Source organism: Hippocampus bargibanti, linkage group LG05 (genome assembly GCF_051943395.1).
Source record: "Hippocampus bargibanti isolate YZ-2025 linkage group LG05, ASM5194339v1, whole genome shotgun sequence".
Classification (NCBI taxonomy): domain Eukaryota; kingdom Metazoa; phylum Chordata; class Actinopteri; order Syngnathiformes; family Syngnathidae; genus Hippocampus; species Hippocampus bargibanti.
In genome coordinates this window covers 31,314,700-31,386,788 of record NC_142738.1, presented here as the reverse complement: position 1 = coordinate 31,386,788, position 72,089 = coordinate 31,314,700, and the positions used below count along the sequence as shown (strand labels likewise).

At 40.5% G+C, this 72,089-nt stretch overlaps 2 protein-coding genes across 3 annotated transcripts; one reads left to right on the top strand and one right to left on the bottom strand.

The window, feature by feature from the left end:
* Positions 1–6,291: 6,291 nt before the first annotated feature.
* Positions 6,292–16,161, top strand: dnajc24 (DnaJ heat shock protein family (Hsp40) member C24). Its single transcript, XM_088995734.1, has 5 exons — positions 6,292–6,652; positions 6,835–6,938; positions 7,907–8,042; positions 9,700–9,768; positions 13,251–16,161. Exons 1-5 carry the CDS (start codon positions 6,625–6,627, stop codon positions 13,418–13,420), a joined length of 507 nt encoding a protein of 168 aa, XP_088851860.1. The 5' UTR covers positions 6,292–6,624; the 3' UTR covers positions 13,421–16,161.
* A 14,324-nt stretch (positions 16,162–30,485) lies between these two features.
* On the bottom strand, positions 30,486–71,805 carry pax6a (paired box 6a). 2 transcript variants are annotated; one of them, XM_088996676.1, is made up of 11 exons: positions 71,695–71,805; positions 59,448–59,501; positions 50,139–50,269; positions 49,731–49,946; positions 45,467–45,620; positions 42,051–42,209; positions 40,554–40,636; positions 38,997–39,147; positions 37,934–38,043; positions 36,155–36,299; positions 30,486–30,959 (listed from the first exon to the last, which is right to left on the bottom strand). In XM_088996676.1, exons 1-11 carry the CDS (start codon positions 71,705–71,707, stop codon positions 30,874–30,876), a joined length of 1,302 nt encoding a protein of 433 aa, XP_088852802.1. In that variant the 5' UTR covers positions 71,708–71,805; the 3' UTR covers positions 30,486–30,873. The 2 variants fall into 2 exon arrangements, with proteins under 2 accessions (XP_088852802.1, XP_088852801.1); XM_088996675.1 differs by lacking the exon at positions 71,695–71,805 and having other exon boundaries at positions 59,448–59,622.
* Positions 71,806–72,089: the final 284 nt, after the last annotated feature.

Below are 72,089 nucleotides of genomic sequence, written 5' to 3'. Positions count from 1 at the left end.
ACCTAGAAAATTTTTCCAAGAGTCAACACTTAGAAAATTTCTCAAAGTCGACACCTAGAAAATCTTTCCAAGAGTCAACACTTAGAAAATCTTTCAAAGTCGACACCTAGAAAATTTTTCCAAGAGTCAACACTTAGAAAATTTCTCAAAGTCGACACCTAGAAAATCTTTCCAAGAGTCAACACTTACAAAATCTTTCAAAGTCGACACTTAGAAAATCTTTCCAAGAGTCAACACTTAGAAAATTTCTCAAAGTCGACACCTAGAAAATTTCTCCAAGAGTCAACACCTAGAAAATTTTTCAAAGTCGACACTTAGAAAATCTTTCCAAGAGTCAACACATAGAAACACATCACTTTTTTGTTTCCTAGCTGACATCAGAAAAACGTTTTATAGCATCTAAAATTACCTCACTTTACATTCAGAAATTACATGTATTGTCTGTTGTCAATTGTATGTCTTTTTAGCCACGTTATAAGTGCCTTGCATGCCTTGCACGCTGGCTCAGAGCGGACATTAATTTAATCTGTGCTGTATGTTATGCATATTAGCATATTTGACAATAAAGCTGACTTTGACTTTGAAATACCGAAAACACGCAGGATGATATTTTTAGTCAAATGCAAAACACCAATCAAAATGACTTTAAGTGTCTAAAAACTACTTCAATTTGAAACCGGAAGTGGCCAGTTTCAGAAGGTCCCACCCACGTTGTTCGTGGTGTCACGCCAAGATGACTTGCCTTGCTCGAGAATCAAAACAATGGCTTCAGAGTCGAATATGTTTTCTTGTTACGCATCCAGTGATGAATACGATTCAAATAGTTCTGAAGAGGAAAGCATACATGTTTGCAATTGATTAAAGAATTTATTTCGTGTCATTTTGAGGTATCTGGAAGGAAACGTAGCACCCACAAGATGGCGACAAAGCTCAGTGGAAGGGGGCTGATTTTTCTCCTTGGCATTTTTGTCAGCGAATATCAAATAATTGTTGGGTGCAACACACAAGGATTCACCATCGCATTATTTATTCGTTTTCCTTCGAATTTCGCCATCAACACGGATCAACACAAAGTTTTCAGACCAAACAAAGTACCGCAAAATGCATTGAGGTGATGAAAGGACTGTGACAGTATGTGCTTTCTTGGTCAGGGGCGTTCCTTCCGTGACGTGACGTCAGGACTCGTCACCAACTCAAAAACAAGACTTCCGGAATATTCAGCGCAAGTCTTAAAGCGTAAAATATAGCTATATGCGGTGGAATCTTTGTAAAATATGCTCAGTAGAAGTCATTTGAAGCCATTTTACAAATTATGGACACTAATTGTCCGCAGGCTTCGGTTGTCCTTTAAAACATGACTGAGGAAGTCACTTCAAATGAGGAAGACGAGGGAGAAAGGACAGCCTGGAGAGCAGTGTTACCTGTGGTCTGCCGGAAACCGACATCCACCACGACTTCGGATCAAGAAAACTCAAAATATCCTACCTGGATCTGGCTGAGTGAACTTTTATCATCTTTCCACCTGCTTGCTGTCTCGCCGCATAACAGAGTCAGAGCTGACATTCCAGATTGCCTTTTTGCATGTGACCTTCCTTGAATGCTGTACCTGCGGTCTGTGGTGAGTACTCTGAAAATGTACTTTTGCGAGAACGATTCTTTATTCCTTTATTTTCTTGGAGGCTGCACAGGTTTTTTTCCCAAATAAGAGTCAAGGAGATGATGAGGTGATGAGGAACTTTGTTTAGATTTAATGACATTTCTGTTCAAATAGTGGACAAGTGTAATGGCATATGATCAGCATTTCAATGTTCTTTCTGTGAAGAAGGCTAGACTCCAGCGAGTGCTTCTGTCATTGAAGTCATCTTCCTCTCCTGGACACAATTCAAAGAAAATACAGTGGGACCTTGGCTTACGAACTTAATTGGTTCCCAGACAGAGTAAGGTGAAACGTGTGTATCTCAAAAAATAATTTCCCATAGGAAACCATTAAAATGAGAATAATCCATTCCCAAGTCCCCATAAAACTTAATGTTCTACTTTTTAATTTTCTAAGCCTTAAAACTACACAAAATATACTTTTTCTATGTATAATAAATGTGCTACAGTATTATGATTAAAGAAATAAACTTTACTGAATAATAGAGTTGTTTTATTTGCCTTTGTGATGGTTTGTTGATGGCTTGATGGAATGGAGTGTCCAGTTTCCTCAGCATGAAACACTTGATGAGGAACATAGCCTACTTTCACCATTTGAGGAATGATCCCTTGTCGGTGCTTTCTCTGTGATAATTGTATCTAGTTCTTCATCAATTGTGATCTGTTTTGCTAGGTAGATAGCTTTTTGCATCAAGTGTACAGATGACTTGTGCGGGTTATTTGCGGAGCCTGATTGATGGGATATTTTAACCTTCCAGTCTACACTCTGCTTTTGAACTATCAAAGTTGAAATGGGTCCAAATTTCACTGTTTTCTATCTATTTTGTCACTATTTCATTTTTTGTTTCAAGCTCTGTCCTCTCCCTTTCGTGTGTGTGTTTTGTCACTCTCTCTCTGTCTGCCTGTCTCTTTAATGTTTACCACCCCGCCCCCACTGCTGGGTTCTTGACCCACCATGTTTGTTTTTTGTAGAACGGCCTCACTCTCTCTGTGTCTGTAACCCCATCCCTCACTGCTGCGTCTTGACCAATCAAGTGGCTTTCACCCAAGACTGGGGGCGGGGAATAGAGGACAAAAACAGTGGCCACCATTTTCTTGTTAGGAGAACGGGCTCGTTCGCGAACGACACATCGCTCATTGTAGCAGCTCCGTGTGTATCCCGAAAAATAGTTTGTATGCCAAGGTAAAATTTTCAGAAATGTAAATTCGTCAACCGAAAAGTTCGTAAGCCAAGGGGTTCGTAAAATGAGGTTTCGCTGTAATTGCAACCGCTTTCATTGGCCGGGAAAAATGCGGAGTTGTGGCTGCTTTGCACCTCGCGATTAGCCCCGAAAATCCCCCAATGCTAAGTTATTCTTTCTTCCTGTAAGTAAGCAAGTAAGCCAAAAACGAATTAAAGTGACAAAAACCGGAACAATACAAGGGAGTGCAATGCGTAACCTAGGCTGCCACTCGCGTCGGCACCATCTTGTTGATTTTCAAGATGGCGCCAATGCCTTTACAGGATAGTTTGTTCTTCTACTTCTTGCTTTCGTAACTTTCATATAGGTTTGCTTGTCTTACATTATCCTTCCTGTTTAAATTTACAGTCACTCTTGTATTGCATGAATGCACACACACATACAATTAATACAGTGCATGCTTCAACACACACACACACACACACCCACTTAGAATTAATTCAGTGCATGCATGAATGCATGTCACACATCACACATCTCAGTACACACACAAACACACACACACAAATAAACACGAGCACTCTCTCACACACACACACACACACACACACACACACACACACACACACACACACACACACACACACACGCACACACACACACAGGGTTAGGACGCCCACAAGCCCGCACACACAGAGAAAACAGTATTCACAATAGTGAGTGGATCAGGGGCAAAGCTGACACTTTTGACATGGATGTAAATGATACAAATAATGTAAGTATGTATACAAAAGGAAAACATTCAACTTTTTTTCTATTTCAGAAATGCAGTCATAGTTCCGTCTGTCTGGTGTGATATTTATCATCTTTTGTCTAATTGTAAATTTTTGAGTGTTCAATACATCACAGAGCAATGACAACACACACACACACACACACGCGCACACACACACACACACACACACACACACACACACACACACACACACACACACACACACACATTTCTGTTTCAATGGTTTTGTGAGGTCCGGATAACTGCAGATAAGGAATGAGGACCACCATTGCTGATAAGTTCAGAGAAGAACTAGTGTTCCATTTGGACACTAAATGTCACCCATTTGTTCCCAATGTTTCCCACTTCAACTTCTTTAAAAACAAATAAATAAAAAGTGGGCTTGAAACTGAAATAGCAGCAGGAGTGAGCTTTCTGAATGGGTACATTCAAAGTCATCACCCCTGTTGTGAATTTGGTGGAAATATCATTTTATTTTTTGTGGTATGAACATTTTGCTGTCATTAGCCACACACGCACATAAACACACACAGTGGGTAAAAAGTGTGTGCATCTGAGTGAAATGAAAATACACACCAAAAAAATATTTTTGGGTGAATCGGTGAGGACCTCTCTGAAACTTCAGCAGGTGCATATATAGACCCCCTAGAAGCCTTTAGAATGAAGAACTTGGGAGGAAGCTCCTCACTTGTCAAAAATGTCCTCACTACGTATGGTATAAAATGTTAGTGGTCCTCACAAGACTCGTCATAAAAACACACACTCACTCACATACACCCACGTGCAAACACACAAACATTCACACACCACACATACCAATATGTTTTGTTGACATTGTAGCAAACAGCCTCCTGCCTTATCGCGACAAAATATGAAAAATAATTAATTGGGTTAGTCACAGTGTGAGATCATGCAAAAGAGGACCAATTAGCCCTTCAAAGTTGGGTTCCTGTCATATGTTCTCATAACTCGCTTTTAAAAACCGAGTGCGACTCAATTAAAATAAAATAATGTAATTATTATGTGTTTTGTTTTTGATTTATTTAGATTAATTCTCATTTTAAGAATAGCCATTAAAACATCCATTAATCAATTCAATACAATACAATATTTGCTGCTGTGAAATGTAAATTTCTCCACTGTGAGACTAATAAAGGCATATCCAATCCAATACAATTTCCTCTTTCATCTAGAACTGCTTCATGTAACAAAGAGGGTACAGAAAGTGCTAAAGAATGAATGACTGTCTGTGTCTTTGTGTTGTCATGTTATTATTATTTTTGTTCTTTTGACTTCAAGACGGCGCCGCGAGGGTGGCTGCCTTGTCTTTTGTTTTTCTACTTTCATTCCTTTTATCACTTTGCTGCTGTGAAATGTAAATTTCTCCGCTGCGAGACTAATAAAGGCAAATCCAATCCAATCCAATACAATACATATTGATTTGTATAGTGTTTTAACAACAGCTGAAGCTGTAAAGGTTTCTTGAGCCGTCATCTGTACTTCTTTGAAGGTGTCGGACATTTCGCTTCTTATCCAAGAGGCATCGTCAGCCTGATGATATTTTTAGTCAAATGCAAAACACCAATAAAAATGACATAAAGTGTCCAAAATCTGCAAAAAATTGAGCTGCGAATTGGCCATTTTCAGAAAGTCCCGCCCCCAGTTCGTGACGTCACGCCAAGATGTCTTGCCTTGCTGGAGAATCAAAACAATGGCTTCAGATTCGGAGAAGATGCTTTCTTGTGACTCATCCACTGAATATGATTCAAATAGTTCTGAAGAGGAAAGCATACATGTTTGCAATCGATTAAAGAATTTATTCCGGTCATTTTGATGCATCTGGAGAGAAATGTAGTGACAAACTCTACTCACAGTACCCAAAAAAAGGCAGAAGAGGGTGACAAAGCTCCGTGGAAATTGTCTCCTGGGACGTTTTGTAAGCCAACATCAAATACACTGTACGAGTCTTGGCGCAACACACAACGATTTACCATCGCGTTATTTATGTTATTTCCTTCTAATTTCGCCATCAACACGGATCAACACGAAGTTTGCAGACCAAACAAAGTACCGCAAAATGCATTAAGGTGATTCACGGTATGTATTTTCTCGGTGAGGGGCGTTCCTTCAGTGACGTAGGGTGAGGACTCGTCACCAACTCAAAACAAGACTTCCGGAATAGTCAGTGTGAGTCTTAAAACGTAAAATATAGCTATATGCGGTCGAATTTTTGGAAATACGCTTAGTAGAAGTAATTTGAAGCGATTTTACAATTTATGAACACAACTTGTCCGGGGCGTCGGTTGTCGTTTAAAGTGATAATGTCTCCAACCTCGCTTATCATCTTTGGCCCTAATCCTCTTCCGTACATAAAAACTCTTCTAAAATCTGAAATATGTATTTTTGTACAAAATGAAGTTCGCACTATGACTATTGGATTTCTTCTATGCGTGTTATTATAAATAACACGGCAATGAATAAAGACGGAGTAATGTTTGTTTGTTTTTCGGTGGTTGCTATTTGTTGACGGTCCCCAGGAACATGTCTCAACTGAATCCTGTCAGAAAAACTCGACCTGACACGAAAATGCTCAGCCCACAAAGGATGTTGCTGAAATTCAAGTTAAAGCTCTTTATATAGATTTTAAATATCCATCGTTTTGTTGCAATGACGTCACTCGGCAAAACTCTGAATATGCCTATCTAACTTTTCGTGACTATAACTGAAAATCGTCCGCCTGTGTGAGGGATAGTAAGCAACTGTCAAATTCGGGTAACTTGAAATTTACGTGTAATATCTATGCAGAAATCGGATATATTATAGTCATCTATCTTCGGCTAAAGACAGAAAACAACAAGGTCTGTACTGTATACGGTTGTCGTGGTTGATAAACGGAACGAATCTTTGTGCCATTTTTTTCCTGCGGAGTTACAATAACAGCGGACGCCCTGGATCTCAACAATTGACGCATCGTGACATCGCTTGAAAGTTATGGCTTATGACAACAACGTTTCACCAGGTTTGAACTCTTGGAGAATTTCAGCAAATACACTTTTTGTGATTTATATTTTGAGTCACCCTTGTTGACCACGACAACTGCCTACATGTATCCTATGTGGAAAAGGGCACGCCTAAACTACGATAATATTGGTGGAGTTGGCATTGATTGTGTTGTTTCTAAATATATGTGTTTTATTCTAGGTATGTGTGAGATAGCGAAGAAGGATTTGTATTCTGTTCTCGGAGCCAGCCCTTCAGATTCAGTTCAACAGCTCCGACACAGATATCAGAAGCTGGCCTTACAGGTAATATTTCTCTTCAAGGACAACCGATGCCTTCGGACAAGTTGTGTCCATAATTTTTAAAATCGCTTCAAATGACTTCTACTAAGCGTATTTTACAAATATTCCACCACACAGAGCTATATTTTACGTTTTAAGACTCACACTGAATATTCAGGAAGTCTTGTTTTTGAGTTGGTGACGAGTCCTGACGTCACGGAAGGAACGCCCCTGAACGAGAAAAGGACTCAGAGTGCATTTTGCGGTACTTTGTTTGGTCTGCAAACTTCGTGTTGATGGCAAAATTAGAAGGAAAACACATAAATAATGCGATGGCGAATCGTTGTGTGTTGCACAAAGACAACTATTTGATATTTGCTGACACAAATTCCCAGGAGACAAATCAGCCCATTTCCAACGGAGCTTTGGCGCCATCTTCTGCATTTTGTGGGTGCTACATTTCTGTCCAGATGCCTCAAAATGACACGGAATAACTTCTTTAATCGATTGCAAACATGTATGCTTTCCTCTTCAGAACTATTTGAATCATATTCATAACTGGATGAGTAACAAGGAAGCATCTTCTCCGAATCTGAAGCCATTGTTTTGATTCTCGAGCAAGGCAAGACGTCTTGGCATGTCACCATGAACAAGGGGGCGGGACCTTCTGAAACTGGCCACTTCCGGTTTCAATTTTTTGCAGTTTCAGCACACTTTAAGTCATTTTTATTGGTGTTTTGCATTTAACTAAAAATATCATACAGCGTGTTTTGGGTATTTTAGATGCTATAAAACGTTTTTCTGATGTCAGTTAGGAAACAAAATAGTGGTGTCGGTTGTCCTTTAAATGAAGTAAAAAGGCTGTTGTATGTATAAGTAGTTGTATGTATAAGTAGTTTACACTTCAGGTGAATAACAACGTAATTCTTCGATGTGAGTGTGTGTGTCCGCGTGTGTGTACATGTACTCCCAATACTTGTATATTTTAACAGTGCCACCCTGACCGGCTTGGAGATGTGTGTGACTCAGTGGCTGAGTCGAGTAGGAGGAAGTTTCTTGAAGTTGATGCAGCCTGGAAAATCCTCTCAGAGCACAGAACCAGGAATCAATATGATCAGCAGCGAAGAGGTAATAACCTATTTTTGTCACATAGTCGAGCTAGAAAGAGCATTTAGCTCAAAAGTAGCAAACTTTCTTACTGGGACATAGTACAAAACTAATATGATTTAGCTTGCCAATGTTTTATTTTTTTCGTGATTCATACTGACAGTTGTTTGTAAAATTCAAAGCATTCAAACGTATTTTCCGTTCTATAATGCGCACCCATAAGCCTTCATTTTCTTCAAAGGATGACCCAGCTGCCTTACAATCCGGTGCACCTCATATGTGAAGTAGGTTTTTTTTTTTTTGTTCTTTTGACTTCAAGACGGCGCCGCGAGAGTGGCTGCCTTTACAGCAGCTCATGTATTTTGTTTTTCTACTTTAATTCCTTTTATCACTTCGCTGCTGTGAAATGTAAATTTCGCCACTGTGAAACTAATAAAGGCAAATCCAATCCAATATTGAGCCACACCAGTTGTCAGAAAACTGATTTTGTGGTCTATTAAAGGACAACCGATGTCTCCGGACAAGTTGTGTCCATAATTTGTAAAATGGCTTCCAATGACTTCTACTGAGCGTATTTTACAAAGATTCAACCGCATATAGCTAGATTTAACCTTTTAAGACTCGCGCTGAACATTCCGGAAGTCTTGTTTTTAAGTTGATTATGAGTCCTCACCCTACGTCACTAAAGGAACGCCCATCACCGAAAAAAGGACACATTGTAGCAGTCCTTCCATCACGTCAATGCATTTTGCTGTACTTGTTTGGTCTGAAAACTTCGTGTTGCACCAAAAAGAGGCAGAAGAGGGCGACAAAGCTCCTTGTAAGGAATTAATCAGCCTGTGGAAACGGGCTGATTAATTCCTTACACGGAGCTTTGTCGCCATTTTCTGCCTCTTTTTTAGTGCTACATCCCCCCCCCTATTGCCTCAAAATGGCACGGAATAAATTGTTTAATCGATTGCAAACATGTATGCTTTCCTCTTCAGAACTATTTGAAGCATATTCATAACTGGATGAGTAACAAGAAAGCATCTTCTCCGAATCTGAAGCCATTGTTTTGATTCTCCAGCAAGGCAAGACGTCTTGGGGTGACGCCACGAACAAGGGGGCGGGACCTTCTGAAACTGGCCGGGTTCATTTTTTTGCATTTTTTGCAAAAAAAAAAAAAAAAAACAGTTTGTGACGTCACGCCAGGACGTCTTGATAACCAGATTATCGTAATAACCCGGTATCGTACTAAACGGAAGTAATTATACATAAAAGACTAGAAATTTGCCGGGAAATGAAAATAGTATCATAATATGCAGTACTCTCAATATAACCGATATCGATATAATGAGACTTTACTGTAATGGTTGTGTGGTGATTAAATTGCTAAAATCACTGAGCTTCAGGGGGCTTTGTCCCCTGGGCCCCCAACAGGGCGTTGCCTCAGCACCCTACTAAGGGCCTGTGGCCCCCAGGCCAGTGCCTTTTTTTCCAGACTTTTTTTTTTCTCATTTATCATTCTCATCCCTGATAATAGATCAAAGTGCCTAGAAAATGTTGATTGCAACGTGTCCTTGATTGTTTCGAAATGCACTTATAAATAACATGTGTTCTTAAGATTACAATTAGTTTTATTATTATAAATGTTCCCAATTGCTATCCCTCTTTGTTTCCGTGTTTCCTTTACCAGCTCAAGAACTTCAACAGACCTGGCCGGTTGACTCTACAGTCTTACTGGAGGGCATGACCTGGGACCATGGTAAGTACACACGATGTGATTGGAATTTATATTTATGTATTTATTTTGGCCCGATGTGATAAATAGCTATTGGTTGGAAGCAGCGGTCTTCATGCCTTTCATGACATAAAGCAGTTTGACAGATGTGAATAATCCTTTCAAAAACGAGGCTTCACACTGTTTATTTCCATTCCAAAATGAAGGTCAAGCCCAATGCTAAACAAAGACAATGACATGATTTTAAAGACACATAACTTTCCTTAAAAAGTCAATATAGTCTCATGCTTACTAACAATGCAAATGACATTGACAGGCCAACAAATGGCATCAGTGTTGCAGTACTATAACTACAGTAAAGTCTGGTTATATCGATATCGGATATATCGATAGTCCCGGTTATATCGATACTATTTCTATGCACGCACGGAGAAAATTACATGCAAACAGGGTCGGATATATCAATAGTCCCGGTTATATCGATATTTTTTCGGACTCCCTTGAATATCGATATAACGAGACTTTACTGTATGTTGCGACACCACGCGAGCCAAGCAAGACTCAGAATCAGAAAGCCTTTCATAGTCCCACAATGGGGATTGCAGTGCACAGCAGCAGTTTGAAAGGGTACCCAATGCTGTCGGGGTGGGCAGGAGGGATGAGAGGGGCTGTGTGTCATAGCTTTTAGTTTAGCTAGCGTCCGTCTGTTACCCACCTCCTCCAGAGAGTCCAGCGAGCTGCCCAGAACAGAATTGGCCCTCTTGACCAGGCGCTCCAGTCTTTTTCAGTGCCTAGTGGCGATGCTGCCTGACCAGCAGACAATTCCATAGTGGATGGCTGAAGCAACCACAGAGTCATAGAAAGTCCTCAGGAGTGACCCATGAACCCCAAAAGACCTCAGTTTCCTGAGCAAGAAGAGGTGACTGTCCCTTTTTGAGTAGGGCCTAATCATTCGGGCATCCGTGTTTGTAGTCCAGTCCAGTTTGTTGTTGAGAACACCCAGCTACTTGTAGGAGGTCACCCTCTCTATGTTCGTACCCTGGGTGTTCCAACAGTGCAGGTGAGGATTGTTTCCTGCAGAAATCCACAACCAACTCCTTGGTTTTCCTGGTGTTGATCTGGAGGTGATTCTGCTGGCACCAGTCCACAAAGTCATTTGGTCAGTCCCCTGCACTCTGTAATGAGGCCGACAATAGCTGAGTCATCAGAGAAATTCTGAAGGTGACAGGCTGGAGTGTTGTAATTGAAGTCTGAGGTGTAGAGGGTGAACATGAATAGAGGCAGGACTGTTCCCTGCGGCTCTCCAGTGCTGCAGACAAGCCTGTCCGATTCACAGTTCTTTGCCCTCACATACTGTGGCCGGTTTGTGAGGTAATCTGTAATCCAAAATGTGCTGTGGTGGTCCACTCCGGCATGCCACAGCTTGTCCCAAAGTAGATTGGAATGGATGGTGTTGAAGGCACTGGAGAAATCGAAGAATGTGATCCTCACAGTGCTCCCAGCATTCTCCAGGTGCAGCAGGACCGAGTGGAGGAGTTCGATGATGGCTTCCTCCACACCAATGATGGGCTGGTAGAATAACTGTAGCGGGTCCAGTGATGAGCTCCTCAGCGGTCGCAGGTGGCCGAGGATGAGTCTCTCCAGCGTCTTCATCAGGTGAGACGTCAGTGCCACCAGTCTGTAGCTGTTGATGTACTTTGGGTGGGCGATCTTGGGCACTGGGACCAGGCATGACATTTTCCACAGCTGTGGAACTCTACCCAGCTTCAGGCTCAGGTTGAACATGTGCTGGACAATGACACACGGATGGTTGGAGCAGGTCCTGAGGAGTCAGGAACGGATATTTTCCGTACCTGCTGCCTTTCTCACTTTCATCCTCCTCAGTTTGTTCCCACCTGCATGGTTGTGACAGACAGGCAGGAACCAGGAGGTAGAGTGGCGTCTGAGGTGTGGCAACGGTTGAGAGAGCAGTTGTTCGTTGCGGAAAGTTGGTGGTGAGAGCAGGCGGGGAAGTCCACAGTGAAAGTGGATGCAGGTGCAGCTACAGGTGGAGTTGACGGTGGGGCTCTTCAGCCTCTGTGGACCATCTTCTTTGCGCGTCTCATTGACCGCGTGAGCTATGTCGGCCGGGGTCTTGCACTCATGGCAGGATCACCCAAGCCGAACAGGTCGAGGGGTAGAGGCCAGACAGAGTGATCCCAAACCCGCACCCGGGGGTAGGCGTAGGCGGACTCCAACAAACCGGACTACCAGCAGCCCCCTGGAAATTTCAATGCTAGGGTGGGCATGGAACACCTTTTGTGGAATAAAGTTATTGGCCAGCATGGAGTGAGAAAGATGAACACCAACGGCCTTCGGCTCCTCTCCCTCTGTGCAGAACATCAGCTGGTCATTGCTAACACCATTTTCCAAATGAAAAACAGGTTTAAGACCACTTGGTAGCACCCCCGCTCCAAATATTGGCACCTCCTGGACTATGTGATTGTCTGTCAAAAGGACATCATGATGTCCTTATCACCCGTGCCATATGTGGAGCTGAGTGTTGGACTGACCACAATATGGTCAGATCCAAACTCCTTATACGCATACATCCCTCTCGTCCAATGACAGCTCCCAATGGAAAGCTCTGCTGCACAGCACTGGACTGAAATGTAGTGTCTCAGAAAATGCACAAGATGGCGCCCAAGCTCCGTTGGAAATGGGCTGATTTGTTTGCTGGGAATTTGTGTCAGCTAGTATCAAATAGTAGTCTTGGTGCAACACACAACAATTCACCATCGCGTTATGTGTTTTCCTTCTAATTTCGCCATCAAAGTTTTCAGACCAAACAAAGTAGCCAAAATGCATTGTGTGTCGCTTTCTCGCTCAGTGACGATACCTACCATTACGTCACGGTAGATATTGTCACCAACTCAAAAACAAGACTTCCTGAATATTCAGTGTGAGTCTTAAAACGTAAAATATAGCTATATGCGGTGGAATCTTTATAACATACGCTCAGTAGAAGTCATTTCAAGTGATTTTACAAATTATGGACACAACTTGTCCGGAGGTGTCGGTTGTCCTTTAAGTGTACAGTACATGTTAAGGATTATTTTTTTTCTTTCTTGCTCACTCTTCCTACCTTTTTTTTAATTGGGGGGATTGGACAGAGTCCATTATCATTATTTCGAGAATGTCACAAATTGCCGTCTGCACAGAACTGCGAGAGGCGGTCCATGTATATTGCATTCACTTTTGATTTTTGTTTCGTTTTGGGTTTGCATTTGTTCATATCGTTGAAGTTTTAACAAAGTGCATAAATCACTATTTGATCAGTTCTGCTCATTTTTCCATTGTCACAGTAGTCTTAGAAGTCGAATGAGAGATTGTATATGACAGTAATTTTATTTCTTTAATTGTGCGACCTTGTGCCGGTGTGCTGCAAATGTCATTCAATGTTGTTCAGCCAAAGATTTGTTTTCATGTTATGTGTAATAGTTTGGTGCATATTCTGTCCTTTTCAGGTGAATGTGTGTATACCTATTGCTGCCGCTGTGGCGGACAATTCATCTTGTCCGAAGAAGACTTGCCATGGAAGCAAGGGAATGATCGTCAAGAGAATACAAATGAGCGCCATCATGTGGTTGTATGCTGCGATACTTGTTCTCTCAGTGTTTATGTCAAACTGCCGTGACAGAACAAGACTTGAAATTCTTATTCTCAATGATCATACAGTACATCTGTATCATTCTGTGAGAGCAGGGTATTATTTTGAGCTCGGAAATACATCCATGCTCAATGATTGCTTTGACTTACAGTAAAGTCTCGTTATATCGATATTCTCGGGAGTCGGGAAAAAATATCAATATAACCGGACTATCAATATATCCGATCCTGCGCCGAACTGCATTAAAAGTGAGCAAGAAATGGGGGATCTTTGATATGGGATGTCATTTTCTCCTTGAGTTCATGGATTGCGTATCTAGCATGCTTTTGTACTGTAGTGAAGTGAAAAATAAACTTATGCATTCAATAAAAACGTCATTTATTATTTTGATAACGTACTCTTGCAATAGTGACTGAGTAGCACTCGACATTGTTCTATAAACACGAGAGAAACCACCAACGCCAGCATGTACATACCGTATGAAAAACAGTGATTATTGCAAGCGATAAAAAGATATCTGAATACAACACAGTTAAATACATGTATGGAAAACAAAAACTGCAACGTTGACATGACTTACCGTGATAAAGTATTCTGCGGCACGTCGAACTCTATCGCAATGGAGGATTTGATTCTTGTTGGATTGTCCTCCACAGCCACTACTGCCTCATTTCCCCATGGTTGAAATTGGTGTTGAACAACTGTATATAAGAAGACTACAGTATGTTTCAGATGCTATTGCAGCAGTAATGAAAGATGTGAGCTTTGCTACGCCGTTTTGATAGTGCTCGAGGATGGCAGTGCAAGACAGGGAAGCTGGTCACGTGACCATCGGTGTGACCGATACAGCTTTGGCTAATGGTGGTACTGTGTAGAAATCTTTAAGCAAATATCGATTCAGCTTTAAGCTGCTTTTGTATCGACATAAGCAAACCAAATTGGCTGGCGGGAGATGAAAAGGGCACCGTAGTAACCGGATTATCGTGGTAACCGGGTATCGTACTAACCAGAACTAATTACAGTAAAGTCTCGTTATATCGATATTCAAGGGAGTCCGAAAAAATATCGATATAACCGGGACTATCGATATATCCGACCCTGTTTGCATGTAATTTTCTCCGTGCGTGCATAGAAATAGTATCGATATATCCGATATCGATATAACGAGACTTTACTGTATATCATAAAAGACTAGACATTTGCCGGGAAATGAAAATAGTATCGTAATAAGCAGGACTATCGAATTAACCGATATCGATATAACGAGACTTTACTGTATTTAAATTTTAATGTATCATTACTTTTGTGTCATATTAAATTTTATTTGGTGACCAGTGATTCTTTTTTTTTTTTTTTTTTTACCAGAAGGTATATGCAAATTTTCCTCGTGTGGCTATGATGTGGCACTAACTTCTAATTTATTAACGCAGAATTTTGACCAAACAAATCCAAACTTATAGTTCATGACACAACCCGACTGTATTTAGAATGCATGTTCCTCTCAGGTGCTTCAAACTCTTGTTCCATGTGCAAATGCACTTTTGCTCCTTAGATGGTTCGCTATTGTGATGTAAGCCCTACCATCCGAACCTAAACATGTGGAGAACATGCAAACTCTACACCGGAACTGTTAGCATATATGTGTGGTGTGTGAAAGCGAGTGCAATATTAAAACTTGGAATGTTTGACGTCTGTGTAAACTCAGTCGTACAGGAGTGGTCCATCGATGAAAAGGCTTCTTCAGTCGTCATCTGTACTTCTTTGAAGGTGTCGGACAGTACATATGCACCTAAAAGCTAGCAACTACTCATTTGACAACAATGAGGTGAAAATCATACGGGGGAGTAAAAGAAGCCATTTTCATCAAACAGCTAAATCCTTCACTAAACCGATATGGTTGTGTTAGGTTCAATTTGGATCGTACAACAGACTGCTTAGGCAACATAGGATTAGTTATGCTGATGAGGTGATACCAGAGCAAATAGGGCAATCAGGCCAGTCGTCAGTCAGGAGCCGCAGGGAGTAGTCCTCTGCTCCTCCTAACCTGAGAGCAGGGACCTATCATAGCAGAGTCCGGCACCGCCATGTCTGGACAGTAGGGATATATATAGGGCCGATACTACCAGTAAGACTATAGTTCGCTGAAGAAGCCTCTTGATAAGAAGTGAAACGTCCGACACCTTCAAAGAAGAAACCTTTTCATCGTTGGAATGTTTGACTTTTTCCGTTCAGCTGCATCACTATTGTATCATTTTTAACCCTTTTGGGAACAGCGGTTACTCGAGTGGAGAGCTCTACAAATGTTGTTTTCTCCTAATTCATCTTAATGTCACAGTCAACCACTACAATAGACCCTTTTGTGTGTTGCCATTCACTGCCATTGTTTTAATGTGCAAAAACTAATACAAAGACATAAGAAGAAAAATCCTGATGGAAGTTGTCATTATTTGTGCATGAAATGATTAATTGGGGTTGACCTTCATGATGAGAGAAAGGTGTATTTTCTACACGTAGGTCACATATTCAGAAATACAGTGGGACCTTGGCTTACGCACTTAATTGGTTCCCAGACAGAGTGTGTAAGGTTTTAAAGTGTGTATCCCAAAAATGTATTTCCCATAGGAAACCATTATAATCCATTCTAATTAAATAAGCCCTAACTAAATAAGCCTTAAAACTACAAACAATATACCTCATTCTATGTATAATAAATGTGCTATTGTAATGAAAGAAATACACTGCACTGAATAATAAAGTCATTTTATTGACCTTTGTGATTGTCGTTGATGTCTTGATGGAATGGAGTGGCAGGTCGGAGAGAATTGCTGTTTGAAAGGAGTCACATTCCATGAGGATTGTGATTAAAGAAATAAACTGTACTTTATAATAAAGTCATTTTATTTACCTTTGTGATGGTCGTTGATGGCTTGATGAAATGGGGTTCAGACTTCTCTTCCTGCGTTATGAAAGTCGGGATCGGCATCTTTTTCCAAAAAAGGCCGGTCTCATCTGCATTAAATATGTGCTGAGGAACGTAGCCTTCTTATTTCACCATTTGGAGGAATGATCCCTTGTATCAATAAACGGCGAACCAGGTTTGCCGCATGACAATATCAGAGTGAATTAGCCGTGCTTTCTCGGATATAATTGCTTTATTCACGCTGCCGCCGGCTAGCTGATTTTCGTTAATCCAAATTAGCAGAAGTTTTTCAACCTCTTCTATTGCCCGAGACCGTTGCTTTGACAGCACGGAAACGCCTTTAGCAACACACGCAACTTAGCATATTGGTACTGGGCTGTTAAATCAGACAAACGCTCACCTCGTTCGTGGTTCTCAATGATCTCCTTCTTCTCGTCAACTCTATTTTTGTTTTGTGTCTTCTTCGGCTGAACACGAGCCTATGGTGGGGTCTTTTTCGGTCCCATAACAGCAAAAGTATCTAAGAAATCAGTGAAGAGTATCGACGTGTGCACTCAGAGAAAGGGGGTGTGGAAAGGTAGGCCGGCTGGGGCGCTGTTCGGTCGTGTGCTTTGGTGTTCTTCCGCCGAAGATTACTCCGCCAGCCATGGTGGGGCGGCGCTCCATGTGTATCCCGAAAAGTAGCGCGTATTCCAAGGTTTGATTTTCATAAATTTAACCTTCGTAAACCGAAAAATTCGTAAGGCAAGGTGTTCGTAAACCGAGGCCCCACTGTAAATTAATTTGTGATGGAACCATTTCAATGTGTCTTTTCTTTCCCGAATAGCCTGTTTATAGTAGCTCAATTCACATCTTGTCAAAGTTGGCAGTCAGAACACTCACTGAGTGTTTCATGCAACTTGTGAGCTCATGTAGAATGTGGTGATCCTGGTCTAAAACCCTCTCGGCAGGACCGTTGGCCACACAGTAAATAGGTGCAGGGTTTGAACCCTGCACCTTCTGGCTCCGGCAATCTCGTGTGGAGTTTGCATGTCCTCCCCGTGCTTGTGTGGGTTTTATTTGTCTACTCTGGTTTTCGTCCCACAGTCCAAAACCACGAACCAGAAGCATGAATTGTTCTATGTGTCTGTGTGCCCTGCAATTGGCTGGGATCCTGTATAAGGTGCCTCCAGCATAACTTGCGACCTTTGTGAGGATAAAGCGGCGCAGAAAATGGATAGATGAATGGATTTAATCATGTAGAACCCCAAATGTTTTTTTTCATTGTTCCCCCTAAACAGCAGTGGGGTAGCCCTCACTGGAATATGAGCGAGAAAGGACACACTGTGGCAGTCCTTTCATCACGTCAATGCATTTTGCGGTACTTTGTCTGGTCTGAAAACTTCGTGTTGATCCGTGTTGATGGCGAAATTAGAAGGAAAACACGTAAATAACGCCATGGTGAATCGTTGTGTGTTACACCGAGACAACTATTAGATATTCGCTGACACAAATTCCAAGCAGACAAATCAACGGAGCTCTGGCACCATCTTCTGCATTTTCTGGGTGCTACATTTCTGTTCAAATGCCTCAAAATGACCCGAAAAGACTTCTTTAATGGATTGCAAACATGTATGCTTTCCTCTTCAGAACTATTTGAATCATATTCATAACCGGATGAGTAACAAGAAAGCATCTTCTCCCAATCTGAAGCCATTGTTTTGATTCTCGAGCAAGGCAAGACGTCTTGCCGTGACACCACGAACAAGGGGGCGGGACCTTCTGAAACTGGCCACTAACGGGTTCATTTTGAAGAAGTTTGTGGACACTTGAAGTCATTTTTATTGTTGTTTTGCATTTGACTAAAAATATCATCCTGCTATTATCTAAAACATTTTTCTGGTGTCAGTTAGGAAACAAAAAAGTGATGTCGGTTGTCCTTTAAGGCTCGATATGGTTTACTTTTTTCCCATTTTAAAACAACAACCAAATAAATACATAATCTGCTTTGAATGGTCTCTATGGTGCTTATTCACCACCCAAAGTAAAAAGTGTAACATGAAAAAAAAAAATACAAATCTTTGCAGTCAAAATGCATTTGGTGACCCGGATAAAATTATGTTGCGACCCAGCAGGGCTGCCAAATCCCAAGTTGAGAAGTGTTGCCCTAAATGACAGAGCTATTCTTCTCTCAGCAGGATTGCGACAGACAGACAAAGGGGATAAAGGCTGATAATGACTCTGCTCTCTCTGGTCACTCAACCTGCAAAGGTCACAGCTGACAGAGACTCTGAATGATGATCACCTCTCATCATTTCTCCACTTTAATTCATGTGGTCGTGCTGCCCTCCTCCAGAAAGTTACACATTTGACAGAAGTGGGTGAAAATGAATTTTCCGAATCCTGCACTAATTATTTGTCTGTATGTGTGTGTCACTCTCTCTTTCTCCCACCTCCCCTCTTTCCCTCTTTATCGCAATCAGCCAAAGTGGTCAGCGGCATTGGAGATTATCCAAAGTGGGGGTCGGTGATGGGGGGACTTGACAGCTGATGTCGAAATGATGGGTTTGGTCGAATATTGATGTGACAGACGCAGACTCGCAGAGATGTGCACAGAAGCAAAATTACATTCAGCAACACACCTCCTGCAATTGGAATTAGAATGCTTTAGATCACTTTTCAACCTCCCGCAACCAGCACTTATCAGACAGGCCTGTCCCTTTCTGCTACTCAACGAACAATTCAATATACAGGGATGAGAATTTTGCGTCCTTTGGCGGATTTCCAACTTTTTCAGAGCAAAATGACCATAGAATACTCAATATGTACATAGGTGGTTTGAAACGGGTGTAAAATAAGCCATTTTCATAAAATAAAGCCCTACTACACCAGGTATGAACAAGTGGCTTCTTTCTTACAACTGGAACAACATGTTCTTCCTTTCCTTTTTAATCATGTCAAAGTCGATGTGTCTGTGGAAGCAAATTAAAATTGTAAAGAGCAATACATTGGGGAGACGAAACAAATTCTCAAAAACAAGACTTTATCAACATCGCAGGGATAATACTAGTGGCCCTCAATCGGCAGTACATTTGCACCTAAAAGCTTGCAACTACTCACTTGATGACAATGAGGTGAAAATCCTAGCCAAAGAACATAGATGGTTTGAAAGGGGAGTAAAAGAAGCCATTTTTATAAAACAGCTAAATCCTTCACTAAACCGATATTGTGGGGTGAGGTTCAATTTGGATTGTTCGTACAACAGCCTGCTTAGGCAACATAGGATTAGTAATGCTGATGAGGTAATACCGGAGCAAGTGGGGCAATCAGGCCAGTCGTTAGTCAGGACAATAGGAACAATCAGTGGAGCCGCAGGGAGTAGTCCTCTGCTCCCCCCAACCTGAGAGCAGGCACCTATCATAGCAGTGTTTTATATATATATATATATATATATATATATATATATATATATATATATATATATATAGGGCCGATACTACCAGTAAGACTTTAGTTGGCTGAAGAAGCCTCATGGATAGGAAGCGAAACATCCGACGTCCGAAGTACAGATGACGGCTGAAGAAACCTTTTCATCTATAGATCATTCGTGTACGACTGAGAGCTTACACAGACGAACTACCAGCAAGACTCTAGTTTGCAGAAGAAGCATCTTGGATAAGAATCAGATTCCGAATCAGAATACCTTTATTCGTCCCACAATGGGGAAATTTGCAAGAAGCGAAACGTCCGACGCCTTAAACGAAGTACAGATGACGGCTGAAGAAACCTTTTCATCGATGGACCACTATCTTGTGCTGACAGCCATTCAGTTTGTTAAGTCAGCATTAACCCCTGTCGTTATGAGTCAAGCTGAACTCTTGACTGGGCATACCTATTGGCATTTTCTCCATTCTGTCCGTCACTGATTCACAGTGGTAACAAACAATCGACAGCCATCGGGGGCTACAGGTAGTGAATCCGATGTTGTGAATGCCCTCGCAGGCAGCATTTAGATCGACTGCAGCTGCATTGAGATGAAGTGAGCCGTATTCAAACGTAAGGGACTGAGTATTGAAGCTTCATTGAAGAGCACTGAGCTTGAATTGAGATGTTTTTGAGTCAGATTTCAATTGTACCAAAGCTGCATTGAGATGTATCAGAGCACAGCTAATTGAAGCTGAGCAGCAGGGAATGTCCCGCTTTGTCCCGGGACAGGATTGTCCATGCTGTTGTCGCAACAGCATTGTGGCCAAAAAGGGGGAATCCTCCATTCTTTTGTGGTGTAAGAAGATTGCCCACCGTCGAAAATAAGAAAAGGAGAGAAAAGCCACAAAGGGAAGGAGCACTTGAGCTGCCAGAGGTGATGTAAAGTCTGCCTGGCTGTGTGTCGTTTGTCTCAGGAGGGAGAGTCCCAAATTGAATCTGTCGAGTGTGTGGCCCGGCGAACCTACTCATGGGATGTGTGACCTTCTCTGTTTGATACGTGGACCAGTCTGACCTCCGTGTTTGAAGTGCCCAACGCTACGAGCCCTTCCATTGTTTGCGTAAAAGCCTCCAGAGATCTTTACAAACCTCTCTTCCACACTAAAACGTTGATGGATTGATCATTTGGTGGTCATCCACGTCTCATTCTTTGGTGGTTTTCTTCCATCGTCAAGCTAACTCATGTTGCTGATGGAAGGAATTTTGCACACAAAAAAAAACATCTCCCCTTCCATTCGAGAAACTTTGTTACAACATTTATCCTATCTGGCAAATGCTATTTTCCAAGATGGCGCCTGAGTAGGCAGCCGTCAGTCAGTGCTCTCATGAGCCTTGCTTTTTGTTGTTGTTTTTCTCTTGTTTTATATAGATATATATGGATTGTTTTTCAGCATTTTTGGCCACGACAATCATCAAGGAAGACTGTGCTGAGCGCTTGCGCCTTTTCGGTAGCATGAATATGCCAGTACTGTTTTTGAATGAGAGGAATGTCGCTGCCATTTGACTGGCAGAGTGCAGATGCGTATGTGGAACTGTCGTGGAATTGAAGCGGATTTATGTGGGACACGAGAAGTGAAACAATGTCTTTTCGTCAATGGATGCTACAGCTGCGTGTTTGCTTTCAACATTTAGCTTGTAGGAGATGTGCATATTCCACCATGGCGTCCCTAATCCACTGCTGAACAGGATGCTTTGATTCTCCTCTTTCATCTACAACTGCTTCCTTCATGTCACAAAGAGGGTACAGCAAGTCCTGAGAATCATGATCATTTTTTTAAATTTTCGGGTTGCCTCACTCACATAGCCATTCCATCCAACAGATTAAGTCAACAAAGATGTCATTTGGTTACAATATGCAATAGAGCAACAGTCCACAATATCTATCTATCTATCTATCTATCTATCTATCTATCTATCTATCTATCTATCTATCTATCTATCTATCTATCTATCTATCTATCTATCTGTCTGTCTGTCTGTCTGTCTGTCTGTCTGTCTGTCTGTCTGTCTGTCTGTCTGTCTGTCTGTCTGTCTGTCTGTCTGTCTGTCTGTCTGTCTGTCTGTCTGTCTGTCTGTCTGTCCGTCCGTCCGTCCGTCCGTCCCCATCTATCCACAAATCTACCTACCGATCTATATATAGTGACACAATCATATATATATACAGTAAAGTCTCGTTATATCGATATTCTTGGGAGTCGGAAAAAATATCGATATCACCGTACTATCGATATATCCGACCCTGCGCGCATGTAATTTTCTCCTTGCGTTCATAGAAATAGTATCGTAATAAGCGGTACTATCGATATAACCGATATATATATATATATATATATATATATATATATATATATATATATATATATATATATATATATATATATATATATATATATGTATATATGGGCGGCCCGATAGTCGAGTGGTTAGCACACCGGCTTCACAATACAGAGGTCGCCGGTTCGCGTCCCGGTCCGGCCTCCCTGTGTGGAGTTTGCATGTTCTCCCCGGACCCGCGTGGGTTTTCTCCGGGTCCTCCGGTTTCCTCCCACACTCCAAAAACATGCATGGCAGGCAGATTGACCACTCACAATTGTCCCTAGGTGTGAGTGAGAGTGACTGTTGTATGTCTTTGTGTGCCCTGCGATTGGCTGGCAACCAATTCGGGGTGTCCCCCGCCCCGTGCCCGAAGACAGCTGAGATAGGCTCCAGCAACCTCTGCGACCCTAATGAGGAATAAGCGGTACGGAAAATGAGATTATATATATATATATATATATATATATATATATATATATATATATATACAGTGAGACCTTAACTTACAAACACCTTATCTTACAAACTTTTCGTCTTACAAACGTCAAATTTATGAAAATTAAACCTTATAATAAGCACTATTTTCATAATACACACCCACCACGGCTGGCGGAGTGATCTTCGGCGGAAGCACACGACCGAACAGCACCAGAGGTTAAGTTACCAACAGTCCTTATGGAAGGTGACTCTCCTTCCATAAGCCATCAACGACCATCAAAAAGGTCAATAAAACTTCATTTTACAGCAGTTTATTTCCTTAATTACAGTCCTCATGTAATGCGCCTCTTTCCAAACAGCAATTCCCTTTGACCTTCGACCTCCAACGCCATTCCATAAAGCCATAAATGACCATCACAAATGTAAATAAAGTGATTTTATGATACACTGCAGTGTATTTATTTCATTACAATACAATAGCACAGTTATTATACATAGAATAAGGTATATTGTGTGTAGTTTTTTAGGCTTATTTAGTTGAAAAGTATATTTTATGGAAACCCGGGAACGGATTATTCCCATTTTAATGGTTTCCTATGCGAATTCTTTTTTTGAGATACACACTTTTCACCTTACACACTCTGTCTGGGAACCAATTAAGTTCGTAAATTGAGGTCTCACTGTATATGTATATATATATAATACAGGTAACATCCAACTTAGGACCATCTCGACTTACGACCACCCGTACATACGACCACGACCTCTGGACCCTATTTCTAAAAATTGGCCAGCATCTCACTCTAGCACAGTAATTGACTGTGTGTTGGAACCAGAGTTCGCGAGTCATTTAGCCTGTGAGTCTCTCTTCAACAGTTTGAATGGATTTCAACTTACAACCATTTTGACTTACGACCATTTGGTCGAAACGGAACTCGGTCGTAAGTCGGCTGTTACATATATATATATATATATATATATATATATGAGGGCCTATCTAGTTACTGCAATAAACCATTTCAATTGAAAAAAAAAATGAAAATCCAAAACTTGATAAATAATGATGCATATTACAGGAAGCACTTTTTGATAGGGTTGTTGAAAGTCTAATTTGTTTTTGTGCATTTGTTTTCCAAGCCAAGAGAGTGTCCATGCTTTGATTGATGAAGTCATCCTCTATGGACAGTTGATAAGCTCTGGTTTGTTTCTGTGTCATCCATCAGAGAGTGACAATGCCATTTTATTGAGGTTTGAATGCACATATGTTGGTCAGAAAATCTGAATCCCCTCTGAGGTGAAATAGAGATGTCATTGTAATCTAATTCCCATCTGCTCTGTTCCATTTCCTTCATTTGGCTTTGTCGCTTTAGTTCATTCTTTGTCTTTCCTTCTCGATATTTGTCCGTGGAAAGGCGTGAAATGGCCTTGCTGTCACATATCCAACCTATGACGATTAGCATGCAAATGTGTTTAATTAGAATGGAAATTGTCAACATCATGATCATTTTCAATGAGAGACGAAATTGGCATTGCTTGTATGATTCAACACAGTGCTTGTTGACTGGCTAGCACGTGCGCCTCACAATGCAAAGGTGCAGAGATGGTTCTTCACGTGTGGAGTTTGCAGTTGCCCCCAGGCCTGCGTGACTCTTCTCCAAGTGCTTTATATTACCTCCCACTTTCCAAAAACATGCACGGCTAGCTAATGTGACACACTAAATTGTCTCGAGGTGTGAATAGAAGCACCAAAGGTTTGTCATTTCTGTGTGCTTTGCGATTGTCTGGCAACTAGTTCAAGATGTACCCCACCTATTCGAAGCTGGAATGGGCTCCAGCACGTATCGCACAAGTTGTGTGATGCTTGGGTAAAACGGTTGAAACCTATACCCAGTGTCTGAAACTCGTGACTAAAAGTTAGCGGACACCCGGGCAGACAACTCTGAAAAGTTGCCTGCCCGGCCATAAAGTTGCCTGCCTCATTTTTCACCACTTGAAACACAATAAGACGACTAATCAAAAAAAAAAAAACATTGTTGCAAGTATAAAGTATTTTTTTTAAATTAAGGAAGTACCTAGCACAAATGCTCCCTTGCTTAATTGATGGTAAATATCCCTTACTGAAAATTTAGCTCCACAATGCAATGTTTGCGTTGCGTTGTCTGCTCAAAGCCACGTGGCCTCCTCTTTCTAAGCGGCTTTCAAAACTCTCAAGTACACTTTTCAGTCACGGTATAGTCCGAAGCACGAAACAGGCTTCTGAATGGCTGCCGGTGCCGAGTATGCAAATTGCCGAACGAACGTTCATCTGGCAATTTGCATGAAAAGTTTGCATTGAAAAGTTTATTTCTTTAATTATAATACCATAGCACATTTAGTATACATAAAATAACGTAGATATTTTGTGTAGTCTTAAGGCTTAGAAAATTAGAAAGTAGAAAATGATGTTTTATGGGGACCGGGTTATTCTCATTCTAATGGTTTCCAATGGGAAATTAATTTTTGGGATACGCACTTTCCGCCTTACACACTCTGTCTGGGAACCAATTAAGTTCGTAAGCCAAGGTATCACTGTATTTAATCATGAAGGACTCATTGTGTATTTGTAAGCAATTTAGTAAGTTTAATAGTAAGGTAATAGCTAATGTACATAAACTTTTTGTGGCTCCAGACATTTTTTTTTCTTTCTTTTGTCCAATCTGGCTCCTGGGCTCCGATGTGTTTCATTCAACTCGACGCCAAAAGTCGAGTGCCCTCAACTCATCCAGACTAGAAGAACTTTTTCTTACTTGTCAAAGAGAACGATGAAAAGGTTTCTTCAGCCAGCCATCTGTACTTCTTTGAAGGTATCGGATGTTTCGCTTCTTATCCAAGAGGCTTCGTCAGCTAACTAAAATTTGCTGGTCGCTCCTATATACATAACTACTAGTAGTAGTTTAAGTATTAGTAGGACTTAAATCCTTCACCACCTTCTTTATCTCTTCTCCCTGTGGCAGTATATATGTGTATATAGTATATATGTGTGTGTTCATTCATATGAATGGTGAGTATTATCACAAAGTTATTTTTAATAATATATTTTATATTATTTATCTGACATTTTGTTGAAATCACGTGCGTGCGTGTTTGCGTGTGTGTGTGTGTGTGTGTCTGTGTGTGTGTGTGTGTGTGTGTGTGTGCGTGTGTGTGTGTGTGTGTGTGTGTGTGTGTGTGTGTTTTCTAAATACAGTAAAGTCTCGTTATATCGATATCGGATATATCGATAGTCCCGGTTATATTGATACTATTTCTATGCACGCACAGAGAAAATTACATGCAAACAGGGTCGGATATATCGATAGTCCCGGTTATATCGATATTTTTCGGACTCCCTTGAATATCGATATAACGAGACTTTACTGTAGTTTACTTTTATGTCTCTCTTAGTCAAAAAGGTACCCGATCTGGAATAGGCCTTCAGCTGTCATTTGGAAAATTCCCATGACCTCTATCTCCTGTCGCCGCCGATGTTTGGTAGTACACATCACAAAAATCACCCGATAAGAGCGTAAACATGTTATTTGTAATACTTGAGTGAATCTCAAGAGCTGAGTTTTTCATGATCGATCAACAGTTCTCTCATCAACTCTCTTTTGCGCCCAACTTCCAACGTTTGTGATTGCACTAATAGCGTTTGTGATTGCACTAATAGCTCCGTCATGGCTGTTACCTGCTTTGTCGCCTGCCAGTCAAGGACAAGAGTTATTAAAAACACATTTCACTGTTGTGCAGACTCAATGAAATGTTAAAGCCCCCGGCACCCCCCCCCCCTCCGCGCTCTTTCTCTATTCTATTTTTCACTTTTCTCCTCTTTTACCTTTGTGTATCATGATTATCTGCCAGGAACTCTTATTTCTTGTGCGATCTGTTCGCTGGACTCTCTGGAGGAGACGGACGCTAGCTGAACTAAAAGCTATGATGGACAGCCCCTCCCACCCCCTCCTGCCCACAGTGACAGCATGTGTGTGAGAATATATATATATATATATATATATATATATATATATATATATATATATATATATATATATATATATATACAGTAAAGTGTGTGAATATATATATATATGAGAGAGAGATTTATATATGTACAGTAAAGTCTCGTTATATCGATATTCAAGGGAGTCCGAAAAAATATCGATATAACCGGGACTATCGATATATCCGATATCGATATAACGAGACTTTACTGTATATATATGTACATATATACATATGTGTGTGTGTGTGTGTGTGTGTGTATATATATGTATATATATATATCTATTAAAAACACAGCTGCGCCTGTCTAAAGCTTCTCAAGATACTACAAAAGTATGATGAGGTTAAAAAGATGAAAAAAAAAAGCCAAAACAAGAATTGTACCCAAAATGGTTTATTCGGGAAATCTTGGGCAATCATTGGAGAATACAAATCATGAGCACACGGAGATAAAAAAAAAACTAATTTGTTTAAAGACACAAATTATGTTGAAAGTAAATTTGTGATTAGGTTTGTGTGGATTTGAGATAATGTTTGGACATGAGCATTAGACCAGTGGTCCCCAACCTTTTTTTGCACCACGGATCGGTTTCATGTCAGACAATATTTTCACGGACCGGCGGATAAACACAACAAAATAAAATGATACCACAGGCATGGAAACTGCATATTCCGCAGAGTGGCCTTGGTGCGTGGGAATCATCTGTCACAATCAATCCACATTTTAAAGGACAACCAACATCGCTTTTTGTTTCCTAGCTGACATCTGAAAAACGTTTTATAACATCTAAAATACCCAAAACACACAGGCTGATATTTTTAGTCAAATGCAAAACACCAATAAAAATGACTTCAAGTTTCAGAAGGTCCCGCCCCCTTGTTCGTGATGTCACGCCAGGACATCTTGCCTTGCTGGAGAATCAAAACAATGGCTTCAGATTCAGAGAAGATGCTTTCTTGTTACTCATCCACTTATGAATATGATTCAAATAGTTCTGAAGAGGAAAGCATACATGTTTGCAATCGATTAAGGAAGTCATTCCGTGTCATTTTGAGGCATCAGGAAAGAAATGTAGCACCCAAAAAATGCAGAAGATGGCGCCAAAGCTCTGTTGGAAATGGGCTGATTTGTCTGCTGGGAATTTGTGTTAGCGAATAGCAAATAGTAGTATTGGTGCAACACATGATTCATCGCATTATTTATGTGTTTTTCTTCTAATTTCGCCATCAAAACGGATCAACACGAAGTTTTCAGACCGAACAAAGTACCGCAAAATGCATTGAGGTGATGAAAGGACTACTACAATGTGTCCTTTTCTCGGTTCCTTCCGTGACGTGATGTCAGCAAGCGTCACCAACCCTAAAAACAAGACTTCCGGAATATTCAGCGCGAGTCTAAACACGTAAAATCTAGCTATATGCGGTGGAATCTTTGTAAAATACGCTCAGTAGAAGTCATTTGAAGCCATTTTACAAATTATGGACACAACTTGTCCAGGGGCGTCGGTTGTCCTTTAAATAAGACTCCTGGTATTGTCTGTGAAATGCAGCCATTTTTTTTCTATGAAGTCGTAGGCTCTTCTTCCGTCTCCTCACTGGGCCTTTTCCCCTTCGAAAAGAAACTTTCCAAAGACGTTTGTTTGTTTTACTCATTTTGCTAGCTTACATTGGGCTAATTTTAGCGGTACGTATCACGTGACCTCGACAAGCGTTTTGACATGCGTCAAGAGTAAGTCATACACGGATGTCATTTGGTAATTGTTCATTTTTCAAAATAAAACACAGTTCGGAGTCAGATAATAAATAAAACGGAAATTATGTCAATTATTTATTCCATCTGCACGGCCCGGTACCAAATGACCCACAGACCGGTACCGGCCCGGGGAGGTTGGGTACCTCTGCATTAGACAACTGACACCCCTCATCCCCAAAACCACCCCTGCAAAGACTTACCGTTTAGGGATTATTCATATCACACCAAGCACATCACTAAATTTCAAGAATTCTGTACAGATTGTTTTTTTTTTCACAAATTCCTCTAATTGGACACATTGATTTTCCTGGTCATGTCTTCATGAACACATGTACAGTGGGACCTCGGTTTACGAACCCCTTGCCTTACGAGCTTTTCGGTTTCCGAACGTTACATTTATGAAAATTTTACCTTGGCATAAAAACGATTTTTCGGGATATACAAAGAACTACCACAATGAGTGATACGTCGTTCGTGAATGAGCCCGTTCTCCAAACAAGGAAATGGCAGCGGACGTTTTTTTTTGTCCTCTATTCCCCACCCCGGGGGATCGGGTTACAGACAGACAGAGAGTGAGGCCGTTCTCCCAAAAACAAAATGTTGTCTTCGGTTAAAGCCACGTGATTGGTCAAGAACCCAGCAGTGTGATGGGGTGGGATTAAACAATAAAGAGACAGGCAGACAGAGAGAGAGAAAACAAACACACACGAAAGGGAGAGGACAGTGCTTGAAACAAAAAAAAAAAGAAAAGGGAGAGAAACAAGTAAAATGGTGAGAAAATGGATAGAAAACTGAAATTTGGACCCATTTCAACTTTGATAGTTCAAAAGCAGAGACTGGAAGGTTAAAATATCACCCTACCTAAACAGATCACAATTGATGAAGAACTAGATAGAATTATCACAGAGAAAGTACCTACAATGGATCATTCCTCAAGATGGTGAAAGAAGAAGGCTACGTTCCTCATCAAGTGTTTAATGCTGAGGAAACCGGACACTCCATTCCATCAAGCCATTAAGGACCATCACAAAGGTTAATAAAATACTTTATTGTACAGTTCAGTTTATTTCTTTAATCATAATACTATAGCACATTTATTATACATAAAATAAGGTATATTAAAATTAGAAAGTAGAAAATTGTTTTATGGGGACCTGGGAACGGATTATTCTCATTTGAATGGTTTCCTATGGGAAATTGATTTTGGGGATACACTCTTTTCGCCTTACACACTCTGTCTGGGAACCAATTAAGTTCGTAAGCCAAGTTCCCACTGTATCTACATATTTAGGGCAACAAGTGTTTGTTTCACAATAAAATGTTTACCTTTCAAGCATCACGCAATATTTTGAATGGCAGCTGACGCACATGACATCGTGAAATATCTCGCCTATCTCAAACTGCTTTACAGTACCTGGTAGAAATCCTCTGGCAATATACTAAAGCTCTCTCAAAAGTCAAACTGATCCTGAGTGGTCATTCTCAATTAAAGGTCCTTTCTCACATTTGAGTTTATACAGTAAAATCTCGTTATATCGATATCGGTTATATCGATAGTACTGCTTATTACGATACTATTTTCATTTCCCGGCAAATTTCTAGTCATTTATGATATAATTAGTTCCGGTTAGCACGATACCCGTTTATTACGATAACTACTACTACTACTACGATGCCCTTTTCATCTCCCGCCAGCCAATTTGTTCTGCTTATATCGATACAAAAGCAGCTTCAAGCTGAATCAATATTTGCTTAAGGATTTCAATACCACCATTAGCGGAATCTGTAGACGGCGTATTATTTGATTTTTGGCTAACACCGTTGGTCACGTGACCAAATTTCGTGTCTTGTCACTGTAATCCTCGAGCACTATAAAAACGGTGTAGCAGAGATCACATCTTTCATGACTGCTGCAATAGCATCTGAAACATACTGTAGTCTTCTTATACAGTATACAGTTGTTCAACACCAATTTCAACCATGGGGAAACGTAAGAATTGTGATATCGAAACGAAGTGCAAGGCAATAGTGGCTGTGGAGGACAATCCAACAAGAAGAAGCAAATCCTCCATCGCGAAAGAGTTCGACGTAAGTAAAATAAGTAATGTAAACGTTGCAGTTTTTGTTTTCCATACATGTACTTGATTGTGTTGTAGTCAGATATCTTTATCGCTTGCAATAATCACTGTTTTTCATACGGTATGTACATGCTGGCGTTCGCGGTTTCTCTCGTGTGTATCGAACAATGTCGAGTGCTACTTAGAGTCACGATTGCAAGAGTGCGTTATGAAAATAATAAATGACGTTTTTCTTGAATGCATAAGTTTATTTTTCACTTGACTACAGTACAAAAGAATGCTAGATACGCAATCCATGAACTCAAGGAGAAAATGACATATCAAAGATCTCACATTTATTGCCCACTTTTAATGCAGTTGGGCGCAGGATCGGATAGATCCATAGTCCGGTTATATCGATATTTTTTTCCCACTCCCGAGAATATCGATATAACGAGACTTTACTGTAGTGATGTTGTGCTCTTAGACTTCAGGAAGTGTTGCGAAAAAAATGGCATCACTGCAGGCGTGGCCAATACTGTGACATGTCCATTTCATTTCCTGGAACTTGGACTGGAACTGAGACTCCTGGAGAAATCAGACCTGATAAAAGAGACAGTAACACATTTGTGATGAAAGAAGACATAAGAATGAGACCGGTGGTGAGTAATTATGCGATCACATGAATTTCACCGCAAAAAAAACCCAAAAACAACAGAATACTTCATTCTATGCCAGGTGTCGGGAACCTACGGCTGGCGAGCCATATATGGCTCTTTTGATGATTGCATTTGGCTCGCCGAAAAAAACCCAAATACATATTCTCACTTTTTTGCTATTCAGTTCCTGTTTGGGCGGCAGTTGGTGGAAAGCGCAATTTTGAGTGGATGATAAATATAAAATATAGAATCAACTTTAAAATTCTTCTTGATACATTTTAAGCTATCCATAACCTTGCCCCCCCCCCTATACCTATCTGACCTGCTTCAAATTTCTATTCTCTCTCGTTCCCTCAGATCCTCTTCCTCCCTCTGCCTCTGTGTGCCCCCTTCCCGTCTCAGCACGATGGGTGACGGAGCCTTCAGCTGCTCTGCCCACAAATTTTGGAACTCACTTCCTCCCAACATTCGTAACATTGATTCTCTTCCGACCTTCAAGTCCCATCTCAAAAGCCACCTATTTAAAATAGCATTTTGTGTGTAGCTCTCTCTCTCGTTTCTATTTATAATTGTATTTTATTGTTTTGCATTGTATTTGTGATTATATTGTATTTATAATAGTACCTATGCTTGTCTGTGACTGTAAAGTGTCATTGAGAGCTTTGAAAGGCGCTTAAAATGTAATGTTGTAGCGGGCACTAGGACCAGGCATCTCACCCAGCAGGTGCACAGCGGGGGGCGTGTTTAGGATGAGAATATCTTACACTATATATACTGGTGACCCTGACGTGATCCAGTGTAGCAGTTGAGGAAGGAGAACACACGATTGACTGGAGTACGTCTTTATTCCAACTGCTAACAAGTGGCTCTAACATGAAAATAGAAAAATGCAGGAAGATATTCTCATCCTAAACACGCCCCCTCGGTGCACCAGCTGGGTGAGGTGCCTGGTCCTAGTGCCCGCCACAATGTATTATTATTATTATTATTATTATTATTATTGATTATGAATAGGTTTCTTCAGCCATCTGTACTTCTTGGAAGGTGTCAGACGTTGCTTCGTCAGCGAACTAAAGTCTTACTGGTAGTATCAGCCCTATATATATTTATATCCCTACTGTCCAGACGTGGCGGTGCCGGACTCTGCTATGATAGGTCCCTGCTCTCAGGTTGGGGGGAGCAGAGGACTACTCGCTGTGGCTCCACTGATTGCCCCTTTTGTTCTGACTAACGACTGGCCTGATTGCCCTCTTTGCTCTGGTATCACCCCATCAGCATTACTAATCCTATGTTGCCTAAGCATGCTGTTGTAGGAACGATCCAAATGGAAGCTCACACCACCATATCGGTTTAGTGAAGGATTTAGCTGTTTTATGAAAATCGCTTCTTTTACTCCCCTTTCAAACCATCTATGTTCTTTTGCTAAGATTTTAACCTCATTGTCTTCAATTGAGTGGTTGCTAGCTTTTAGGTGCATACGTACTGCCGATTGAGGCCCACTAGTATTATCCCTGCGATGTTGATTAAGTCTTTTTTTGAGAATTTGTTTAGTCTACCAGTAAGACTTTAGTTTGTTGACGAAGTTTCTTGGATAAGACGCGAAACGTCCGACACCCTCAAAGAAGTCCAGATGACGGCTGAAGAAACCTTTTCATCGATGGACCACTCCTGTACGACTGAGAGCTTATACAGACGCATGAAATTGAAAGTTTGACACTTGACTCATATCTTGTAATTTCTTGTAGTTTATTTTTTCTTCCGTTCTTTTGACCAGCAGTCTCTGTTCTTTACTTTTGATGTGCTTTTGTATGAAATAAACATTTATAATAATCCATTTCATTTCTAAGCGGCTTTCAAAACTCTCAAGGTCACTTTACAGTCACAGGATAGGTATTTCTGTGGGTGAGCAGCGGCAGCCACTAAAATGGGGATGTTCCACATTTTTAAAAAACATTTTTAAATTGTGATTTTCTATATTTCTTTCATTTTTTTATCATTTTCAAAAATTGTGATTTTCTATATTTCTTTCATTTTTTTATCATTTTCAAAAATTGTGATTTTTCTCAATGTTTTTAAAAATCTTAAATGGTGATTTTTTTTATACAATAGAAAATTGAGATTTTCTAAATAAAAAAAAAAATCCAAAATGGCGATTTTCCAAATGTTTTAAAATATATTTTAAAATGCTGATTTTCTAATTAAAATAAATCTAAAATGGCAATTTTCTAAATTATTTCTGCATTTGTGGGCCAGCCACATACTTATCCCCGAGCATCCCCTATCAGGCAGTTTGTCATACCATATCCCCCAAAGCACTCTCAACAGTAGTCATGTGCCCGATTTTGCTGATTCTCCGAGGTGGGTGCCGAGTAAAACGGGTGAAGCAATTTGCGAAGCGCGATTCGAGACATTAGGTTTTAGAATTACCCTAACCCTACTAAAGTCTTACTAGTAGTTTCGGCCATATATATATATATATATATATATATATATATATATATATATATATATATATATATATATATATATATATATATATATATATATATATATATATATATATATATATATCCATCCATTTTCCGTACCGCTTATTCCTCATTAGGGTCGCAGGGGTTGCTGTAACCTATCTCAACTGTCTTCGGGCACGAGGCGGGGGACACCCTGAATTGGTTGCCAGCCAATCGCAGGGCACACAGACGTACAACAGTCACTCTCACACTCACACCTCGGGACAATTTGGAGTGTTCAATTATGCCTGCCATGCATGTTTTTGGGATGTGGGAGGAAACTGGAGGACCCGGAGAAAACCCACGCGGGTCCGGGGAGAACATGCAAACTCCACACAGGGAGGCCGGACCGGGACGCCAACCGGCGACCTCTGCACTGTGAAGCCCGTGTGCTAACCACTCGACTACCGAGCCTATATATATATATATATATATATATATATATATATATATATATATATATATATATGGCCGCTTTCATCAGCATGAAACACTTGATGAGGAACGTAGCCTTCTTCTTCCACCATCTTGAGGAATGATCCCTTGTAGGTGCTTTCTTTGTGATAATTATATCTAGTTCTTCATCAATTGTGATCTGTTTAGCTGGGTTGATAGCTATTTGCATAAAGTGTACAGATGATTGTGCGGGTTATTTGTGGAGCTTGATTGATGGGATATTTTAACCTTGCAGTCTACACTCTGCCTTTGAACTATCAAAAGTTGAAATGGGTCCAAATTTCACTGTTTTCTATCCATTTTCCCACAATTTTATTTTATTTTATTCCCCTTTTCTTTTTTTTGTTTCAAGCTCTGTCCTCTCCCTTCCGTGTGTGTGTGTTGTCTCTCTATCTGCCTGTCTCTTTAATGTTTCCCCCCCGCCCCCACTGCTGGGTTCTTGACCAATCACGTGGCTTTAACGGAAGACGGCATTTTGTTTTTTGGAGAATGGCTTCACTCTCTGTCTGTAACCCCCACCCCTCACTGCTGCGTTCTTGACCAATCACGTGGCTTTAACCAAACACTGGGGGCAGGGAATAGAGGACAAAAAAAAGTTTGCTGCCATTTCCTTGTTTGGAGAACGGGCTCGTTCACGAACGACACATCACTCATTGTGGCAGCTCCGTGTGTATCCGGAAAAATAGTTTGTATGCCAAGGTAAAATTTTCATAAATGTAAGGTACGTATACCGAAAAGTTCGTAAGCCAAGGGGTTCGTAAACCGAGGTCCCACTGTATTTAGAAATGATTTTCAGTGAGAGACACAACACGCAAGCGCAAACACACAGACGCGCGCACGGCCACTTTTACACAAAATGTCAGAATGTATTTTTCAAATAACTGTGATAGTACTCACCGTTAACATGAATGGGTTTGCGTTCCTCGTGATTGGTAAAGATCCAGCCAAACGATCGGAATGAAAGTCAACTTGCCGGGTCCATACGCAAAGTTACTGCTAGCTAGTTTCCACACTTGCTATCTGCAATATACTTCTCGCAGAAGTATGTCGATGCTAACGTTAACATGGGGCTTGGTAAAATGTCACATTCGACTGTTTCATCGATGGTGTTGTTTCATTGCAAATTAGAATCAGAACCTTTTCTCTCCTCAAAGGCGAATCCAACGGTGCCGAAGTGTACTCGTCAGGCTCATTTAAAGGACCATCGACGCCATTTTTTTTCCCTAACTGACATCAGAAAAACGTTTTATAGCATCTAAAATACCCAAAACACACAGGCTGATATTTTTAGTCAAATGCAAAACACCAATAAAAATGACTTCAAGTGTGCTAAATCTGCAAAAAATTGAGCTGCAAATTGGCCATTTTCAGAAAGTCCCGCCCCCAGTTCGTGATGTCACGCCAAGACGTCTTGCCTTGCTCGAGAATCAAAATAATGGCTTCAGATTCGAATAAGATGCTTTCTTGTTACACATCCAGTTATGAATATGATTCAAATAGTTCCGAAGAGGAAAGCATACATGTTTCCAATCGATTTAAGACGTTCTTCCGGGTGATTTTGAGGCATCAAGACTGATGTGTAGCACCCCGCCAGAAGATGGCGCCAGAGCTCCGTTGTTTTGTCTGCTTGGAATTTGTGTCAACAAATATCAAATAGTTGTCTTGGTGCAACACACAAGGATTCAACACGGCGTTTTTCCTTCTAATTTCGCCATCAACACAAAGTTTTCAGACCAAACAACGTACCGCAAAATGCATTGTGTGTCCTTTCTCGGTCAGGGGCCTTCCTTCCGTGACATGACGTCACGGTAGACATCGTCACCAACTCAAAAACAAGACTTCTAGAATATTCAGCGCGAGTCTTGAAAGGTAAAATACAGCTATATGCGGTGGAATCTTTGTCAAATACGCTCAGTAGAAGTCATTCGAAGTGATTTTACAAATTATGGACACAACTTTTCTGGGGCGTCGGTTGTCTTTTAAAGGGGCGTTTACCTGTTTCCACATGACGGCCAGTATCATCCAATCAAAAATGCGCTTTCCGCCAACTGTAGCCCCAACAGGAAATGAACCGCGAATAAACAAGAATATGTATTCCGTTTTATCGGCGAGCCATATGCAGCCATATATGGCTCACGAGCCATAGCTTCCCGACCACTGCACTATACTGTACCTGTTGATGTAGCAGAAGAGCTCAACGGTTGGTTGTTCATGTGCTGTAGCATGTGCGGAGGAGTGTAAGTCTCATAGCGTCTTCCATTTACTGAGATACCTGAGCTGGTGGGCAGCATGCATGAGTAAGATGTTTGACAAGAATCCTGGAAGTACAAATTCATGAAATGTCATTTCATTGCCAATGATGTGGGCCCACAACAAAATACAGTAAAGTCTCGTTATATCGATATTCTCGGGAGTCGGAAAAAATATCGATCTAACCGGACTATCGATATATCCGATCCTGCGGCATGTACATTTTCTCCTTGCGTTCATAGAAATAGTATCGTAATAAGCAGTACTATCGATATAACCGATATCCGTATAACGAGACTTTACTGCAGATGCAATTATGACAGGCTGGCATTCTGTCTGTTTGTGACACACGTTAAAAACCACAGCATGTGTTTATGACTCACTCTCTTGTTGCATCATTTGTCTTTCCTTCTTTTCCTCCTGCAAACTAAATGTGTTAATTTCTTTAAAATAGAATATGAAAGCACCTATCGTTATTCTTGAAGTAATTCATTCATGTACTGTTCCGCTTAACCCTCACTCGAGTTGCGGCGGGTGCTGGAGCCCATCGCAGCCGGCATCGAGCAGGAGATGGGCTCACACTGAATGGATGCCAGCCACATGCATGGCAGGAACAGAAAAACAACCATTTGTGCTCACACTTACACCAAAGGACAATTTAAAGTGTTCAATCAGCCTTCCGTGCATGTTTTTTGGAACGGGGGAGGAAACCGGAGGACATGGAAAACAACAATATTATAAACCAGTTTATTTCTTTAATTCTAATACCATCGCACGTTTATTATTGTCATGATCTGGTTGGCGACCAACGGGGGGCGCTGTCGCCCCCGCCTACACCTCACAGGTGCTGGTCGTCCCGATCTGATTGGCGACCAGCGGGTAGCGACGTCAGCCCTGCCGGCAGCCTTGCAGGTGTTGGTCGTTTAATCATTGACATTTAAAAGAACACCCGGCACGACCATCCGGTGCCGGTTCATTGTTTGTTTGCTGCTTGGTTGCAGCATGCATCGTGTACGTGTTTGTTTAACCTTGGCGGACTTTTACTTTTGGTCTTCTTTTGCTACTTTGTATTTTTTCCATTCAGATGATTTTGATGTTTTACATTTTGTTCCTGCTGACCTTTATTTTAATACAATTTGTCAAACAACCTCCTGCTACCTCCTGCCTGCTTTTTGGGATCCGCACCCGCCATCACCACCTCGCAAAACCGTGACAATTATACATAAAATAACGTGTATATTTTGTGTAGTTTTAAGGCTTAGAAAATTAAAAAATAGAAAATTACGTTTTATGGGAACGGATTATTCTCATTTTAATGGTTTCCTATGGGAAATGATTTTTTGGGATACACACTTTTTGCCTTACACACTCTGTCTAGGAAGCAATTAAGTTCGTAAGCCAAGGTATCACTGTAATCACTGTAATTATGGTTATTATTATTATGGGTACTATTATTATTATTATTGTTATTATAATAATGGTTATTATGATTATTCTTATTATTGTTGTTGTTATGGTTGTTGTTGTTATTGTGGTTGTTATTATTATTCCTGTTGTTCCGGGTTGAGTGAACGCTGGCGCGTGTGGCTGCCGCTGCTCACCGGCAGAAAAAAAATATCCTGTGACTGTAAAGTGTCCTTGAGTGTTTTGAAAGGCGCTTATTAATGAAATGTATTATTTTTTATATTAATCTGTTTCTTACTTGAATAGGCATGCTGGCAGCCATACTGATGTGTGGCATCGACGGTATGCTGTAGCTGCAGGATAATACGGAGTCAGACCTCCCCAACACAGAGCCTGATGTGAAGGACACTGAAATACAAATGAGCACAGTTTAGAAAGGAGGAAAACAATTGTGATTAACCATCGACTTTTACCATCGATGAAAAGTTTTCTTCAGCCGTCATCTGTACTTCTTTCAAGGTGTCGGACGTTTCGCTTCTTATCCAAAATGTTTCTTCAGCCAACTAAAGTCTTACTGGTAGTATCAGCCCTATCTATATATCCCTACTGTCCAGACATGGCGGTGCCGGACACTGCTATGATAGGTCCCTGCTCTCAGGTTGGCAGGGGAGGTTGTCAGGTCAGGAAGCAGAGGACTACTCCCTGCGGCTCCACTGATTGCTCCTATTGTCCTGACTAACGACTGGCCTGATTGCCCCACTTGCTCCTGTATTACCTCATCAGCATTACTAATCCTATGTTGCCTAAGCAGGCTGTTGTACGAACAATCCAAATTGAACCTCACCCCACCATATCGGTTTAGTGAAGGATTTAGCTGTTTTATGAAAATCTCTTCTTTTACTCCCTTTTCAAACCATCTACAGTAAAGTCTCGTTATATCGATATTCCCGGGAGTCTGAAAAAATATCGATATAATCGTACTATCGATATATCCGATCCTGCGGGCATGTAATTTTCTCCTTGACTTCATAGAAATAGTATCGTAATAAGCAGTACTATCGATATAACCGATATCGATATAACGAGACCTTACTGTATGTTCTTTCGCTAAGATTTTAAAACTCATTGTCGTCAAGTGAGTGGTTGCGAGCTTTTAGGTGCATATGTACTGCTGATTGAGGCCCACTAGTATTATCCCTGCGATGTTGATAGTCTTGTTTTTGAGAATTTGTTTAGTCTCCCCAATCTATTGCTCATTACAATTTTAATTTGCTTACACAGACACATCGACTTTGACATGATTAAAAAGGAAAGGAAGAACATGTTGTTCCAGTTGTAAGAAAGAAGCCACTTGTTCATACCTGGTGTAGTAGGCTTGGGTAGTGGTTGGTAAACACTGCTGTTAAAATTGCTGCTAATGGGAACATGATTGGACGAGTTGGACACTTGACGACGTTGATTTCTCAACTTTTCTTCTCTTCTCCACTTTGCTCTTCTGTTGGAAAACCAAACCTATGAATATCACACACACAAAAAAATAAACTTTTAAATCCAATGGAAGGATCATTTGTCTTAAACCAGCGCATTCTCCATCATCATAGGTTTGATTGACATGTTTGTTTTGGCCAAGCTTTTACATGGGATGCCCTTCCTGACACAACCCTCTGTATTTATCCGGGCTTGGGACTGGCACAATAAGACACTGGCTGGCTTGTGTGCCCTGGTGTCTACAGAACAAGCGACTCTCTGAGCTTAATAAAGATGAAGATGAAAATCATACATTTCATTTATGAGCACCTTTCAAAATTGTCAAGGACACTTTACAGTCGCAGTATAAGAACTTTTCTTTTTCGGCGGGTGAGTGGCGACAACCACACGCGCCAGACAATGATTAATAAAATCAAAGGAAACGAAAGGAGACGAAAAAATTGTAAGATTTCACAATAAAATCGAAATAATGGTAACAAGAAAAAAAAGAAAAAAAAGTCCAGGTGATGGAGTAATAAAAACAGAATCAAGAAAATTAAAATAAAATAATAAAACGATAGAACTGTGAGAATAATTCGCCATTAGAATTAAGTCAGAAAATTATGACAATAAAGTTATGATTTTAGGAGAATAAAGTTTCAAAGTTCAACAATAAAGTTGGGGGAAAAAATAGCTAGCTAGCTAGCTAGATAGCTAGATAGCTAGATAGATAGATAGATAGATAGATAGATAGATAGATAGATAGATAGATAGATAGATAGATAGATAGATAGATAGATAGATAGAATCAACGTTAAAATTTGTCTTTCTACATTTAAAGCTATCCATAACCTTGCCCCCCCCCCCCATACCTATCTGACCTTCTTCAAATTTCCATTCCCTCTCGTTCCCTCAGATCCTCTTCCTCCCTCCACCTCTGTGTGCCCCCCGCCCCCCCTATTGCAACCATTATGACGCAAATTGAAAAAAAATAAGCATCTTTATCTGGATTGGCACCACTAAAATAGCTGGCTACCTAACTGGCTACCTAGCTAGCTATCCATCTAGCTGGCTGGCTACCTAGCTAGCTGTATAATAGCTATCTGGCCGGCTAGCTGTCTATCTAGTTATCTGGCTGGCTCCCTAGCGAGCAACCTATTTGCTATCTATTTTCTGTCTATTAGCTATCTAGCTAGCTATCTGGATAAACTGGATTTCTGTTAGCTGGCAATCTAGATAGCAATCTAGATAGCTATCTATTAGCTAGGTAGCTATTAGATAGTTAGCTATTAGCTAGGTATCTATCAGCTATCTACCAGCTGGTGAGCTAGCTTTCTATCTATTTGAGTTACTTCCGACAGAAAAGCCTATCCTGTGACTGTAAAGTGACCTTGAGAGTTTTGAAAGGCGCTTAGAAATGAAATCTGAAGTGTGTAAACCAAAACGCATACCTGTATCCGAGCCTCAGGTAGGTCAATTTTGTTGGCAAGGCGTTCTCGGGCGAACACGTCTGGATAGTGAGTTCGCTCAAATTCTGCAATATAAATCAATTTGTTTGACTCCATATTTGTCAAGTAGATGGTATCGTGATGATCTATGGCAATAGGTGATCGCCAACAGCATTTTGCAATTTTTTTTTATGTTAGAGGACAACCAACACCAATTTTTTGTTTCCTAACTGACATCAGAAAAACGTTTTAGAGCCTCTAAAATACCCAAAAACACGCAGGCTGATATTTTTAGTCAAATGCAAAACACCAATAAAAATAACTTCAAGTGTCCCAAAACTACTTCAAAATGACCTCATAAAGTTTCAGTTTCAGAAGGTCACGCCAGGAGGTCTTGCCTTGCCCAAGAATCAAAACAATGGCTTCAGATTCGGAGAAGATGCTTTCTTGTTACTCATCCAGTTCTGAATGTGATTCAAATAGTTCTGAAGAGGAAAGCATAAATGTTTGCAATCGATTAAAGAAGTCATTCCGTCTCATTTTGAGGCATCTGGACTCCAATGTAGCATCCCAGAAAATGCACAAGATGGCGCCCAAGCTCCGTTGGAAATGGGCTGATTTGAATGCTGGGAATTTGTGTCAACTAGTATCAAATAGTAGTCGAACACACAACGATTCACCATCATGTTATTTATGTTTTTCCTTCTAATTTCACCATCAACGCGGATCAACTAGTTCTGAAGAGGAAAGCATAAATGTTTGCATTTGATTAAAGGAGTCCTCAGATCAATTCGAGCCGTCAATGACAGCAATGTAGTGTCCCAGAAATGCATAAGATGGCGCCCGAGCTCCGTTGGAAGTGGGCTGATTTGTCTGCTGTGTCAACTAGTAGTCTTGGTGCAACACACAACAATTCACCATGGCGTTATTTATGTGTTTTCCTTCTAATTTCGCCATCAACGCGGATCAACGCGAAGTTTTCAGACCAAGCAAAGTACCCAAAATGCATTGTGTGTCGCTTTCTCGGTCAGGGGCGTTCCTTTCGTGACGTCACGTCAGGCATCGTCATCAACTCCAAAACAAGACTTCCTAAATATTCAACGTGAGTCTTAAAATGTCAAATATAGCTATATGTGGTGGAATCTTTGTAAAATACGCTCATTAGAAGTCATTTGAAGCGATTTTACAAAGTATGGACACAACTTGTCCGGAGACGACGGTTGTCCTTCGATCATTCGAATATGATATAATCCGATGTGCTTGCTCGACTTTGTGTACAAAAGTTATATGGTCATATTTTCTGGGTGAGAGATTTTTGTTTGTTGTTTACTGAAGTACAGAGACTGACTAAAGAGATATATCATCATACCATCCCACATAGACATTCTTGGTGGTAATTTTGGTATCAGTCAAGACAGACTACAATTATCATGCAGTCTATCGAGATGGCAAAACTTGCATTGAAAATGCATTGAAAGTAAACTAAAAACAGACGTGCACCTTTCTCGAGGGCTTCTATCTGATCTTGGGTGAAAGATGTTCTGTTTCTCTGTAGTTTCCTCTTCAGCTGAAGCCTCATTTGTGTCTCCTCTGAATCTTCACTGTTGGAATTAATTGAGATGGTGTTTTCCACTCCTTCGGCTTGCAAACACATGTTTTCTGAAAAGAATAGCAGATACGTACTTCAAACTTTCCATTAGTATTAATTAGGCTTTATACTGTGGAATAAGATAATGATGAAAAGGTTTCTTCAGACGTCATCTGTACTTCTTTGAAGGTGTCGGACGTTTCACCTGTTATCCAAGAAGCTTCGTCAGCAAACTAAAGTCTTACTGGTAGTAAGATTACCAGTAAGGTAGTAAGACTAATGGCTGAAGAAACCTTTTCATTAATGCAGCAAACTCATTTCAGCCACTTTTGTCTGTACCGACATTCCTATACGTCATATTTTCTTTCCCTGGAGTCAATTTCATTTTAATTCCGTCATCACAAAGTGGGGGAAAATTCTGAAGAAATTCAAGGTGGCTCGCTCAGCATTCTCAAAAGCATTTTGTCTGACGTCAGACAATCCACTGGTCTTTGGAAGCAAAAGTCTTGAATATATAAATTCTTTTCACTGCTATATTATTCAAGTGAGACATGAATCAGAGCAACTCAGTTGATCATCAAGATGTAATTTCTAATCAGATTGGAGCTTGACTCCAACCCCCTGTGGAATTCATGTTATCTGTGGTCCTTGCCTAATTATCCATTATTCCCAGCAGACGCAGAATGCAAGAGAGAATAACGCCATTGCTCAGTGTCACAGTCAGTCAGGCAGAAACAGACACAAATGGTGCAAGACGCACCTCTTTCTCCCTGATACACACACGCGCACACACGCACAACACACACACACACACACACACACACACACACACACACACACACACACACACACACACACACAAAACAAACACATACACACATATTCCTGTTTCAATGGTTTTGTGAGGTCCGGATAACTTCAGCCACGGAGTGAGGACCACTGTTGCTAATACGTTTAGAGAAGAACTAGTGAAGACTAAATTTCACCCCATTTCCCACTTGAACTTCTTTAAAAACAAAGCAATAAAAAGTGGACTTGATACTGAAATAACAGCAGGAGTGAGGTTTCTGAATGGGTTCACTTTTTGAGGTATGAACTTTTTCCTCTCATGAGCCATGCACACACACACGCATAAATACACACAGTGGGTAAAAAGTGTGTGTATCCAAGTGAAATGAAAATACACACCAAAAAAATCATTTTTAATGAATCTGTGACGACCTCTCTGAAACTTTCACACATGCATATATAGACCCTCTAGAAGCCTTTAAAATGAAAAAAATTGTGAGGACCGGCCCAAAGGTCCTCACTTGTCAAAACTGTCCTCACTACGTTACCTCACTATGTTAGTGTCCTCACAAGACGAGTCATACAAACACACACACACACACTGTTCAGACGTGTTCGAGCTTGACTTGTGCTTTCTCCGAAGAGGCCAAATTGCTCTGGGAGCCAGCAGCTCCTCCTCTTGGAGCAGCACTTTGGGATTCAGACAGTGGGAGAAAGCATCAGTCTGTCACGTCTGTGCCATTGTGTGCAGGTGTGTGTGTGTGTGTGTGTGTGTGTGTCTGTGGGTTTGTATGGCTAGTCTTGTGAGGACCCCTAACATTTTTTTTTTTTACCAGATGTAGTGAGGACAGTTTTTACCCACTCATGAGAGGAAAAAGTTCATACCACAAAAAGTAAAATGATGTTTTAACCAAATTCACTACAGGGTAAGGACTTTGAATGTAGCCATTCAGAAACCTCACCCCTGCTGTTATTTCAGTTTCAAGTCCACTTTTTATTGCTTTGTTTTTAAAGAAGTTCAAGTGGGAAATGGGGTGACAATTAATGTTCAAATGTAACACTAGTTCTTATCTAAACTTATCAGCAACGGTGGCCCTCATTCCTTATCTGGAGTTATCCAGACCTCACAAAACCTTGAAACAGGAATGTGTGTGTGGTATGTGTACTGTGCCAAGTCACTTGCAAAATACCAATAACATAGTCAAGTTTGCCCCTCTGCACAATGGTCATACAAATATATTCTTGAAAATGTTGAAAATAAAACAACCTGCCCTGGCTGTGGAAAGTCACTCAAGATCAGCCACCTACATTCTCACTTAAAGGACAACTGACACCATTTTTTTGTGTTTCCTAACTGACATCAGAAAAAACGTTTTATAGCATCTAAAATACCCAAAACACGCAGTATGAAATTTTTAGTCAAATGCAAAACACCAATAAAAATGACTAAAAGTGTGCTAAAACTGCAAAAAATTGGGCTACAAATTGGAGATTTTCAGAAAGTCACACCATGACGTCTTGCCTTGCTCGAGAATCAAAACAATGGCTTCAGATTTGGAGAAGATGCTTTCTTGTTACTCATCCAGTTATGAATATGATTCAAATAGTTCTGAAGAGGAAAGCATACATGTTTGCAATCGATTAAAGAAATCCTTCCGTGTAATTTTCAGGCGTCTGGACAGAAATGTAGCGTCTCAGAAAATGCACAAGATGGCGCCCAAGCTCTGTTGGAAATGGGCTGATATGTCTGCTGGGAATTTGTGTCAGCGAATATCAAATAGTAGTCTTGGTGCCACACACAACGATTTACCGTCATGTTATTTATGTGTTTTCCTTCTAATTTTGCCATCAACACAGATCAACACGAAGTTTTCAGACCAAATAAAGTACCCAAAATGCATTGGGTGTCGCTTTTTTGGTTAGTGATGATACCTAACCGTGACGTCACATCAGGAATCGTCACCAACTCAAAAACAAGACTTCCTAAATATTCAGCGTGAGTCTTGGAAGGTAAAATATAGATATATGCGGTGGAATCTTTGTAAAATACGCTCAGTAGAAGTAATTTGAAGCCATTTTACAAATTATGGACACAACTTGTCCGAGGGCGTCGGTTGTCCTTTAAACCCAAAACACACCCATTCTCACCAGTATGTCTGTGTAAGCTCTCAGTCGTACAGGAGTGGTCCATCGATGAAAAGGTTTCTTCAGCCGTTTCGCTTCTTATCCAAGAAACTTCATCAGCAAACTAAAGTTTTACTGGTAGTTTCGGCCCTATTTATATATCCCCACTGTCCAGACATGGCGGTGCCGGAATCTGCTCTCAGATTGGGGGGAGCAGAGGACTACTCCCTGCAGCCCCACTGATTGTTCCTATTGTTCTGACTAACGACTGGCCTGATTGCCCGACTTCCACAGGTATCACCAGTGATGCTTGCCAAGAGTTTACCTTTCCAAATCTACTTTGCACTTTGGAGAACTGGAGTGCAAGTTACAGTATCACTGCAAACTTTAAAACCAGTAAGAGTCCGTTTATTACCTGGAATCGTGAGTGTGGAACCAGGGTAGCAGCTAGTGCGCCCTCCCCAGGTAGCTTGTGCATTGAGCATCTTTAGTTTTTCAAACACCGCCTCATCCACGACTTGCGGCTTGTCACTGGCCAAGTTCCTCAGTACTCGATTGATTGAAGAAACCTGATCAAAAGGACAAAACGGTTATATTAATAATGCCCAAATTGCTTATTGTGTATTTGTATTTGTATTTTTATTTTTTTTTTTGCAACTTGGCCAATAAATATGATTCTTATTTTGACATACCTGGATCAACGAACACAATCTGAGGCAGAAAAGGTGCAATTTCCTTCATATTGTCCTGTGTAAGCTCTCAGTCATACAGGAGTGGTCCATCGATGAAAAGGTTTCTTCAGCCATCATCTGGACTCCTTTGAAGGTGTCGGACGTTTCGCTTCTAATCTAAGATGCTTCTTCAGCGAACTAAAATCTTACTGGTAGTTTTGTCCCTATATATATATATATATATATCCCTACTGTCCAGACATGGCGGTGCCGGACTCTGCTATGATAGGTCCCTGCTCTCAGGTTGGGGGGAGCAGAGGACTACTCCCTGCGGCTCCACTGATTATTCCTATTGTCCTGACTAACGACTGGCCAAAGAGAGACAAAAGGATATATTTCAAAAATTGCTTTTACGGAAGTAATCACAGCTTTTACCAGAGCAAATAGGGCAATCAGGCCAGTCATTGGTCAGGACAATAGGAATAATCAGTGGAGCCGCAGGGATTAGTCCTCTGCTCCCCCTCCCAACCTGAGACCAGAGACCAATCATAGCAGAGTCTGGACAGTAGGGATATATATAGGGCCGAAACTACCAGTAAGACTTTAGTTCGCTGAAGAAGCAATTTGGATAAGAAGCGAAACGTCCGACGCCGTCAAATAACTACAGATGACGGCTGAAGAAACCTTTTCATCGATGGACCACTCCTGTATGACTGAAAGCTTATAATGTAATGTATGGAGTACACATACATTACATATTGTACTATGTTATGGCACTGTTGCTTTCAGGCACTCTCTTGAATCAAGCCAAAAGCTTATTTACAGCAGTAATAGGTTGATAAAATATAAATAAGATGCCACACTGACACAAAAGTGTGATGATCCACCCATGTCTAAGCCACAATGAGGTATTTTAATGTCAAAATAATGAATGTGAAAATGTAAATTAGGCAGCGCCTTTCATGGTTAAAACATTGTTCCGTCAACAGTTAAATGCCACAGATGCAAACAAATGTGGTGTTTTTCACAATATCTTCAGAAAAAATCAACTTTTGGATCAAATGGAAGATAAGGCATTGGTAATGGAAGCTAGCGCTTCTTGTTTACTTTGAAACCTAGCTTGTCGGCGACGTGTGCACATTTTGATGTATCTCAGATGTCGGGAAGCTATGGCTCTTTTGATGATTGCATCCGGCTCGCCGATAAAACGAAAGACATATTTTCGCTTTTTCACTGTCCATTTCCCGTTTGGGCGCCAGTTGGCGGAAAGCACAATTTTGATTGGATGATACTGACCTATGGCCGTTGATGTCGTAACAGGTAAACGCCCCTTTTAAATAAGCCTGACGAGTAAAAAAAAAAAAAAAAAAAAAACATTGTGGAGGACAAAAATTCTGCCGTGATTCTAATTTGCAATGAAACTATACCACCAATGAAACAGTTTAATATCAGTGGCACTTTGACAAGGCCCATGCTAATGTGAGCATCAATATACAGTAAAGTCTCGTTATATCGATATTCTCGGGAGTGGGAAAAAATATCGATATAACCGGACTATCGATATATCCCATCCTGCGCCAACTGTATTAAAAGTGGGCAATAAATGGAGGATCTTTGATATGGCATGTCATTTTCTCCTTGAGTTCATGGATTGCGTATCTAGCATTCTTTTGTACTGCAGTCAAGTGAAAAATAAACTTATGCATTCAATAAAAACGTCTTATTATTTTCATAATGCACTCTTGTTCTATACACACGAGAGAAACCGCGAACGCCAGCATGTACATACCGTATGAAAAACAGTGATTATTGCAAGCGATAAAAAGATATCTGAATACAACACAATTAAATACATGTATGGAAAACAACTGCAACGTTGACATGACGTATTCTTATTCTTTGTAGGTGACCGGCAAACTCTTCACGCCACTGAAGCACCTTGGTTTCTTTGCCTTCCCAATAACGATGAGTTGTAACTTATCGATACCCGTCATGTTTGCGCACGGCACGAAAGCTGGTCACGTGACCAACGGTATTAGCCGAAAATCTAACAATACGCCGTTTCTACCGGAAACAAATTCCTTGTGTGTTCTACATACTTGGCAATAAAGATGATTCTGATTCTGATTCTGATTCTGATTACAGATTTCGCTAATGGTGGTATTGAAATCCTTAAGCAAATATTGATTCATTAGCTTTAAAGGACAACCGACGTCTCCGGACAAGTTGTGTCCATAATTTGTAAAATGGCTTCAAATGACTTCTACTGAGCGTATTTTACAAAGATTCCACCGCATATAGCTACATTTTACGTTTTAAGACTCGCGCTGAATATTCCGGAAGTCTTGTTTTTGAATTGGTGACGAGTCCTCACGTTACGTCACTGAAGGAACGCCCCTGACCATTGTAGCAGTCCTTCCATCACGTCAATACATTTTGCCGTACTTGTTTGGTCTGAAAATTTTGTGTTGCACCAAAAAGAGGCAGAAGAGGGCGACAAAGCTCCGTGTAAGCAATTAATCAGCCTGCGGGATCTTCTGAAACTGGAGATTTTGGACACTTTAAGTCACAGGTGTCAAAGTCAAGGCCCGCGGGCCAAATCCGGCCCGCCACATCATTTTTTTCCGGCCCGCGAAAGCAAATCAAACTTGTTAAATTCCATGATGATTGCTAAAATCTGAGCCAAAATTTCATATTTTTGGATGTCAACCACAATGAAAGTCATTATACTTGACTTCAGAATTGAAAACTAGTTATTCATTGTGTTGTGCGCTCTATATGTAATACGTGGAGGGAATTAAACATTCTAATGGGTTCCCCAAATTCATAACGGCCCTCGAGAGCAAACCAGAACTACAATGTGGCCCGCGGCAAAAAATGACTTTGACACCCCTGCTTTAAGTCATTTTTTTTGGTGTTTCGCATTTGACTAAAAATATCATTTCGGGTATTTTAGATGCTATAAAACATTTTTCTGATGTCAGTTAGGAAACAAAAAAGTGATGTCGGTTGTCCTTTAAGCTGCTTTTGTATGGATATAAGCAGACCAAATTGGCCAGCGGGAGATGAAAAGGGCATCGTAATAACCGGATTATCGTAATAAACGGGTATCGTGCTTACCGGAACTAATGATATCATAAAAGACTAGAAATTTGCCGGGAAATGCAAATAGTATCGTAATAAGCAGTACTATAACCGATATCGATATAACGAGACTTTACTGTACTTCTGTGAGAGACAGCAAAAAGCAAGCGTGCAAGCTAATGAGCAGTGTGCAGGCTAGCTAGCAGTAGCTTCACCGATGGACCCGGCAAATTGCCTTTCATTCCCATCGTTTGGCTTGATTTTTTTTTTTTTACCAATCATGAGCAACGGAAAACTATTCATATTAACCATGAGTATTATCACAAAATTATTAATATATTCGGCCATTTTGTAGAAATCGTGCACGTTTGTGTGAGTGCGTGCGTATGTGTACGTGCATGCAAGTGTGTGTGGCTCTCACTGAAAAACATTTCTAAATATTTGACTTTTATGGCTCTCTTAGTCATAAAGGTACCCGACCCCTGATGTATCTGACGGACTGGTGAAATGGCACTTTGATTCTCTCCTCTTTCACTCGAAGTGCTTCAGATCAGGGAACGTGGTTAAGATTAGACAACTGTCCATGATTTGTTTGGTGTTCATTGTTTCACTTTATGTGAACTGTTTTGTCAAGCACTTTGTTACAGCTGCAGATTGTGAAATTGCATTATAAATCAGGACATATTGTATTGTACTGCACTGTATTGTATTGTATTGTATTGTATTGTATTGTATTGTATTGCACTGTATTGTACTGCACTGCACTGCACTGCACTGCACTGTACTGTACTGCACTGTACTGTACTGTACTGTATTATATTGTATTGTATTGTATTGTATTAAGAGGACAAGTATATTGACAGAAATATTCAAGTTCGATAAGGCGGACCTGTCATCAATAATGTGTGAAAAATCGAACCTTACACTAGGTATATTGTCGTTAGTGCAGGCTTCCTCTGCCAACAGTCTGTCTCTGATCTCCCAGGCAAAGATAGATGGACATTCTCTCTTGTACAGAGCAATTTTGCCTACCACTTCTGGAGTGGCCACCCTGGGTTTACTTCCTCCAATTGCTCGAGGACGAATAGAACCTGTCTCGTAATACCGGCCCAAAATCTTACTCACACAGCCGTTAGATACCTGGACAAAATACAAATATAACAGATATGATGTTTGCCTTCGAAAAAAGGGGGTTGCTAGATAATTGCATAGCAAACCGCAGCAATGGGAAAAGAATTTGAAATAGCATGACAGACGATGCAACTATGCAAATGTTTTGGTCAATAGTCAATTATACACGAACAAGATGATTCCACTGTAACCGGAGTATACCTGCAAAATTCTGGAGATGTCACATGGTCGAGCTCCGCTGTGGGCTAGCTCCACTATCTTCTGCCTGGTAGAATCGGGCAAAGGTCTCCCATTCACAAAGACACCTCCAAGTTGGTTTACTCCACTGTGACCTATAGCCACAATAAATAAATACATTTCATAAACAAACAAACACTCGCACACACATCCATCCATACTATTATATTACATTTTATATATATATATATATATACAGTGAGACCTCAACTTACAAACTTTTCATCTTACAAACGTCAAATTTATGAAAATTAAACCTTATAATAAGCACTATTTTCATAATACACACCCACCACGGCTGGCGGAGTGATCTTCGGCGGAAGCACACGACCGAACAGCACCAGAGGTTAAGTTACCAACAGTCCTTATGGAAGGTGACTCTCCTTCCATAAGCCATCAACGACCATCAAAAAGGTAAATAAAACTTTATTTTACAGCACAGTTTATTTCTTTAATTACAGTCCTCATGTAATGCGCCTCTCTTTCCAAACAGCAATTCCCTTTGACCTTCGACCTCCAACGCCATTCCATCAAGCCATCAATGACCATCACAAATGTAAATAAAGTGACTTTATGATACAATGCAGTGTATTTATTTCATTACAATACAATAGCACATTTATTATACATAGAATAAGGTATGTTGTGTGTAGTTTTAAGGCTTATTTAGTTGAAAAGTATATTTTATAGAAAACCCGGGAACGGATTATTCCCATTTTAATGGTTTCCTATGGGATTTTTTTTTTTCGAGATACACATTTTTCGCCTTACACACTCTGTCTGGGAACCAATTAAGTTCTTAAGTTGAGGTCTCACTGTATATGGAGTAACAATTTAGATTAAACAAATACAAATGAGTAGAAAATAAGTAACATTGGATGTTTAAGGATGTGCATCTAAAATCATTCTATCATCAGTAACCTCGTTAAATTACTTGTCACCTTTTATCCCCGACCCCCGTTTACCCGCTTAATGACCACAGCTTTCATTAATGAGTTGAATTCGAGTGGAAGACAGGAAAGGGGGGAGGAGTCCAATTGTTTGGATGAAGCTTAATGCGCCGTTCTCCACTTGACGATAAAGTGTGGTTTGTCAATGGCGCACGGGGCAGGTCAAATCGGGATTTACTGGACCATTAATCAACTGTCTATTGTCTGTTAATGCCTTAGGAAGGTTGGCAGAGCATATTGCAGATTATTTCATCTGACATGAATATATTTTGGATCAGGGGTGTCCAAAGGAAGTCGTCAAGGGCCGTTGTCCTGCCTGCTTTCCGGCTCTTACAGCAGCAACACACCTGATTCAGAAGATCAACTCATCAGCAGGCACTGAAGTGGCATGAAAACCAACGTGATGACTTATTTGAATGAGGTTTGTTACTCCTGGGAGAGCTGTGAAACAGGCAAGACAGCGGCAATGGTCTTGATCATCAGCCAGAAATTACTGTACAGTGATACCTTGGCTTACGGCACTTCATTGGTTCCCAGACAGAGTGTGTAAGGCGAAAAGTGTTTATCCCAAAAAATAATTTCCCATAGGAAACAATGAAAATGAGAATAATCCGTTACCAGGTCCCCATAAAACATCATTTTCTACTTTTTCTAAGCCTTAAAACTACACAAAATAAAACTTATTTTATGTATAATACATGTGTTGTGGTATTACAATTCAAGAAATGAACTGTACTGTCTAATAAAGTGGTTTTATTGACCTTTGTGATGGTCGTTGATGGCTTGATGGAATGGAGTGGCCGGTGTCACCAGCATTAAACACTTGATGAGGAAAGTGACCTTCTTCTTTCACCATCTTGAGGAATGATCCCTTGTCGGTGCTTTCTCTGTGATAATTGTATCTAGTTCTTCATCAATTGTGATCTGTTTAGCTGGGTTGATAGCTTTTTGCATCAAGTGTACAGATGGCTTGTGCGGGTTGTTTGTGGAGCCTGATTGATGGGATATTTTAACCTTGCAGTCTACACTCTGCCTTTGAACTATCAAAGTTAAAACTCTCTAACTGCCCTCTGCCTGTCTCTTTAATGTTTAAACCACCCCCACTCGCTGCTGCGTTCTTGACCAATCATGTGGCTTTAACCAAAGACTAGGGGCGGGGAATAGAGGACAATACAGTTGTCTGCCATTTTGTTGTTAGAAGAACAGGCTCGTTCGCGAACGACATATCACTCATTGAGGCAGCTCCATGTATGAAAAACGTTCGTATGCCAAGGTAAAAAATTCATAAATGTAACGTTCGGAAACCAAAAAGTTCGTAAGCCAAGGGGTTCGTAAACCGAGGCATCACTGGATAAGAAATATACATATACGCACACAGCTGTCAAATGAAGCACCACAATAGCTTTCGACTGTACTGAGCATTCATCCATTAAGGGGCATCGAAGCTCGATCGCTGGTGGTTGAGCAAAGAGCATACAATTTCATGGACAGGTCATTCATTCACAAGGGCTCAAGATAGACCAACAATTATTGGCACTAATGTGCGCATCATCGCTGAGTGGCATCAGCAGTGATTTTATATATGTGGGCATCAGAAACATCATTATCACTTGAAAATATCGATGAAAAGGTTTCTTCAGCCGCCATCTGTACTTCTTTAAAGGTGTCGGACGTTTCGCTTCTTATCCAAGATGCTTATGCATTGTAAAAAATGAAGATTGTAAAGAGCAATACATTGGGGAGACTAAACAAATTCTCCAAAAAAAAACAACTTTATCAACATCGCAGGGATAATACTAGTGGCCCTCAATCGGCAGTACGTATGCACCTAAAAGCTAGCAACCACTCATTTGACGGCAATGAGGTTAAAATCTTAGCGAAAGAACATAGATGGTTTGAAAGGGGGGTAAAAGAAGTGATTCTCATAAAACAACTAAATCCTTCCCTTAACCGTAATGGTGGGGTGAGGTTCAATTTGGATCGTTCCTACAACAGCGTGCTTAGGCAACATAGGCTTAGTTATGCTGATGAGGTGATACCTGGGCAAATTGAGCAATCAGGCCAGTCGTCAGTCAAGTCAATAGAAGCAATCTGTGGAGCCTCAGGGATTAGTACTCGGCTCCCCCCAACCTGAGAGCAGGAACCTATCATAGCAGTGTCCGGCACGTCTGGACAGTAGGGATATATATATATATATATATTGTCATGATCTGGTTGGCGACCAACGGGTAGCGATGTCAGCCCTGCCTGCACCTGCACAGGTGTTGGTCGTCCCGATCAGTGGCGGACTGCCACGTTCGGATTGGCGACCAACGGGTAGCGACGTCAGCCCTGCCTGCAGCCTCGCAGGTGCTGCTCGTTTTAATCAGTGACACTTAAAAGGAGTCCCGGCACGACCATCCGGTGTCGGTTCATTGTTTGTTGCATGCTTTGTCTGCAATTGCATCCATTGTACGCTGTGCATGTGTTTGTTTAACCTTGGCGGACTTTTACACTTGGTTTTCTTTTGATACTTTTTTCTGTTCAGATCATTTTGATGTTTTACATTTTGTTCCTGCTGACCTTTATTTTAATACAATACAATTTGACACCACCACCGTAGAACAACAAACAAGTATAACAATATAGCTATTATTTATACAAACATATGGACTTTACATCAATGAAATAAAACGTATGCAATAAAATCGTACAAACCACTTTGCCCGCTTTCTGTGCGAAATGGAAGTTTTTGATCTTCGTCCTTATATCAAAGTCAAAGTCAGCTTTATTGTCAAATATGCTAATATGCATGACATACAGCAGAAATTGAATTATTTCCCTTAAATTATTTATCTTTTCCTTGCTAAACAGTACAGCGATAAAGCATGTCCGTTCTCGCCGTCTTCTCAGTTAAATGAAACTTAAAGGACAGACGACATCTCCGGACAAGTTGTGTCCATAATTTGTAAAATGGCTTCAAATGACTTCTGCTGAGCGTATTTTAAAAAAGATTCCACTGCATATAGCTATATTTTACGACTCGCGCTTAATATTCCGGAAGTCTTGTTTTTGAGTTGGTGACGAGTCCTCACGTCACGGAAGGAACGCCCCTGACCGAAAAAAGGACACATCGTAGCAGTGCTTCCATCACGTCAATGTATTTTGCTGTACTTCTTAAAACCTTGTGTTGCACCAAAAAGCCGCCAGAAGAGGACGACCAAGCTCATGTAAGGAATTTATCAGCCTGTGGAAATGGGCTAATAAACGGGCTGTGATACATTTCCCCCCAATGTTGTCTCAAAATGGCACGGAATAAATTCTTTAATCGATTGCAAACATGTATGCTTTGCTCTTCAAAACTATTTGAATCATATTCATAACTGGATATGTAACAAGAAAGCATATTCTCCCAATCTGAAGCCATTGTTTTGATTCTCCAGCAATGCAAGACGTCTTGGAGTGACGTCACGAACTGGGGGCGGGACTTTCTGAAAATGCCCAATTCGCAGCTTAATTTTGTGCAGATTTTGGACACTTGAAGTCATTTTTATTGGTGTTTTGCATTTGAATAAAAATATCATACTGCCCGTTTTGGGTATTTTAGATATTATAAAACGTTTTTCTGATGTCAGTTAAACAAAAAAGTGACGTCGGTTGTCCTTTAAATTCGCGCGGAAAGTAAATCTGCACCGGAAATGACAACAACGCAACTTAATGTATGTCAAGAAAATAAAGCACAGCCATCTGCTGGTCAACTATGGGATAGCAGTTATAAACAAATGCATCAGCTGCATTTACACACACACGGTTGTCTTTTATAGGGGCATATAAAACAATATGGCGGCCTACAGCTGGACCCTTTGAGTTTAACACCAGTGCTCAAAAGGATTGAAGTCTTGTTTTAAAAACATCGTTTGCATTACTTTGATCCAATTATTTCTTTTATTGTTGCTTGTGAAATACGTGATCATTTTCTGTGTCTTGAAGACAAAAAACGTCTGTCCTAATTGTGAGCCAGAATCATTGGTTGACTTCTCTGCTGGGTTGGGTTGTTTCTCGCAGTCCAACAAGTCCTCCCACACCGTGTTTACACTGTGTTGAAGTGTGATCATCTTGCAGCAAAAATCTTAATCACAGTATCATTTCCCAGAAGAGCAACCCTTTTTTTTGCTTAGTGACATACAATTAATAGACGGACATATGGTGTTGATTTGGCTGCACTGCCTTTGTGAATCTGTCTATTGCCACCTACCCCCACCCTTTCAAAAAACAAAAACAAAACACCCTGCCATTCAAAGACACATGAGCGCGTGGGTCCTCCCACACAATCCGAGTGAGGCCTTGCCCCCGGGACCACAGCAGGTTTCACTTTGAATCAGCTCATTGAAGTTGAACGGCAATTCAGATTTGTCCCCCCTTAAAACAAGTATGGTAATTGTTCCCAAGTGGATAGATTTAAAGGATAACCGACACCATTTTTTTTTTTTTTTGTTTCCGAACTGACATCAGAAAAACGTTCTATTGCATCTAAAATACCCAAAACATTTTTTTTGTCATATGAAAAACACCAATAAAAATGACTTAAAGTGTCCAAAAACGACTTCAAATTGAACCAGGAAGTGGCCAGTTTCAGAAGGTCCCGCCCACTTGTTCGTGACATCATGCCAAGACGTCTTGACATGCTCGAGAATAAAAACAATGGTTTCAGATTTGGAGAAGATGCTTTCTTGTTACTCATCTAGTTATGAATATGATTCAAATAGTTCTGAAGAGGAAAGCATAAATGTTTGCAATCGATTAAAGGAGTCCTCCCGTATCAATTCGAGCCGTCAATGATAGCAATGTAGCACCCACAACATGCAGAAGATGGCGACAAAGCTCCGTTGGAAATGGGCTGATTTGTCTCCTGGGAATTTTTTTGTCAGCGAATATCAAATAGTAGTCTTGGTGCAACATACAACGATTCACCATGGCGTGATTGATGTGTTTTCCTTCTAATTCCACCATTAACACGAATCAACACGGAGTTTTCAGACCAAACAAACTACCGCAAAATGCAATGTGTGTCCTTTTCTCAGTGAGAGGCGTTCCTTCCGTGACATGATGTCAGGAGTCGTCACCGACTCAAAAACAAGACTTCTGGAATATTCAGCCCGAGTCTTAAAAGGTCAAATATAAGCTATATGCGGTGGAATCTTTGTCAAATACGCTCAGTAGAAGTCATTTGAAGCCATTTTACAAATTATGGACACAACTTGTCCAACTCAGCCAGAGACTGTTACACCGGCGTGTGCAAGAAGGAAAGATACCGCCGCTCGGTCCGACCAACCGTTGTCTGGCTTCTCAATAGAAACATGTTTAAAAAAAAAACATTTGAACTGGATTCATACGTTGTAAAAAGCACAGAGTAATACAGTTACCGATATGCTTTTATACTGTATATTTTAGACTTTTCACTATGTACAGTTATTTTCCTCTGAAACAGTTTTGTGCAGTTGTACAGTTCACAGTTTTTCTGGTATCTTTTTTGGATATACAGTAAAGTCTCGTGATATTGGTTATATCGATAGTACTGCTTATTACGATACTATTTCCATTTCCAGGCAAATGTCTAGTCTTTTATGTAGTATGTATTAGTTCCGGTTAGTACAATACCTGGTTTATACGATAATCCGGTCATCTCCCGCCAGCAATTTTGCTCTGCTTATATCGATACAAAAGCAGTTTAAGCTGAATCGATATTTGCTTAAGGATTTCTACACAGTACCACCATTAGCGATATCTGTATCGGTCACACCGTTGGTCACGTGACCAGCTTCAGTGTCTTGCACAGTGTAGCAGAGCTGCAATAGCATCTGAAACATTCTGTAGTCTTCTTATACAGTATACAGTTGTTCAACACCAATTTCAACCATGGGGAAACGTAAGAATTGTGACCTCGGAACGAAGTACAAGACAATAGTGGCTGTCGAGGAGAATCCAACAAGAGGCAAATCCTCCATCGCGAAAGAGTTCGACGTGCCGCAGAATACTTTATCACGGTAAGTCATGTAAACGTTGCAGTTTTTGTTTTCCATACATGTATTCAATTGTGTTGTATTCAGATATATTTTTATCGCTTGCAATAATCACTGTTTTTCATACAGTGTGTACATGCTGGCGTTCGTGGTTTCTCTGGTGTTTAAGTAATAGTTCAGTCTGTCAGGGCTGCTAACCTGTGAGTGGGCACCTTGTTAAAAAGACATTTTGTATTTTGTATTTTTTTTTTGTTGCATAAAACAATCATTTCAGTTGGAAAATCTAATCTAAAATGAAAGCTAGTGAGATTTATATCAAAAATGTTCGTTATTATTGCAATCGAAAAGGTTTCTTCAGCCGTCATCTGTACTTCTTCGAAGGTGTCGGATGTTTCGCTACTTATCCAAGAGGCTTCTTCAGCGAACTAAAGTCTTACTGGTAGTATCGGCCCTATATATATATATATATATATATATATATATATATATATATATATATATATATATATATATATATATATATATATATATATATATCTCCTTACTGTACAGACATGGCGGTGCCGGACACTAGACAGTAGGGAGATCTATCTATCTATATATATATATATATATATATATATATATATATATATATATATATATATATATATATATATATATATATATATATATATATATATATATATATATATATATATATGGCCGATACTACCAGTAAGTCTTTAGTTCGCTGAAGAAGCCTCTTGATAAGTAGCGAAACGTCCGACACCTTGAAAGAAGTACAGATGACGGCTGAAGAAACCTTTTCATCGATGGACCACTCCTGTACGACCGAGAGCTTACAGATGCATTATTATTGCAATAAAGCTCAATTTTTAGTGACAAGCCTTCGAAAAAAAAAAACTTTTGTTTGTTTTGGTTTTGGTTTTAAAATACAGGGAAATTAACCAACATAAATTAAAAGCATTTTATTGAATTGGCCATATAAATCTTATCAATCTGTTACCCTTGACATAATAAGTTCACCCAACATAAAGTCAATATTTTCTTGAAAGTGCGGTTCAAATCTCTGGGGAAAAAAAGTACTGTACACGAGTTGTTCATTTCCTTTTAAACATATGGGATATCCACAGTAGCACTGTGGATCAGTTTATGGAAAAGATGAAAAAAGTTCCGGGACACAAAATCATCAGCACAACTTCAGTGTGAAAACAATTAAAGGACAACCGACGCCTCGGGACAAGTTGTGTCCATAATTTGTTAAATGGCTTCCAATGATTTCTACTGAACGTATTTTAAGAAGATTCCACTGCATATAGCTAGATTTTACCTTTTAAGATTCGCGCTGAATATTCAGGAAGTCTTGTTTTTAAGTTGGTGACGAGTCCGTATGTGACGTCACTGAAGGAATGCCCCTGACCGAAAAAAAGGACACATTGTCGCAGTCCTTTCATCACGTCAATGCATTTTGTGGTACTTTGTTTGGTCGTGTTGATCCGTGTAGATGGCGAAATTAGAAGGAAAACACATCAATAACGCCATGGTGAAAAATCACCACACCAAGACTACTATTTGAGACTAGTTGACACAAATTCCCAGCAGACAAATTAGCCCATTTCCAATGAAGCTTGGGCTGACGGCTCAAATTGATACGGGAGTACTTCTTTCATCGATTGCAAACATTTATGCTTTCCTCTTCAGAACTATTTGAATCATATTCATAACTGGATGAGTAACAAGAAAGCATCTTCTCCGAATCTGAAGCCATTGTTTTGATTCTCGAGCAAGGCAAGACGTCTTGGGTGACATCACGAACAAGGGGGCGGGACCTTCTGAAACTGGCCATTTCCGGTTTCATTTTGATGTCGTTTTTGGACACTTTATGTCATTTTTATTGTTTTTTTTCATTTGACTAAAAACATCATCCTGCGTGTTTTGGGTATTTTAGATGCTATAAAACGTTTTTTCTGATGTCAGCTAGGAAACAAAAAAAAAATGGTGTCGGTTGTCCTTTAAAGTAGCATGTAAATAAAAATACTGTACATTCATTCCAAATGTCAAGCTCGGAAATTCGAATTGTCGACATCTTTTGCCTCATGAAATGTATTGTCAATTGTATGTCTTTTTTTATAGCCACATTCTAAGTGCCTTCCTTGCGTGCTGGCTCCGAGAGGACATTCATTTCATCTGTGCTGTATGTCATGCATATTAGCATATTTGACAATAAAAGCTGACTGACTTTGAAGAGTCAACATACCGTTTCTAATGATACTGTATATGCTTTCCAACAAGTTCAAAAGGAAGTCATAAAAAAAACTCACTGTTTTGCATGATGGAGGCAAGTCCGGTCTCCCATCTTGTTTGACTTCTGTAATCTGTCCAAGCAGAAAACATCTTTCACTCGGTTAGCATTGAGAGTGTGTGCATGCTTTGTCATTTTGGGGCTTGATAGTTGACATGAGGCAAACTGTTGAGCATATAATTGTGGTCAAGAGTTCTTCAAATAATTGAAAGGGACGGAAGAAAAAAAGAAAAAAAAAAGAACGTGAGCAGGAAAAGAAGACTTGAAAATTGCTTTCTTATTTTCCATATTTTGATTTGACAACATTATAAATAGTTGCAACTCATGACAAAAAGTTAGCGGACACCCGGGCAGACAACTCTGAAAAGTTGCCTGGCCGGCCATAAAGTTGCCTGCTTCATTTTTCACAACTTGAAACACAATAAGATGAGTAATCGCAAAAAAAAACATTGTTGCCAAGTATAAAGAATTTATTTTTTTTAATTAAGGAAATAGCTACCACCAGGCAATCCGGAGACTCAACTCAACTCACTCCCAGCCCTGCTTCCTCCTGCCCCTTCCCACTGCCACACTCACCGAACTCTGAGTACACGCTACACGCTGTACTATCATCCCAAACTCTATTTTTTGTTCTTTCTCGTTTTTTCTTCTGCAAGACCTCACTCAGACCCTTTTTTCTTGTTTGTTTTTTTGCATTACTACATTATGTCACTTTACATACGTCACTAACTCACTTTACATACGACACTACCTCACTTTGCATTCAGAAATTACATGTATGTATTGTCTTTTGTCAATTATATGTCTTGCATGCTGGGTCCGAGAGGACAGTAATTTCATCTGTGCTGTATGTCATGCATATTAGCATATTTGACAAGAAAGCTGACTTTGACTTTGACAAATATTCCCTTGCTTAATTTATAGTAAATATCCCTTTCTGAAGATTTTGCTCCAGATGTCGTTTGGCGAACATGGTGCACAATTCAATGTTTGCATTGCGTTGTCTGTTAAAAGCCACGTGGACTCCTCTTTCTCAGTGGCTTTTAAAACTCTCAAGTACACTTCCATCATCTACCTCCTCCATACGGCGTTGCTGCACCTGGAGAATGCTGGGAGCACGGTGAGGATCACATTCTTCGATTTCTCCAGTGCCTTCAACACCATCCAGCCCAGTCTACTGGGGGACAAGCTGCAGCATGCCGGAGTCGACCATCACCTCACATCCTGGATTACAGACTACCTCACAAACAGGCCACAGTACGTGCGGGTAAAGAACTGTGAGTCGGACAGGCTTCTCTGCAGCACCGGAGCGCCGCAGGGAACAGTACTGGCTCCATTCCTCTTCACCCTCTACACCTCGGACTTCAACTACAACACCCCAACCTGCCACCTTCAGAAGTTCTCTGACGACTCAGCTATTGTCTGCCTCATTACAGAGGGAGACGATAGGGAGGACAGGGGACTGACAAAGGACTTTGTGGACTGGTGCCAGCAGAATCACCTCCAGATCAACACTGGCAAAACCAAGGAGCTGGTGGTGGATTTCTGCAGGAAACAATCGTCACCTGCACCATTGAACATCCAGGGTTCGGACATTGAGAGGGTGACCTCCTACAAGTACCTGGGTGTTACTCTCAACAATAAACTGGACTGGACAACAAACACGGATGCCCTAATCAAAAAGGGACAGAGTCGCCTCTTCCTCCTCAGGAAACTGAGGTCTTTTGGAGTTCAGGGGTCACTCCTAAAGACTTTCTATGACTCTGTGGTGGCATCAGCCATCCACTATGGCATTGTCTGCTGGTCAGGCAGCATCACCACCCGGGACAGAAAAAGACTGGAGCGCTTTGTCAAGCGGGCCAGTTCTGTCGTGGGCTGCTCGCTGGACTCTCTTGAGGAGGTGGGCAACAGACGGACGCTAGCTAAACTAAAAGCTATGACGGACAGCCCCTCCCACCCCCTCCTGCCCATCCTGACAGCTCTGGGTAGCTCCTTTAGCCAGAGAGTATTACACCCGCGCTGCAAGAAGGAGAGGTACCGCCGCTCGTTCCTACCGACTGCTGTCAGGCTTCACAATTCCCAATGATCACATGTGAGAAAAAAAAAAAAAAAAAAAAAAAAACTGGACACTTGTAAATATGGGTTGTTGCAATATATCTAAATGCATCTCTTGATTCTGCACTATGTACAGTCTTGTTTATAGAACGGTTTTTGCACATCTACATTTGCACAGTATACAGTTGACATTTTTATTTTGTTATGCTTAGAATATCTTGTTTTCTATCCTTTCACTCCCACCCCAACCCCATCCCTCTTCAATTGCTGCTGTGGACTGCAAATTTCCCCATTGCGGGACGAATAAAGGTATTCTGATTCTGATTCTGATTCTGATTTACAGTCACGGTATAGTCCGAAGCACAAAACAGGCTTCTTTTTGGCTGCAGTGCCGAGTATGCAAATTGCCAAAAGAACGTTCGTTTCGCAATTTGCATATTCGGCACGGCAGCTTCTTTATCTCTTCTCCCTGTAGCATCACTCTTGCACTTGGATCCCTCTCATTCACACACATAAATTCCGTCTTGCTGCGACTGATCTTCTTTCCTCTTCTTTCCAGGGCATATCTCCACACCTCTAGTTTCTCCGCCACCAGTTCCCTGTTCTCGTTACAGATCACAATGCCATCTGCAAACATCATGGTCCAAAGAGATTCTTGTCTAATATCGACTGTCAGCCTGTCCATCACCATAGCAAACAAGAAGGCGCTCAGAGCTGACCCCTGGTGGAGTCCCACCTCCACCTTGAATTCCTCAGTCATACCGACAGCACACCTCACAACTGTCCTACAGTCATGATACATGTCTTGCACCGCTCTGACATACTTTTCCGTCACTCCAGACTTCCTCATGCAATGCCACAGCTCTCCTCTGGACACCCTGTCGTACGCTTTCTCCAGATCTACAAAGACACAATGCAATTCCTTCTGACCTTCTCTGTACTTCTCTATCAGCATTCTTAAAGCAAACACTGCATCTGTCGTACTGTTTTTGGCATGAAGCCATACTGCTGCTCACAAATGTTCACTTCTGCTCTTAGTCTAGCTTCAACTACTCTTTCCCAGAGTTTCATTGTATGGCTCATCAACTTTATTCCTCTGTAATTGGTACAACTCTGCACATCTCCTTTGTTCTTAAAAATGGGCACGAGTACAGTCAGGAACACCACCGCCACCTCTCCAAGACACTTCCATACCTCGATTGGTAAATCATCAGGCCCGAGTGCCTTTCCCCCCTTCATCCTCTTCAGCGCCCTCCTCACTTCATCCTTGCTAATGCTTGCTACGTCTTGGTCCACAACAGTCACGTCTTCTACTCTTTGTCCCTTCTCATTTTCCTCATTCATCAATTCTTCAAAGTACTCTTTCCATCTTGCCATCACACTACTGGCACCTGTTAATACATTGCCATCTCTATCCTTAATCACCCCAACCTGCTGCAGGTCCTTACCATCTTTGTCTCTCTGTCTCGCCAGCCTGTAAAGATCAGTCTCGCCTTCCTTGCTGTCCAGCCGAGCATACAAGTCATCATAGGCCTCTTGTTTGGCCTTTGCCACCTTTACTTGAACCGTGCGCTGCATCTCCTTGTACTGCTGTCTACTCTCGTCCGTCCTCTCAGTGTCCCACTTCTTCTTTGCTAACCTCGTTCTCTGTATACACTCCTGCACCTCCCTATTCCACCACCAAGTCTCCTTATCTACCTTTCTTCTACTCCATACACCAAGTACTTTCCGACCCGTGTCTCTGATTATGTTCGCTGTAGTTTGCCAGTCATCTGGAAGGACCTCTTGCCCACCCAGTGCTTGTCTTACCTCCTTCCTAAATGTCATGCAACACTCTTCCTTTTTCAACTTCCACCATTTTGTCCTCACTTCAGCCTTTGGTTTCTTCATCTTCCTCACTGCCAGCGTCATCCTACACACCACCAACCTATGCTGTCTGGCTACAGTCTCACCAACCACTACTTTGCAGTCACTGATTTCCTTTAGATGGCGCCGTTGACACAAAATGTAGTCTACCTGTGTACTTTTGCCTCCACTCTTATAGGTCACCCTATGTTCCTGTCTCTTCTGAAAGAAAGTATTCACAATAGCCATTTCCATTCTCTTAGCAAAGTCAACCACCATCTGTCCTTCACCGTTCCTCATCTGGAGTCCAAAGCTGCCCATCACCTCCTCATCATCTTTGTTTTCTGCGCCAACATGTCCATTGAAGTCTCCACCAATTACAACCCTCTCACTTCTCTAGATGTTCTGTATGACTTCATCAAAGTCCAACCAAAATTCCTCCTTCTCCGCCAGCTCACATCCTACTTGTGGGGCATACCCACAACAACATTGAACATCACGATGCCTTCAATTTCTAGCTTCAAACTCATCATTCTATCTGATACTCTTTTTACTTCGAAGACATTCCTAACAAACTCCTCTTTTAAGATAACCCCAACTCCATTTCTCTTTCTGTCTTCACCATGATAGAACAACTTGAACCCTAACCCTAAGCTTCTAGCCTTGCTCCCTTTCCACCTGGTCTCCTGGACACACAGTATGTCTACCTTCCTTCTCTGCATCATGTCAACCAGCTCTCGACCTTCACCTGTCATTGTTCCTACATTCAAAGTTCCTACTCTTAGTTGTATACTCTTGGCGTTCCATTTGTCTCTTTTCCTCCGGGCACACCACCCTCTTCTCCTTCTTCGACCAACAGTAGTCCATTTTCCACTGGCACCCTGAAGCTCAACAGTACCAATGGCGGCCATTGTTAACTCGGGCCTCGACCGATGGGATTCAGAGGTTTGATTCACATATTTGTTTTGGCAACATTTTTTACGTCGGATGCCCTTCCTGACACAACCCTCTGTATTTATCCGGGCTTGGGACCGGCAAAATAAGACACTGGCTTGTGCCTCCTTGTGGCTACATTTCAAGCGTGAGTCTTAAAAGGTAAAATATAGCTTTAATATGAGGTGGAATCTTTGTAAAATGTGCTCAGTAGAAGTCATTTGAAGTGTTTTTACAAATTATGGCCGCAACTTGTCCGGAGGTGTCGGTTGTCCTTTAAGTGTGTCTTGAGATGTAGTTGCTAGGGGGTATTTAAATAGTTGCAAGAGCAAAATCAAGGTTGGGAAACATTTCCGTCCAGCCAAGTTATACAAGAAAACATTTCAAATATTTCAAACATGCATAAACTTCAGCAATAAAAAAACATGTAAAAACACATTTAAAAATTAAAAATTAAAAGGAATAAATACATAGTTTCACAATACAGTACAAACTGGATGAGGGGCATATTATTTAGGGTCAGTATATTTGAAGTAATCTGTCACTTACTATGTAATGTGAATATTCAATGTGTGTTTATACTGTACTTAATATACTATACTCAATATATAATATATATAATATAATATTCCATGGTACAGTATTATAAATGTACTGCAACGAGTGCAACAAAAATCGCTGTTTTCACCTGACATTGGTTCACACACACACACACACACACACACACACACACACACACACACACACACACGCACACACACACACACACACACACACACACACGCACACACACACGCACACATACATTCCTGTTTCAATTGTTTTATGAGTTTATAACTATCTTTATAACTTTATAACTATCTATTATCTTTACTAAGTTTAGAGAAGAACTAGTGTTCCATTTGAAGACTAAATGTCACCCCATTTTCCACTTCAACTTATTTAAATACAAAGCAATAAAAAAGTGGACTTGAAACTGAAATAGCAGCAGGAGTGAGGTTTCTGAATGGCTACATTCAAAGTCCTCACCCCTGTGGTGAATTTGGTTAAATATCATTTTACTTTTTGTTGTATGAACTTTTTCCTCTCATTAGCCACACAAACACACACACACACACACACACACACACACACACACACACACACACACACACACACACAGTGAGTAAAACGTGTGTGTATCCAAGTGAAATGAAAATACACACAAAAAATAATGTTGGGTGACTTTGTGAGGACCTCTGTGAATCTTCAACAGATGCATATAGGGACCCTGTAGAAGCATTTAGAATGAAAAACTTGTGAGGACCGACCAAAAGGTCCGCACTTGTCAAAAATGTGCTCACTACATATGGTAAAAAAATGTTAGTGGGCCTCACAAGACTGGTCATAAAAACACAGCACTCTATCAATGTAACTTTTATATCCATTTACAGATACAATTGTTGTGTTCTCAAAAAAAAAATACAAAATAAAATATTTTCAAAGGGGTTGTTGTCATCGATCTTATTTTGTAAACATTTTGTGTCCGCGAGATAACCCCATCAATAGCTGAGGTTGACGTAGCAGACTAAACAAATTGTTTAGACAGAGGAGCGCTTTAGTTTTAAAAAAATAGATGTATATACAGCTGGATTGGATTGTTTGAAAAGGCAAACACATACCATGCTGTTTCTCAAGCCTCTTAATAAAACTAATCATATAAATATGTACTCGTAATAATAATTATAATAATCAAATGGTGAGTATAGTTTTTTTGCTGTTTTGAATGTTGTTTTGAAAGTGTCCAAAAACGACATCAAAATGAAACCGGAAGTGGGCAGTTTCAGAAGGTCCCGCCCCCTTGTTCATGACGTCACGCCAAGACGTCTTGCCTTGCTGGAGAATCAAAACAATGGCTTCTGATTCGGAGAAGATGCTTTCTTTTTACTCATCCAGTTATGAATATGATTCAAATAGTTCTGAAGAGGAAAGCATACATGTTTGCAATCGATTAAAGAATTTATTATGTGCCGTTTTGAGGCAAACAGGGGGGAAGGGGGGGATGTCGCACCCAAAACAGGCAGAAGATGACGACAAAGTTCCGTGTGGAAATTGGCTCAACATTTTTGTCACAACACACAAGGATTCACCATGGCGTTATTTATGTGTTTTCCTTCTAATTTCGCCATCAACACGAAGTTTTCAGACCAAACAAAGTACCGCAAAATGCATTGACGTGATAAAAGGACTGCTACAGTGTGTCCTTTCTCGGTCAGGGTCATTCCTTCAGTGGTGGCTACACGACTCCCCTCTAGTGGTAAATGCGAGAACGACCGCTCATAAACATTTTCAGAGAGAATGCTGACTGTGTCAATCTCCATCGAAATCTGAATCCTCGTCGCCAGATGATGCGTTTTGTGTGTCGAAGTAGACACACGCGTTATCCTTCGTAATCTGTATTGACCGTGACTTGTTGCTTCAAGGACGAATCGGCGTCTCCAGACAACTTGTGTCCATAATTTGTAAAATGGCTTCAAATGACTTCGTATTTTACAATGATTCCACCGAATATAGCTATATTTTACGTTTTAAACTCACGCTGAATATTCAGGAAGTCTTGTTTTCGAGTTGATGATGATGCCTGACATGACGTGACTGAAGGAACGTCCCTGACCGAAAAAAAGACCCATTGTAGCAGTCCTTTCATCACGTCAATGCATTTTGCTGTACTTGTTTGGTCTGAAAACTCTTTGATATTCGTTGACGAAAATTCCAAGCTGAAAAATCAAACTATTTCCAACGGAGCTCTGCCGTCATCTTCTGCATTTTCTGGGACACTAAATACTGTCTTTTACGGCTCGAATTGATATGGGAGGACTCCTTTAATCGACTCCTTTAATGCAAACATGTATGCTTTCCTCTTCAGAACTATTTAAATTATATTCATAACTGGATGCGGAACAAGAAAGCATCTTCTCCGAATCGGAAGCCATTGTTTTGATTCTCCAGCAATGCAAGACGTCTTGGCGTGACGTCACGAACAAGGGGGCGGGACCTTCTGAAACTGGCCATTTCCGGTTTCATTTTTTTGCAGATTTTGGACACTTGAAGTCATTTTGATTGGTGTTTTGCATTTAACTAAAAATATCATCCTGCGTGTTTTGGCTATTTTAGATGCTATAAAACGTTTTTCTGATGTCAGTTAGGAAACAAAAAAGCGATGTCGGTTGTCCTTTAATACACCACAGGAAGGAAAAGAAGAAGAATCATAATACAACCAGTTTTCTTTTTTGATCTTGTAAAAAACCATCTTTCTTTCCTAACTTGCGTGAAATACAATAATGTCGAGCCAGTGTGCTTGAAAGGCGCTTCGAATTTCAAAGTATTATTATTAATAGTTGTTCAAAATCTATCAATCGCTCTTGTCTCGTGAAGTAAAGCCTTCTCCGCTCAATGACTTCAAAGTCTTTCTCTCTTTTTTTTGTCCCCCCGAGACGCTTTTCACTAACGAAGCAATTGAGGAGCTCGGCATAATGAAGCCGAAGCAGCTTCACGCCGACACATGCAGGCCAGCAGCGAGCACCTCGTCCTGGCTGCGTCCCGTGAAAGAAGACAAAGAGTCCCCGGCAGAGAAGCTGAAGCTCCGCGGACGGCCCCTTTTGTGTGGACGACGGGATTTGGCTGTTTTTGCCTCCTTAGTTGCTGCTAGTTCAACTAAAAAAATAAAAAAAAAAAACAGCACAAAACCGCGACGGGGGAGCCCAGTTTGACCACTATAATTGAGTTCTCTTCAACACACTTGATGACAAATATGAAGTTTTCATTCGGACGAGTGTAGTCGAGGGTATACGGCGAGGGGCTACCCACTTATTTGTCCGTCGGCATTGCGTATATCCTTATGTCCCCTCCCCGCGAGAACAAATGCATTTCAAGTTGATGACAGTGCACTTTTAATTGAATTGATTGATTTTGACACCGGTGTAGTGGTCCCTTGAGGAGTGGGTAGACTCGAAAATGTCACCAAAATTCACAGAAAGTAGTGTACAGGAAAAAAAAGATGCTTTTAGAACCAGTGACATGTAAGAATACTCTATTTACCCCCCCCCCCCAAAAAAAAAAATAAAAAAAAAAATCTGTCATTTCTACTCGCTCACCCTTATGAAATTATCATAATTTCATTGGGAGCAGTTTTTAGTGACTAGCGGCCACACAAATGAATGTAAAATGTATTTATCATGAGGCAAACATGGTGTTTTTAGCTTACATTTTTTTCAACATTTATTTCAATAAAATACTTTCAATCTGAAGTTGGCAATGCATTCTTGTTGCTATTTCACATAAAATACAACACAAATCATGCTCTTCCAAACGTAAAAAAACAATCAATTCAATTAAAAGTGCACTGTCATAAAAATTGAAATACATTTGTACTTTCAATTGAATTGTATGAAGAGCATGATTTGTGTTGTATTTTATGTTAAATAGCAACAAGAATGCATTGCCAACTTCAGATTGAAAGTATTTTATTGAAATAAAACGTTGAAAATAAATAAGCAAAACATCATGTTTGCCTCATGATAAATACATTTTACATTCATTTGTGTGACCGCTAGTCACTAAAAACTGTTCCTATAATGAAGTGATGATAATTTCGTAAGAGTGAGCGAGTAGAAATGACAGATTTTTTTGGGGGGTAAATAGAGTATATATAGTCTTACATGTCACTGGTTCTAAAAGCGTCCTTTTTTTTCCTGTACACTACTTTCTGTGAATTTTGGTGACATTTTCGAGTCGACCCACTCCTCAAGGGACCACGACACCGGTGACATTATGAAGGAGAAGAGGCAGGAGGGAATCTCATGTTACGTTTGACGATTTGGTCAGGAGACTCCCGATTTTCAGCACAATCCTCACTTTATAAAGCAACGATTGACACAAAACAGACCGTTCATTTGTAAGGTGAAACACAAGAAAATGTAAAAAAAAAAAAAACGATTTTCATACAAATTGAAGGTATCAGTAAACAATGAAAACATTTTTTTTGTGTTTTAATCACTTCTAATGTACACTTTTGTAACGCTCACATTCTTTGAACACGCGCCACAATCCCGATTTAGGATTTCTGAAAGTTAACATGGATGCTATTGGCTTCACTTTTACAAAAGTACTTCATGACTCCTGCTGCTCCAACTACTAACACAATAATAATAATAATAATAATAATAATAATAATAATCCTCACCCACTCATCTTCAATTCCTTTCATCACTTTGCTGCTGTGAAATGTAAATTTCTCCATTGTGAGACTAATAAAGTCAAATCCAATCCAATCATCATCATGATAATAATGGCAATGTCATTATACTAGTCATAATAATAAGAATAATACATTTCATTTATAAGAACTTTTCATAACTCTCAAGGACACTTTGCAGTCACATGATACGTTTTGTGTGTGTGTGTGTGTGTGTGTGTGTGTGTGTGTGTGTGTGTGTGTGTGTGTGTGTGTGTGTGTGTGTGTGTGTGTGTGTGTGTGTGTGTGTGTGTGTGAGTGTGTGGCTGCCGCTGCTCACCCACAGAAAAACCCATCCTGTGACTGTAAAGTGACCTTAAGAGATTTGAAAGGCGCTTATAAATCAAATGTATTATTATTAATTTTAATAATAACAACAATAATAATAGGAATTATTATTATGCTAATTATATATATATATATATATATAAATATATATATATATATATATATAATAGTAATAACGATAATAACAATAATAGTAATAGTAATGCTAATAATAATTCTAATAATATTATAATAATTCTAATAATATAATAATTATGATAATTATATATATAATAACTGTCAATAATAATAATTATTATAATTATTATTATTATTATTAATTATTATTATTATTATTATTAAAAAAAAGGCTTTGCCAAAATACAAAGTGTCAAGAGCCAATACATTTAATGAGCCCGCGTGAAACGGGAGCGCGCAACAATACAACTATTCTAAGATCAATGACTACATTTCAATGTGGTTAAAAAGTGTCTTTCGCCGTGCGTTAAAAAAAACCCGAAGAAAAACCTAAAACGATTTCATGCTGGATTATTTTTGAAGTGTTTTTTTTTTTATCGTGAAAGTGGAAGTTGGCCTACAACACCGTCAAGTGTCTGTCAAGTCAACGCCATTTACGCTCAAGCTTTTTTGTTAAAAAGCTCTTGTTTTGGCGGAGTTATCATCAAGACACCCTGTTCGATTATATGCTGCTTCAAAACTAAACTATCACGTCTACGAAACTAATATTATACACCGTCCCAGAATATATTGCGTCGCTGGACTCTTTCTTTTTTTTTTTAAACACAAACAGAAAACGTAAAAGTGGACGTCAGGAAGTAGACGTCGGTGTCGGTGCGGTCAAGTAGTCGCCATTTCTTCCCGGTATGACACGATTCTTTCGCTAATGTCAAATTCAGTCAACAGAAAGCCGAGTTGGTGACAAACAAAGTGGATTTAATTTGCGTCTGCGACGCGATGGGGCTCAGGTGGTCCCGTGCGCGTTCAGGCTTGTTTGTGCACGCGGCGGATCTTCATTAGAACACTTGGGAGCGCTTCTTTTCTTGATCCTCTCCGCACAAAAAGCGCGTTTTTTTTTCCCCCACTCGGGTTCAGGTGGAGATCGGATGACATATGTCGTTATGAAGAACGCGTTGTTGATTGGACAATTGATTCTCTTAAATTCATTTTTAATGGCACCCCCCCCTCCTCCCCGACAATCCAAATTCAGACGTGTTTGGGATGATGTTGTTCCTCCTCCAATTTGGTTCTGGCAACTCCAAAAAAATCTCTTGTAAAAATCACTCCGAAGGGTCCAAAGTGCCGACCATCAATCCAATAATTTCGTCGACAAGTTTTGTTTAGTAAAATCACAAAGCCACAAACAAGTATGTGGTCGGAAATAGTACTTCGCTAGATGGTTTATTCTATTTGGACAATCTCGCGGTATGTAAAATATGTGTGTGTGTGTGAGCACGTGCGTGCGCGCGCGCGCGTGCGTGTATAACAAAATTTGTAGAGACATAAGTCCAACAAAAATTAAAGAAAAAAAGTACTTTTTGAAGAGCAAAAAAAAATATATATATATATGGAGCTACAATCAGTCACCTCCTCTACATGGATCATATATATATATACAGTAAAGTCTCGTTATATCGATATTCAAGGGAGTCTGAAGGGAGTCTGAAAAAGTATCGATATATCCGACCCTGTTTTCATGTAATTTTCGAGATATCCGATATCGATATAACGAGACTTTAATATATATATATATATATATGTGTGTATATGTACTATATTAAACATTTCAAGAAACTGCAAAAAAAAGTCCATATGTGATTGATGTCGTTTGGCAAGAGTTGACGAAAGAAGTCGAAATGAGCAGCAACGGGCCTACCTTTTTGTGGCATTCTGTGAAAAAGTCAACTTTGAATCCGCTCCTCCTTCTTCTTCTTCTTCTTCTTCCCTCCAATGAGTTTGTTTGTCCTTGAGTCAAGACAAGTGCAGGGACAGAGTCCGGAGAAAAGCGGCTGGGAGGCAGGCTGCGTGATCGAGTGCGAAGGGGAAGAAGAAGAAGGAGGAGGAGGGCTCCCGGAAGTTGACCAAGAGCAAAGTGGGGGAGAGAAGAATGAAAACACAGAGAGAGAGAGAGAGAGAGAGAGAGAGAGAGAGAGATGGTGAGTACATGAGTGCTTCGGTGAGTGCCATCAGTCCACTTTGGAGTACCAGAACAAGAGACAGTCAATGTCTCTCTGTCTCTCCCTCTCTCTCCTACAACCTGTCTTTCACTGT

Coding starts and splice junctions, on each gene's coding strand:
- dnajc24 (XM_088995734.1), top strand. CDS start 6,625: ATGGCTTATGACAACAACGTTTCACCAG. Junction 6,939..7,906: donor ATCAGAAGCTGGCCTTACAG/GTAATATTTCTC, acceptor ATATTTTAACAG/TGCCACCCTGACCGGCTTGG. Junction 8,043..9,699: donor ATATGATCAGCAGCGAAGAG/GTAATAACCTAT, acceptor TTCCTTTACCAG/CTCAAGAACTTCAACAGACC.
- pax6a (XM_088996675.1), bottom strand. CDS start 59,520: ATGTTTTCTGCTTGGACAGATTACAGAAGTCAAACAAGATGGGAGACC. Junction 45,621..49,730: donor CTAACGACAATATACCTAGT/GTAAGGTTCGAT, acceptor CCTTTTGATCAG/GTTTCTTCAATCAATCGAGT. Junction 39,148..40,553: donor TACCTGAGGCTCGGATACAG/GTATGCGTTTTG, acceptor TGATATTCATAG/GTTTGGTTTTCCAACAGAAG.